Source organism: Curcuma longa, chromosome 12 (genome assembly GCF_044706935.1).
Source record: "Curcuma longa cultivar G26 ecotype Majalengka, Jawa Barat chromosome 12, ITB_CL_G26_1.1, whole genome shotgun sequence".
Lineage (NCBI taxonomy): Eukaryota > Viridiplantae > Streptophyta > Magnoliopsida > Zingiberales > Zingiberaceae > Curcuma > Curcuma longa.
Window position 1 is genome coordinate 5,160,902 of NC_133872.1, and position 72,089 is coordinate 5,232,990.

Sequence of the window (72,089 nt, forward strand, 5' to 3'; positions counted from 1 at the left end):
TTGCGTGATTATCCGGAGAAGGGATGATTTAAATGACAACCTGAGGCATCTCATTGAACCACTCACGTGTCTTTTCGTAAAAATATGTTGACACGGTTTCACTCCCTCATCGTCGGTGAAATCGAAAACCCTATTTCTCAATGGAGAAATCGACCTAAATTCCTATTTTTATTTCATAGGCCCTCCATTTAGTGTTCACCAGTGCTTTCGCTAACCTCACTCACGCCTCATTGATGAAATTAAGAATGGTAGCTCTTAGTGCTTCATCAATGATTGCATGATCTCCTTCTGATACAAGGCTTCAATCGCTTCAGTTGGTATTCGTTCTCCGAAAGAATGGTGTCTAAGTGAGGGTTGGCCCCAAAGTTACATAATCATAAATATTTGAAATGTTGAAGAATCCATATCTTCTTAGGTAGAAAAAATTATTTTGATTATATATTTTTAAAAATTTTAAGCAAAATATGTAAATTAGTTTAACTTAGTTTCATAAAAGTGATGTGATTGAATCAAGAATGGTAGCTGTTAGTGCTTCATCAATGATTGCATGATCTCCTTTCGATACAAGGCTTCAATCGCTTCAGTTGGTGTTTGTTCTCCGAAAGAATGGTGTCTAAGTGAGGGTTGGCCCCAAAGTTACATAATCATAAATATTTGAAATGTTGAAGAATCCATATCTTCTTAGGTAGAAAAAATTATTTTGATTATATATTTTTAAAAATTTTAAGCAAAATATGTAAATTAGTTTTACTTAGTTTCATAAAAGTGATGTGATTGAATTATCTTAAGTGGTATCATATAAGTAGGTTATTGAGATTAATTAAAAAATACATTATCTCAGTATCATCATCAACTAGGAATAATATTTACAAATGGTTTGATCTGTACAATCAATTACTAGGGGTACTAGTTGTCATATTTAGTTTGTATTAAGTTTGTTAATTATACCCATATGAATCAGCAAAAAGTATAATTTATTTGGACTTTTATGTCTTACTAAATACTTCCTACTATTGAAGAATTTCCTAACAAAGTGATGTTGGTCTTCTAAATAGTTTAACTTAGTTTGACGAAAATCATATTATTTGATTGATTATTTACAAAATTTAAATGTTTTATTTGTATACTATAGGAAATACAAACATATATATCAACAGCTAAAAAAAAGCTAAAGAATGATTTATCACATATGGAGCAGAAGTTATATTAGATGAGTAAATTAGGGCATTTTATAGAATTCTTTTGTTAAACTTCCTGAAAAGGTAAGGGGAAGGGAATGAGGCATTCATAATTGAATCTTCATGAAAAACACATTAAATTATGAGTAGTAACCTTTTTGTGTCTTTCCTTAGCACATCGAAAATTCCACTCAGGGGATTACTAGTTAACATATTTAAGAACAGAGATTCAGAAGTGAAAATTTTTAAATTTTGCAATGAGATCGACTATTGCTCAGAATGCCAGATAGAGACATTCATGTATATAGGCATTCGATGTCACTTTTGGAGAATTATATAAAAGATATTTTGTAAGGAAAGAGCTAAATCAATCCAAATTGAAACACCTAATGAAGAAATATTATATCTGTGTGGAATCAGATGAGAATGTTCGATTGTTTTGTAAATTTTATATTTTGTATATATTTTTTTTCTATTTTATTTGCTTCTTCTACTTATAAGCTACCTATAGAAATTATAGATATTATCGATGATATCCACAACATAGAAAATTATAATTGGGTTGAGGTAATATATAATTATATGGTGCCTCAACTCTTAATATTTGGAGAAGCGTTTGCTGCAAAAATATGTGGTCGTATCGTTATGTTGTCTTATATGAAGGGATTTGCTGGTCTACTTGCTGTAAGTATTAAATATGTAATTATTTGGTTGCATAAATAGCTAATAGCATCCAATGATTTATTTATGGCATAGGCTTGGTTTCTTGGAAATGACCCTATTCAACAGTCAAACAACATCGTAGGACCGAGAATAAGCAAGTGGAGGTCTACTTAATTCTCATATTAATAAAGTAAAGACTAAGTTAGAAGGACTGTCATAAGGTGTATTTGAAATAATGCTACAATCCTATTATCTATGTAAAAGTTTGTTAATTAAGTATCTATTGCTACTGATTATTCAGATTAGGATTGATATTCTCCCTAATCCTGAGGAAGTCCATTTACTTGATATCCCCTTGCCACTCAAATAACACCACAACTGGGTGACACATCCACTATACAAATTGACACAATCTCACTTTTGGCAGTTGGATGTTCATTTTGTATTGTAAAAGAACAAGCAATTGAAATCCTTACTCGCAAGAATGATGAATTAGCGACATTAAATAATAATTAATTATCATTCTGGAAAGGGAAGAATTATCTTATCCAACTAGACAACCTGCAGAACATTCTCCTTTTGAAGATTCATCGATTAATCTGATGTGAAGGGGACGCAATAGAAATCGCTATTAACTCAAAGATAGTTCTAAAGATACACCTGCATGAATAGCAATGGCCCTGGGTACGAAGAGGACTAGGAGACAACTTAAGGAGGCTGAAGGGGTTAAAAATTCTCAAAAGCAAGGGCAAACTTTTGAAATGCAAGAATGCAATACTATATTAGTCACTGACGAGATTGATGAAGAAGAGGAGGCAAAAAAAAACAAAAAAGGGACAAAACACTCAACACAGTGAAGTTGAATGCTATTAAAGTAAATAGAGAATCATGTAGTAATTTTTAAATATAAATTGCATTTCTATTGATATGAGTTTCTTTTGTAGATGTTAAATACATTGAGTTGTTTTTATTTGTAGTATCTTAAAGGTAAATTTAAAGAAACCAAAAAGAAAAAAATGAGAAGTAGATATGACCTACCTCATACTAATACTTCAAAAGTTGAGATGACTTATTTTATGACTTTGTACTAGAGGAAGACTACTATGTATTGACAAGAATTTCCTTACATATATCTTAGGCACCATTTTTACCGACAGGAAAATAATCGACGTATAAATTTCAATACTCTTTTGGAAAGCATCCTCATCTAGTAGGTCATACCAAAAATCTATTTATTGCTCAACTAGATTTGAGGTATAAATTCTATTTTATATGATAACCTATTAATTTGTTTGTGATATTATTATACTAAGTATGAATATATCTTGAAATTTACAGTCATCACACAAACACTTAAAATATATCTGGTTGATCGTGAAGTTAGGTATATTTTTATACTAATAAATACTGATGGTGCTCATTATCATTTATTGGCCATGAACACCGACATGAAAATATTCTACCATTATAAAAATAAAATATATGATGATCATTTTGTAGAACTGGGTAGTAGTAATGATTCTTTAAAGTATTCTTTATTTCACTATGACACATAATTAAATTTTAATAATTTATGGTCATCCAATTGTGTGTGATAAGTATCTAGATTGAAATTTTTTTCTAGTAGTAAAGTAAGACAAATATACGATGGTCTACAAGATTATCTATCTTTTGATGATTAGGCCTCTACTAAAGTTGATTGCCCCCAACAAATAATGTCGTAAGTAAATTTACTACATTATGAATTGTCTAATTTATATTACCATTTAACTAGTTGAAAAATTTTGAAACTGCAGCAATGATTGCGCCTTCTTTGTAATGCAATATTGCCGACATTTGTTGTATGATATGAAGATGGATTTCACGCAAAAGGGCATTCATACATTTAGAGTAAAGGTTGCAGTCTGAATCCTAAAGGACAAGTTTAGTAGATTCAAACTAGAACAAGTGAATCATCAATCTCGTTGGTGACAATATTTAGTATGTTTGTATCTCTTGCATATCAAATGTTGCAATATGTTTATGTTGTAAAAAGATACTTTTTATACCTATTTGGTATGAAACTATTGAGTTTAGGTTAGTGTTAGTACTGATTGTTAATGTTATTAGTGTAAATTGCTATTTGGTGTGACAAATATTGTATAAAATATTGTTGTTATCAGATGGTTATTGTGGTTGTTGTTGTCTACATAATTGAATTGTGGTTTTCTATAATTGTTGCTTTATCTAAATGATTGAGCTCTTCTTGTTTCTTGTTGTTGTAAAACTCAATAAAACTATTGTTGTTGTTGTGTGCTATTGGTCGACAGGTGTAAATTGATGTCGTTTATAGTATGCAAGTTGTTTTTCATTAGATTACTGGTGTTATTTAGATATTGGAGTAGGTAGGCTCAATGAAGTTGATATTTGGTATGTTATAAAATGATCTTATACTTATTTGTGGAAATATAACTAGAGTGACACATCGGTCCTGCTTTCATGTTATTTAGAGTTATCTTAGTTCATCAACCAGTTTTATGATGAACCTATGGTTTCGTAGCTGCTACAACGTGATTGAACTAATCAAGTTCGTGTTGTAGCAACTACTAAATCGTAACTACTACAACGTTATATAATAAATCAAGAGCCACTTTGTAGCAGCTACTATTCCGTAGCTACTACAACATCAAGTTTGTGTTTAGCTACTACAACAAATGTATGTCTGATAGACTGAAAAACTACTCAGCTTGAAATTCTATAAAACTGTATAAATAATACTCTTTAAGGCTACAGAAAATAATACTCATGTGAAACACCAATAATAACTTGTTTATAAAATTTGAAACAACCAAAATCATATCATAACAACAATATCAAACTATTTTTCTTTACAAACATACATTTTGAATCTTATCATTGTTCTTTAAAAGATCAATGAATAAGAGCATTAGATACATTAATGATTTCCTGCCCAACTTTTCTTTGCAAATTATTGTAATTGTTTGTGTGTATATGAACAATATCCAAGCAAGACCAAAAACGCTCTTGGGAAACTAATTTGAGTTGTTCCAAAATTTCCTTGTTCATAATTACTCGTATTGTCCCCCAATGTCACCTGACATTAGTTAAATAAGCATAGTTGACCATTACTACACATGACAAGTCTCATAGTAACTTGTTCCTCATTTTATAGACTGTTAGTACCGATGGGATCCATATATCTCCACAACGGTATGATATTGTTCACTTTAGGTCTAAGCCCTCATAGTTTTATTTTTGGACTTTATCCAAAAGGTGTCATACCAATAGAGATATCTTTCATCTTATAAACTCATGATCTTTTCCATGCATTTCTAAAGTGGAACTTTGATCGTATCCCAATAATCCTCCCCTCAAACAAAGGACCACTAGGAGTCCACCTACCATTATCACCATGGTCCGGGTCTGGGCCTCCCTACCTCCTTCATTTTTCTTAAGGGTCTCTCTCAAACAAAAGACTACTAGGAGCTCCCCTACCATTATCCCCATGGTTCGGGTTCTGGGCCTCCTAAAAGAAATGAATACCCTCAAGTCACCCGATCTGGAAGTCCTGAGTGCAACGCACCCTTCTGGAGCTTCCTCGATCACACGAGCAAGGCTTCATTCGCATTCAGCAGCATCGCAAGATGAGAGATTGGTAGAATTAGGATTGTCCTTGATGTTGTATGTTAATAGCCTTATAAAGATGCTTTTGAGTGCCCCAGACTGATTCGATTATGTCAATCTTTATTTGGGTCTTTCTTCCAGATGGATGCTTGGATCATCCAGGGGGTACTTGGATAGTCCGAGCGCTACGAGTATGATCCGGGCTCTCCAGTGAGTTCAACCAAGTTTGACCTGGGTTGACTCCAGACTTGGTTTGGCTATTTCTGTTTTCTCCTCTTATACTTCCTAGATTTTACTTCTAACTCCTAGTTCCTACAAGCTTAGCATATAATAAACAAACAACCTAAGTCTAACTGTAGTTTGTTTGACCTACTAAGCTTACCTAAGCCTTATCCTATAAGTCTAACCTACTAGGTTTACCCTTGCCTAACTTCTAGTTAGGACTAGTCACTAGTAAACTTCCCACCTACCAAACATCTGATCACTCTTGACCTGCTTGGACTTTTCTCTTGCCTAATCTCCAGTTAGGTCTAGTCATTCGGTAAACTTTCTACTTGTCCAATCTCACATATTAGGACTTTTTGCCTAGCTTCACTCACCAAGACTTCCTACCCAACTTTACAACTATGACTTCCCTTGCCTAGCCTCCACTTTAGGACTTTCCTACCTAGCCTCCAATTAGGACTTCTCCTGCCTATCTCCAACTAAGACTTCACCTTGCCTATCTTCCAAATAGGACTTCTTTTACCTAATCCAACTGACTAAGACTTTTTGTCCAATCCAACTGACTAGGACTTCTCACTAATTTTTTGGTCACCTTTGATCTAACTAGACTTCACTCACATTCAAATATTAGGTCCTATTTAGATCAACCTTTGGTTAAACTGATCAAACCTATGTATATTGTCAAACATCAAAATCCTGGAGGCAGACTAGTGCTCCCTACACCAACAATCTCCCACTTATTTGACAATTTCTTAAGTTAAATATAGGTTAGGGTTTTAACAATCTAGGAGAATTCTAGATTATTTAGCATATGCTCCCTTCTCCTCCTTTTCATATATCAAAAAATATTGCAACAATAATTTAAGGATATCTATAGTCAAAACTTAATCTAGACATTTTTTGAAAGACCATAGTAGATTTTAAAATAATTTTGTAAAAAGAATTTTTCACTAAGATTTTAAGACATTTTTTAGATATTTTAAAGTATATATTTTTGAAAAAAAACTATTTATTATCATGTCAATTAGGATCTCTCCCTTTGCTTGATATGTCCTTAGGGCTATTTATTAAGCACAAAGTAACCTCCCCTATGTGTCTTAGGGGTTGACCCAAATCAAAAGAATAATTTTAAACATGATTTTGAAATTAGTGTTCAAATATTTTTTAAAAGGTTTTTTTTAATATTTATAAAAAAATAATTTTAAAATATGTTTTCTCTTTTAATTTGGATCTCCCTCTTAATCTGACACTTCCTTAAAGGTCCTTATTAACTATAAGATAAACTCCTTATGTGTCTTAGACAGGGGCGGAGCCAGGATTCTTCCGAAGGGTGGGCTAAATTTTTTTTAACAAATTGATAAAAAATAAGTTGAAGTCTTGAATTATCTAGAAGTAAACAATTATCTAAGAAATTCTTAAAGATCAGCTCTTCGTATCTTCAAATTCTTGAAGTCTTGAATTATATCGACCAAATCTAAAATAGGGCAAACCTAACTCGATAGATCAAACCAATAAATTGTAACATTAAGACCGAATCAAGCTTTTAACACCAACCCTTAAACTAACCAATTCAACATCAACCAACCAATCCAACAAAACTAAAAATTCCAACATCAACAGATCAATTCCACAACCAAATTCAATCCATCAACATATCCCAACAGCCATGAACTAATCCCAACCAAACAAGAATCTAATAGAGCATCAACCCTAAACAGAATCAAACACCCACGATCAGATCACCATCCAATAGATCAATCCAAGAAACTAATAAATCAGCAACCTAATAAAATAGTAATTCTAAGCAAACAGACTCAATTAACCATAATAAAGCTTACCTTAGTTTGAACCCTAATACAACTCAGATTCCAGTTCCGTTTCCTCCTCGCTGCCGATCCAAAGAAAACTTATGATCCATGCCCTAGCATTTAGCTTAGCCCTAATCACGCTCTGCCGCGATTCCTCCGATCACAATCTTCACCGATCGATCTGTAATGTAAACTCCATCAAATTCAGAATTCCAACACAACAGCAACAACCCAAATTAAACAGGATCTCACCTTGGTCCCTTTTCTCGCTGGCGAAGGAGGCGAAAATCTCTGGGCTGCGAACAGTGAGATCCAGAGCGCGAAGACGGCGACGGTCGGGGCGATCGTGGGGAAGGGAGATGCCGCGTGAGTAGGCAGGGGACAGGAGAGGGCGTCCGTTTGTTCGCGAACCCTAGCGTGACGGCGGCAGGCAGCTTGCTTCATGGAGAACGACGACGGAGAATCACCGATTCACCGTGGTCGTCGCTCGAAGGAGAAGGGAGAGTTGCTGGTTGCGGCAGAGGGAGACTTCATGCAGTCACGCCGATTGCGATTTCGGGCGGAAAGGAAATGCTGCGAAGGGGAAGAGGAATCGCGCTGTAGGGGAAATCGTGGTTCGGGAGAGGAAGAGTTGTGCTTTACAAATTCCTAACGGGTTTTAAACCCGAATTCCATTAATCCTATTTTTTTTCCTGTATTTTACAAAGACTGGGCCATGGCCCTGGTTGGCCCACTAGTAGCTCCGCCTCTGGTCTTAGAGTTTGATCCAAGTTGAAAGAACAAATAACTTATAGTTTTTAAAATATTTTTCAAAATATAGATTTTTAATTGATTTTTCAATTTGGACTTCTCCCTTGAACTGACACTTCCTTAGAACTCCTTATTGATTATAAGGCAAACTCCCTATGTGTCTTAGGGGTCTTAGGGATTGATCCATGTCAAAAGACCAATTTTTAAAATAGTTTTCAAAGCATGAGTTTTGAAAAAACAAGTAAATTTTTCAAAGGTCTTTTGAAAATAAGATCTTTCAAGAAGTACCTCCCGCTTAACTAGACACTCCCTTAGGACATCCTTGTTAACTATAAGAAATTTTTACCTATGTATCTTAGGGTTCTAGCTAGACATAGTGTTAACCTAAAGGTTTTGTGTCTAAGTGTTGGTCAACTAATTTTCAAATATATACAGTTTTGAAAACTTTATAATATAAGTACATTCGATAATCATGAATTTCAAGTAAATATCAAGTTTTTGAAAATAGTTTTAGAAAAATAACTTTAATAGTTTTTAAAAGTATTTTCAAAACTTTATAATTTAATGGTCCTTATCATCTCTCCCATTCTAAGTGTCTCAATACATGATATACAAGAGTTGTCTTACGAGTTTTATGAGATGATTTATCAATTTTATCTTTATTGATTTAATTTAAGTGCTAATAAATATTTGACTTTGTGTTTGATTCAGATTTAACTGTTAGATAGTTAAGTGCACATTTTAAAAATCAACTTCTAGGTCGTGATAAGGCAGGGGTCTTTTTGATTATCGAAATAACGACCACTTCCTTAAATAAAGTCTTTTTAATAAATTATATATTTAACTTATTTCCTAAGAAACCCTGATCTAACTAGTCTAGGATGTGACGAGATAACGTCAATTAGTTTCACTTAGCTAAGCAAACCAAGTAAGGTACTCCTTACTCCACTTAACTACCTAGACTAAGCTTCTCTACCGTACTATCATCTCGTCCCACCCTGATACTATGTTGGGCAAGTGTCAAGCAATCATTTATCCTTAACTAACCATTCTAAATTAAGCAGGAATTAAACATAAATGACATGATATTTAATTAACATAAATTATTAAATAAGCATATGCATGTACATGGCAAGTTTACATGAGTCAATTAAGTTAAATAATTTTTAATTTCTAATAATGTATCCAATTCTTGATTTAATACATTTCGTGTGGACCCGTGAGTATATCAACCTAACACATTTTAAATTTTATTATATTTTTGTTTGCTTTAGTAGTTTTTTAATTAGTTTCATAATTATAAATATTTTATTATAATTAAGTTTATAAATTTTAATTATATTTATTTAGATTATTAATATATTTTTATTGAATTTTTTAAAGATTATGGATTTAATTTGAATTAAGTTATGTTCCATAATTAAATAGAACTCGATGATAATTAATTTTATTATTTAAATTTAAGTTTTTAATATTTAAATTTGACTTGTTAAAGTTGATAGATTTATTTTCTTGAGTTTTAGTATTTAATTTTAAAAATTTTAAATTTAATTTTAAATTTTTAAATTTATTCATTGCTACATAATTAAAAGGTACACGATTATAATTAATTTTATTATTTAAATTCAAATTTTTAGTGCTTAAGTTTGAATTAGTATTTTTAAAGTTTAAAAATTTATTGAAAAAACTTTTAAGATTTAATTTTAAATTTTTAGTGGTTAAATTATTTATTTTTAAATTTATCTTGTTGCATTTTGAATTTATCTCATTATTAAGATTATCTTAATTTTTTTAATTTTAAATTATTAATTAAATTTGAATGGTTAGATTTATCTTAATAATTATCAATTTTATCTTGTTGAGTTGAATTATTAATTATTTTTAGATTAATTAAATTTAAATTTTTTAATTTATCGTTATCTTGATTGAATGAGTTAAAGAATTATCTAATTTTATTTATTTGAATTATATCTAGATTAAGTTTATCAAAATTTATTATATTTAAATTTTTAATGATTGAATTGTTTAATATTGAATTAGTTAAATTATTATTTAATTTAGATTTATTAATTGAGTTATTCAAGTTATGTGAATTTGCATTATTGGTAAGATTTAGATTTGAATTGTTCAAAATAATTAATTTTCATTAATTGAATTTTAGGATTATTTGACTTTTTAAAGTTAATATTATTAATTAAATTTAATTTTAAATTTTTTAAATTATCTAAATTTAAATTAGTCAAATTAATTAATTTTGAATTTTCTAAATTTAAATTAGTCAAATTAATTAATTTTGAATTTTTAAAATTTTTAAATTTGAATTGGTTAAATTAATTAATTTTAAATTTTTTAAATTTTTTAAAATTGAATTGGCCAAATTGATTAATTTTGAATTATCTAAGTTTGAATTTCTCAAATTAATTAATTTTGAAGTTTCTAGGTTGGAATTTATCAAATTAATATTTTTATTAATTAAATTAAATTTTAATTTTTAATTTTCAAAATTATTTAAAATTTCAACAAATATGAATCTATCATTCAAACCCTTAGAGATATTGAGATTCTCTACACTCTCCTCTCCTTCTCCATACTCAGATTTTAGTTTTCTAAATCATCTAGGGCCATCAATGAGTTTCAATCAACCCTCATTGATGGTCATAGCCCGCTCTGATTAGACCTAATCTAAGTCTAGGAGGTTTTTGTATTGCCCCTGTGTCCCACCATATCTTAAAGCCTCAACTGCATAACTTTTTTATCTGTGTAAAGCTTGTTTAAAAAAAATTCAACTAAAGTGTTAGTTGGCATGTTGTCATAATTTCATTTAGGAGACTAATTTCAAAGTTCAATACCATTGTATTATTGGGTTCGAGAAGTGTTATATTATAACACTGTGTTGTTGTTTTTAAATATTAAATACCACTTTAGTGTTGATTTTTAAAATTTAACATCATTGTATTGCTGAGTTCGAGAAATCAAAATATTGTGCTAGTTTTCAAAGTTCAGCACCACTATATTACTCGATTCAAGAAATCAAAATACTATGATGTTGATTTTGAAGGTTCAACAATTTAGTATTGGTTTATAAAGTTCAACATCATTGTATTATTGGATTTGAGAAATCAAAATACTATAGTGCTGATTTTGAAAGCTCAGCACCACTTTAGCCTTATTTTCAAAGTTTAGCACTACTATATTGCTGAGTTAGAGAAATTAGAATCCTATAGTGCTAGTTTTGAAGGTTCATCATTATTTTGGTATTGATTTTCAAAGTTCAAGACCACTGTATTGTAGAGTTCAAGAAATCAAAATTTATTGTGCTAATTTTGATAGTTTAGCACCAGTTTTGTGGTTCGAATGTTTGGGGAAATGGATTGATGTTATAGCTATTGACAGTGTTCCGGTCAAATACCGTGAATGATCAAGTCACTGGTCAACAAACGAGCTAACGTACACGCTCCCCAGAAGTAGTCGCTAGAAAGGATGAAAGGACCTAAAAAAGCACTCCAAAAAAAGTTAGAATGACGTCGGGGGTGAATCCCGGCAAGTCACTCAGACGCTCAAGTTAGGGTTTCATGAAAGGAAGGAGATTAAAGACTTAAACAAATTAGGGGTTTTGTGTGCATACTTGTGTCTATGGGTAGGACAGTCTTTTATAGAATTATCAATATATCCAATCACTGAAATATCAGTATCCATTTAAATATGTTTTGAAATACATGCTACCGTTTATAGTACACTCCGATATACGCATTCTAATTGCCCATGTCTTCCAGATATTTTTTTTTATTTTTCAGGGGAAACAATCTTAGGATTTCATTATGTTACGGGTGAACCAGCTTTATAGGCTCCACCTAGAAGCAGATGATGCGAGACTTGAGGTTGAGATGAGGGACCCGAGGCTAAGATAAGTTCGGTGCATGAGATCAGGCAGAGACCGAGGTTGGGACTTGAGGTTAAGATGAGGTCTGCACCCGAGACCAAGGCTTATCCGAGGCCTATGCCCGAGACCAATATGGACCAGAGGTCAAGGTCTCTGTCTGGGACTTGTGCATCAATTTTTATAGTGTCGACACATAAAGCACATGACGTGCTCTTTGTATCACCATGCTTCTAGGGCATCGATTGCTCCTTTACTACCGATGGTGTCGTCCGAGTCTTACGAGTAGGACACTGATTTTTATAGTGTCCTCTCTCCTTGCACTTAAAATAAGTTATGTGAAATTTAAAATGAACTTTATAATTTATACCTTGTTCCCTCTCCATCATTGCCTTCTTACTCCTGTGGTGGTTAGTCCAATCAAGAGTTGGTCTACTTTGATACAAATTGTAGGACTGGTACGCGCTAGAGGGGGTGAATAGTGCTCATTCGTTTGTTCGTTCGTTCTATCAAATAATCTAGCAGTGGAATTAGACATAACACAGGGGACTCGCAGATTTTACTTGGTTCTTAACCCCTCAGGGTTAGTACATCCAAGGCCTATTTACGGGAAGACGTCCGCCCACTAATGGTCTACTTTCTGAAACTTTTTTGAGAAGCGGAGAAACTCATCTTACAGTTCAATAATAATAAAGAATGAGTATGAAAGTAAGACTTAAATAAATAACAAATATTTGTGTAACCGATCTGAAAGTTTATAAGTGCAGTACACCCTTCCTAGAGCTTCCCCGATTGCACTAACTAGACTTTGTTCGAGTTCAGCAGCACCGCAGGATGAAGAAGTAGTAGTGTAGTTAATGTCCTTGATGATGCATGTTGATAGCCTTATAAGACTCTTCCGATGCTTTCGAGCGCCCGGATCCCTTTCCGAGCGCCTCGAACCTATCCGATCTGATCCGGTTCCATCGATCTTTATCGGGGTCAATTCCACCTTATCTAGGCACCCGGAGCACAATCTGGACATCCGAATCAAGTGAACTAAGGTTTGACCTGAGTTGACTTTGGGCTTGATTTGGTTGCTTCTGTTTGTTCCTCTTATGCTTCCTCAGTCTTGCTTCCAGCTCCTGGTTCTTGCAAGCTCAACATACAACAAATAAGTAATCTAAGCCTACTGTAATCTGTCTAACCTACTAGGCTTATCTAAGCCTTACCTTGTAGGTCTAACCTACTAGGCTTACCCGTGCTTAACTTTCAGTTAAGACTAGTCACTAAGACAGACTTTTCACCTATCAAACATCCGATCATCCTTGACCTGCTTAGACTTTTCTTTGCCTAACCTCCAGTTAGGACTAGTCACTTAGTAGACTTCCCACCTGTCCAATCTCTCAAATCAGAACTTCCTACCCAACTTCACTTACCAGGACTTCCTCTGCCTAGCCTCTAACTAGACTTCTCCTACCTAGCCTCCAATTAGGACTTCTCCTGCCTAGCCTCCAACTAGGACTTCTCCTTGCATAGCCTTCAAGTAGAGACTTCTTATCCGGTCCAACTAACTAGGACTTATTGCTAGTCTTTAGTCAACTTTGACCTGACTAAACTTCACTCACATCCAAACATCAGATTCTGTTTGAATCAATCCTTGGTCAAACTGACCAGACTTAGGTATATTGTCAAACATCGAACCCCTGGAGGTAGACTAATGCTCCTTGCACCAACACAATCTTCGATAAGCTAGATATCACAATTATCCAATCACATTCTACTAAGATAAATTGAGACATTTTACTTTGGCAAATTTGTCTACAATTGATTAAGGTAGTAATGAGTATCAAACTTTGGTAGACATCTTAAATCGATTTGATTTTAGTAACTCAGTTTAACATGCATCACATACATCGCATAAGCATGACATATATCAACATACATGGCATAAGCAGAAAATAAAGGTGACATGATTATGACCCATCTAATACGAACTTCTCAAGCTAATGAAAGGATCGAAAGATCAATCTAAGAGAATTGCACCTTCTCCAAGTGCTTCCTCGGTTGCCAAACATCGAACCCTTGGACGTAGACTAATGTTCCTTGCACTAACACAATGTTTGATAAGCTGGATATCACCATTATCCAATCGCATTCTACCAAGATAAATTGAGACATTTTACTTTGGCAAATTTGTCTACAATTGATTAAGGTAGTAATGAGTATCAAACTTTATAAACATCTTTGATTTGATTTTAGTAACTCAGTTTAATGTGCATCACATACATCGCATAAGCATGACATATATCAACATACATGGCATAAGCAGAAAATAAACCTGACATGGTTATGACCCATCTAATACGAACTTCTCAAGCCAATGAAAGGATCGAAAGGTCAACCTAAGGGAATTGCACCTTCTCCAAGTGCTTCCTCGATTGCCAAGAGATTGCATCTTCTCCAAATGCTTCCTCCGTTGTCGTAATTGTTGGTCCTTCTCCTCAATTATAACCCTTAAATCTAGTATTATATACATTACACAACTAGAAGAAACCTCGAGTTACATTTGAGGGGATTAGATGAGAAGAAAAATTTTACAACTTGAATTGAAAATAAGAGGCATGACACGCAGACCGTATTTAGGTAAACGATTTCCTTAACTCATCGAATGAGTTCCTGCCATATCTCCCTTTGATATTAACAATCAAATTTCACAAACTGTTCATAACATATTGCTTTATTATTGTAATCAAATCACAACTTCGAATGTTATTCAAATAAAACGATTAATATCTTATAATTTGTTCACAATATATTATAACATTCATATTAATCATATTGAAATCCACTATTGTTTGATTAGTCAAATGAAACCAAATTGTGTCGTTCATACACTCAAATTAACATGAACATGTTACAAACACGGTTGCTTAATCAAATTAAATAATCAATAATATTTAATCAAATTAAATTACTTTTATTTCATACCAAATTAATCAAAATCCACTGATAAATTATTTAATAGTCATAATAAACATGTTCGTTTATATCAAATATAAAAATAAATATTAAAAATGATGTAATCGAATTCGCAAGTGGCTCTGATACCACTGTTGGATTCTGATGCAAAAAATAAATACATGCACAATGGAAAAAGAACCCATCGAGAATCCACGTGAATTTTAATTACTCATTTATTTAGAATGTTACCTCTCGATGTGTGAACCTTTATGAATTTGGAGGATGAAATCGATTTGAGCACAATCAGAATGTCCATGCATCTATGGTATCCACCGAGCACAACTGTTGCCAGTCTCATGAGCACAATTGGAGACAATGGCGTAATCAAAATCCTCAACTGTCCTAAGTTAATTATTAGGACTGAACTAGGCTATTTTTATTTTTTAAATTTTAATTTAATATATTAAATTAAAAATTACTGGACTACACTGGGCTCTAGCCTAGTGCAACTCAGCACTGGCTACGCTAGTGATTAGAGAATCTGAAAACTCACATTGTAGTGCTAACTACTATATAAAGAGAAATTGAACCCTAACTTTTAGGGTTGACACAATCTTAATCAGATAAGATCGTATTGAAAACTATGTCTCATCTAATAAGATATTTTCTTTTTATTTTATTTTCATGCATATCACGAAAATACAAACATGAATATAAAATCGTGAGCTTGTTAATTTGAAAAACTCAAACCTATATTGGATTAACTCATTAAAAAAAATGAAAATCTCAGTAGCCACATCTCTGGGGGTGGTCGGTCCGGTCCCACGGAAGTTTCCCACCGACCACCAGGGTAAATCGGGAAGCGCATACGGCGGCCAATCCAGATGCCCAGCATCCTTTGATTGCGTTCCCCATTTGGAGGAAAATTCCTGCAAATACGCCGTAGTTGGGGATCGAACCGCGGATCCCTGAGTTACAATTCGGATGTCCTACCGTTGCACCATTGCCCCGGAGACTGAATTAACTCATTAATTCAATATATTTAGGATTCATTTAGATTAATTTATTAATTCAATAAATTTATGTTCTAATTAAATTAATCTATTAATCTTTTTCAATGTTGAATTTTGATTGTAATCCCAACAAAATTGAGTCAACTAAAGAAATGGTTATATAGTTATATCAAAATTAAATAGTTATAACAAAATTAAACAGTTATAAAGTTCAAATGGTTGATGATCTTGAAGCGAATAATTGACTGATAGAAGATTGAGATGATTGAACAATAATTATATGGTCACAACAAAATAATTGTTTTGTTATAATTGCTATTGTTTTAGAAGATTCAACAAGTTAGTCTAACTCATGATATATAGTTAGCTGACTAGAGTGGCTGGTAAAACTGACATGAGCAGGAGATTAGTTGATTGGAAACTTGAAATAATCGAATGTATTTAATCTAGGAAGATAGACAAAATGAAGATGGTTGAAGGCCTATAAATAAGGGGTGAAGGAACAACGAAAGAAAGGATTATTCAAAAGTGCTTACTTTGTTCATTTTGATACTTTATTATTTTTTTATAATATATTTGAGTTGATTACGATAGACTTATTAAAATGGACAAGAATTGAATTTTGATTAAGTCGAGATAATAAAATTTTTTAATTTATTTTTTTTATAAATGAATCTTATGAGACCGTTGGAACGACGAATTCCACGCGAAAAAATTAAAAGAGATAGGATCTAAATTATTACGTAAGATGGAATATTCTAGAATTATTTACTGGATTTGATTTGATTTAGAAGGAACCCAATTCAATTTCGTTGGTTCGATCGATCTGAGAGTATTCACCAAATTCCGCCTGAAATTGGGAAAGCGTGGGTGATCTGTGCCGGCGGCCATGACCCCCCGAGGCGCGAGCTCCCGGCACGCCATCGACTCCTGCACGCTCCAGCTCCACGCCTGGAAGCCCTTCCAACTCCAAACCCTACCTTCTGCTGCGCTGCCGCTGCCGATCCACCCAAGTACCCCTTTCCCGCCAAGAAGCCTTGCCGTTCCGACAGATCCACCACCCCTGCTTCCGCCTCGGGACCCTCCGCCGCCCTCGATCTCTCGCGCCTCACTCTGCTCGACGACCACCCGCCGCCGCCCAGGCGGGAGGAGGGCTTCCGTTGGTTCCCGCGTAAGCGCAGGCGCCGAGGTTCTCTGTCCGTGTCGGGTCGGAGCTCCGACCGCAGCGGGACTCGCCCTCGTGGCGGCGTCTCCGCCGCTTACGCCACCTGCTCCGACTTCCCGTTAGCGGCGGGTGGCACGGATTCTAGCGGGGAGCTGTTTGTGATCGGGGACGGAAGTTGGGGATCCGATGTCAGCGAGGCAGCCCGGGTGACGAAGAGGGAGGTGACCTCCGGAGGGGGTGGAGGGTCGGAAAGGGAGAGTTCGGGGGGCATTGGATTCCAAGGTATTGGAAATGCTACGCTGCTAGAATCACTGTGCAATGAATCCGGTTACGGAAGCGAGCCTGGGTACCGGGGCGACGGTGAGCTTGGATACGACGACGAGCTTGAGGAGGATGAAGACGACTGCAAGCATCTCTTCTGGGGTGAGGAAATTGGAGGTATAAATCACCATAACAGATTTCTACCTTTTAGTTACTTGAACATATGCTTGCTTGAGAATAATTTAGTAATTAAAGTAGGAAAGGATCTTTTTTACCTTTCCGAAGCAATAACTGATGCAGACATTTTTTTAAAAACTCTTTATCATCATCTAAAGTTCATTCTTAATGAGCTAAATTTACCAGTTTCACTCAACATTCCATCATTTATTTGTGTTTTAACACTTGTGCATCATCTGGGCTTAACATTCAGTTCGTGAGAATGCATTGTTAATCTGAAATTCTGCGAGCTATAGCAAATTAAAACATTTGTTAATGAATCAATTGAATTTTTTTGGAAACATGAGAAAATGTTTGGTTCCCCTACTTCTATATCTATTGCATGTTAGCAATTGAAGTTCGACTGTGTTTGCAATAAGTTGTGTTCTGATTTTTCAATAGAATTTCTCATGTTTGTTTTATCTAAAGTCACTCTTGTGATAGGCACACAGCTTAAGTGAAGCAGACATAGGTTTGATTATTGAAACTTTGATTTGTCTTGCAATTCATGAATGTGGTGTATGATGAAGCATTTGCTAGTCATACAACAATTACTTCAATCAGTAGATTAAGGAAAAAAGATTATTGTTTGCACATTTTGTAATAGTTAAAAACAAGGAAAAGGCTTTGGAAATGTGATGCTTTGGTTACTCTTGGCTGGAAAATATCATTTCTCTCATATAAAAATTAATGTTATCCTTAGTCAAGGATGGTTATGGCTATAACTATACAAACTTAGCACTAAGCTAATTATGTTCCTCTCTAATCTCTATCTTCTATAATCTCTATCATAGTCTGATCATCCATATCGCTGTTGGAGTTCCCATTTTTTGTTAGTTTATCACATTTGATGAAGTAACTGCCCAATAGTTATGATAATTGCGTAGAAAATGATCGGTATTCTACTCCATGCTAGTTAAAACTCTCAGGGTTTGTTGGCCAGTCAACACTAACAAGTTTACTTCTATACTCCCCAAATGATACTGGACCATTTAAGTGTTGTACTATGTTGATGCTCATCACAATTGGACACACGCCTACTCATGCCAAATGAGTAGGCATGTGCCACATTGGATTAACATTTTTAAGAAAGTTTATTTCTTAGATTCCCTTTCGTTTGATTTATTTCAACATGATTGTCAAATTGGATGGAAATTTTTAAGAAACAAAGTGAAAAAGTATGACAAAAATTTAAACTAATGGCATACCTTACTAGTGATAATATTCCCCCAATGCTTTCTAAGCTAGAGGCTTTATTAATACCCCAATTACTATTGTGCTTTTGATCGGAGTGAGATCAACCTATAAATATCTCAACTAATGTCATATGTAACTTCAGTTTAGCTATAAATTAAGGTTTATTGTAGTAGCATATAAAGATATAAAATAGAAGGGGAGACTTGGTGCAATAGTGAAGTTGCTACCGTATGACCTAGTAGTTACGGGTTTGAGTCGTGGAAATAGTTTTTTGCAATGTAGGATAAGTTTACATACAATAGATCCTTCCCAGGAATCTTGCATTGATAGGAGTTTTGTGCATCGGATTGGCTTTTTTTTTATAAAGATATAAAATATTGGTATTAAAATTTTAGTAGATGTTAGTTTATAACGTTAATTATTACCCGGCATTAGCGGGAGATTCGTACACCGGACTACTTTTTATATCAAAATTAATCTACATCATATGTAAGTTATATAGTAAATTTTATAATTTATAATTAATAGTCCGATTTATAAGTTTATACTTACATTAGTATTCAAAATTTATCAAATGATAACTTATAAGTATTACTAAAAAAGCTAAAACTATATTTCCCTAATCCTGACATACCAATAAATCAATTTTTTAAAAATATATATTAATAAATTTTCTATGATAAAAAATTATTTGAAAATCTTTTATTAATTAAACAACATCACTACCTAATAAAAAGACATAATAAGGGAGACTATTAAATATTTTTGAAAGAAAAAATAAGATTAACTACTTAACATGGATGGAGGTTTAGCAATCACGATCCCTATAGTGAATCCTTACTCAATGTGAATATGTGGGAATGCCACCCAATTTTTGCAACCTTTCACCCATTTTCTCCTAATTTCTCTTCTGTGACACAAATTCACAACATAACTTTCTATGCCGGCCCCTCCTCACGACCCAACAATCACCCCTTCACTAGCTTCTTCTCTTGCAGCATGGAATTGCACAATGCTTGATGCACTTTGATGTTGTCCCCCTTGTGACCTGGCACCATGAGCTTCTATCACCTACAACACCCATTTGGAGATATGCTGTTTTTGGTCAACTGATGAAAATGTTTCAGGTGTGCCCACTGAAATACTATGAAATCTCAATCCTTGTTCTTGATTACCTCAAAGACTTGTCCAAGGAATTAATTATAATAGTAAGATTGAGATCAATTATGTATCCTTGGGTAGATTATTTCTGGAGGCTTGTTAGACATTGCTGCTCATATGGATGCAGACTTGGAATATTTTAAAAAATTGTTTGGCTCCATGGGCTCTACATTCAGGATAAAGATAGTAACAGTATGCCTCAATATATGGCTGGCTCCTGAACTGGTTTCTTAAGTTTAGTTTGTACCATTTGGTGCAACTATGATTAAAATTTCTAAACTTTATGAAAACTGTTTGTTCAGGAGTAACTTATAGTATATGTGTTTATTGGCATGTGGACTTCTCTTTGAGAACAATGCTAGGTTGTTTATGAGATTACGAAAAAGGACTATCGGGATGGTTTAAAAACACAACCTCTTAGTTGTTTTCATTTATCTTAGTTAAATTATAGATTTAGCATGAGAGGTAAATAATCTCACATAGAGAAATAAATGGTCACACAGTGACAACTCACAAAGTGGAAAATTTATTAAATTCAAGATAAACAAAAGGACTTAGGAACTTAGGATCCCTTTTAAAGGCACTAACATTGACCTATTTCCTAAAAATTAGATGACAAATAATCTATTATCTAATTACTTAGTGAACAAATAATTAATTCCTAAAATAACTTATCATACTAAAATAAAATTTAAAGTTTTCCTATTTTGTCTTGACTTCTTCAAAATTAAAGCTTGTAACATTACATTTTAAGAACTTGAAAAATCTAAACTTCGTATTTGAAACTTTTTTCAAGAACTTTTTATTTTTAGACCGTAACATTCTTCCCTACTAAAAATCAAACTCTAGGCTAGTTGTAAGCATCTTTAACTAAGGCATTCTTTTCAATGAGTTAGGAATACCATGAATACCATTTGAGTTTTACCTTTAAGTAATAAAATTTATCTTTTCCTTGGGTCGTCCTGTCCAGTGAGCAAGAAATAATTGTATCTTCACTATGCTTTTAAACTTTGGGAAAATATTCTTTGATTATATTGAAATTTGCACCTTTTTCAATTGCCCCTTCTAAACACTATGACTAATCAAGAGGTGGAAATATATATGCAACTTTCTTGAAATAGTCAGCATCAAGAACAAAGGCTAAAATGCTTCCTAGGAAATAAACATATTCTCTTATTTGAAAATTGAACTAATGTTTAAATAAGTTGTTAAGTTAAATTAGTAAGTATTAGAATTTTCTCTTGGAACTATTATTTTTCTAATATTTTATCTTTGGGCTTATTCTTGGAGGGTGGTTTTTTTAGCTGCAAAAGGTTGGAACCGCCAACCTAGCGGCCCCCCCTCCACGGCCCCACGAGGATAAGGGGGAGGTACAGCACGGTGAGTGCGGGCCCGGCTACGACCTGGTGGCCGAAGGAATTTCGCCTAGGCAGACATTGATATTATCGCAAATACTGCCAGGGACCTTCGAACCCGTTACCTCAGCTGCAAGCAAACCAGGTCGTAACCAGCTGCTCCCGCCCGTGAGGGCAAGGGTGGTTTTTTTAGGATAGGTAGAACTTTTGCTTTTATTATTATTATTATTATTATTATTTTTTTTTTTAGATCTAGGCAGCCACTACTCATAAACAAAGCCCTTTCTTTTTAATGAGGGTTTGAGGGGTTCCTTTTGTTGTTTATGGCTCTAGTTTAAGTTTGGAAGAACTTAATCCCTCATTGATAGAGAGATCATACAACCATATCTACTAAGGATGACATGGGCAATGTTCATAAGGAGAACATTATATCAAATCTCATCAATGTAAGAAACATGCTTTTCTTTGTCATGAAAATGGATATTGATCCACCCATGCAATTTTGCAAAGACTCGGATGTGATTCTAGCGCAAGTTGGATCCCAACAAGGGCCTTCATGGAAATATTTATGCAACTCCCATTTTATATGGAGATTTACACTTCTATGTGTTATTTAATCTAGGTCAGGTTACATATCTTACAATATCAAATCTTAGTCTTTTTTTTTCCATCTTTATCTTCTCTGGTGGTTCATTTAAAGAGAACTTGCGATTTTACCTGAATTATGCAAACCTAGTGCACTATTTGAAGTTGTCATGGGATTGTTGGAATTGTTTTTTTCCCAATGTAGAGTTTCTTCTGTATAATCTTTCTTGTGCAAAATCACTCTTCTTTATAATTCTTGGACTGAATCCTTCCTTTCACAAGATGCCAATAATCTTGCAATTTCTTGTAGGACTAGATGCATTGGGTGTTGGAACAGATGCTAGATACTTTGACCAAATCTAGAAGGGCGGGAGTTGTCATTTAATTGTTTTCACCAAAATTATTGAAAAAGGTCAAGTTCTTCTTGGGAGGAATATATCTTACAAGAAGATTAGACTTCAGCACAAAGGATGCTGCTCGTTCTTTGTTCTGGGTGGTGACTTCTGACTTTTCGGCTGTTGGAGGAACTAGGAGGAGGGAGCTAGTTCTGCTACTGGGTTGGTTGTCTGGAGGAGATATTGGAGTTACGTTGGTTGAGATCAAATGTATCTCTTAGATTTCTGCTTGGCATAGGGAGGATTGTTGGTCCCACCTAGAATAGATGCTGGCTTCTGCAAGTGGATTGTGAGAAGTGGAAGGGGCAGAAGTGCCAGTAATGGTTGGAGAGGGTGCAAGCAGGAGGTGGAGCCTGCAGAGATGAGGATAAGGACTGTAGGTTTGCTTATTTGGAAGAGTGAAGCAGAAGGGTGGATGAGAAGAAGAGAGATTCTTTGGTAACAGCAGCGAATTACGCTTCGTGGAGACAAGGTGGAAAATTAATGTGTCTGCAATCTGCAGTAAGAATCAACTTCACTCACAGGTGTGTGTGCCAGATCTAGTCACAGCAGATGAGTGAAGGGAAGAAAAGGTTCTCTCTTGTAGTGCATTGTGTGATGCAAGGGTCTCCTGTCATGGCCATGTACACTGGGAAGGTCAGTTGGGAACGCTTCTTATTTCTAATACAGCAGCAGCAGGGAGAAGTGTGAGAGTTTGTTGCATAGATGGCCTTTGTAATGAATCAACAGTGGCTTGGTGCTAGCAATCATAGACTAGGTTTTTGCATAAATTCTGGGTTTGTTACAGTGACAGACCTGCTAGAAGACCATGTTGAGGTTGATTGGAGAAGACATGATGCTATCAAGGCTGAGAATTCAGTGGGACTGTTGTGGTCAGTGATCTATGGAGCCAAAGTGCTAAGAAAAAAGCATTGTCGATTACCCTCTTGTTGAAGAAGTCTTCTTCTGGTTTTGGGAAAGGGGCTGAAGGGGAGAAGATCAATTGTAGGTTTGGAACTAGATCTGCAGAGGAGATCCTTTTGGTGGCGAGTTTTGCAGGGGTGACTAGATTCCCCCTCTGGGAAGAGTGCAGAGAAATCAATAAGGTGAGCAGACAAAATTATATGGCTGCCCAAGAAGTTTGTTTGGATGGCCTTTGTTAATAGGGGTGGGAAGGGAGAGTAGGTTGGGATGTCATAGTCTAAAAGGTGGCCATGACAATTTCATGGATGTGATGGTGTGGCGGTGAGTCTGTGTGGAGGGTAACAAAGGATGGGGGTTTGAAAATATAAAGAGGACAAGAATCATGGGAGGATGTGTCAAACACCAAATCGAGAATTCTGCTTCGAAACCAAATCAATGTAGCACTGGATAAGTAATCTCACATAAATAAATAGGCAGTCCTGTCCCCTAATTACTTGGTAAACAAATAACTTATCCTATTAAAATAAAATATAAAGTTTCTTATTTTGTTCTTTAAAATGAAACTTATTTCTTACTTTCAATATTGACTATTAATTGTTACTGTTAGGTTGGCAACATGGACAACATTTGTAGTAATTTTTTCGCTTCCTCAATTCTGAATTTTCTAATTTGCCGTTACTCAAGTATGGAGAGATTCTGCTTAGAGCCTGCATCTGTGATTGTTGCACAGGTCTCAATTCTGAATTTTCTAATTTGTCATTCCTCAAGTATGGAGAGATTCTGCTTAGAGCCTGCATCCATGATTGTTGCACGGGTCCAAGTTCATCCTTTCAAGGTGAACAGTCCTCGATGTATCTTTCATTGTAAAGCCTGTCATCCTCTTGTGGAGATTTTGGAGCACTTCTGCATATCTGCAGCAGTAAAACTTTTTCTGCATAAACCTTTTCTTAATATCCAAACTTAACCATTTGCCATAAACATTTAGTTAATGTTTTCTTTCTAAATTTCCTTTGATTTGATCATTTAATCCTACTGAAGGGTCAAAATTACTTGTACAAACTAGTATCTCCTTTATTAAATTGACTTTACAGTTATAATTATATCTTCATTTTTTTAATCTTTGTATAATGTTCGCATGTTAACAGTACCCACTTCATTTTTATGTTCAACTTTAACTTCCTTGTATAACAACATTTAAGATTCATATTATTTATTTATTTATTCCTGCTTTTCTTCAATTTATTTTGACTCATGTATGCATATTAAGATTATTGCTCTACTAATCTTCACATCTATCAACTCTTAATTTCTTTTCCCCGAATGGATTCCTCTATTTCAAGTTGCTAATCAAATTTTATATGGACTGGCTTCTTTCTCTATACTAGCTCGCAAAAATTTGAGAACTTTTTGCTATTTTGCTCTAATTTGAGAACTTGTGGCTGACTACCTTGCATATCAGTATGCCTCATTGATGGTGAAGGCAACTACCTTGTTACATACAAACCATAACCTAGTCCTATGAGCCATCCTAAGAAACCGAAAGTCTTGTGGTGCCAACCATCACAGAAGAACGAAGTAAAAGTCTTAGTTTAGTTTACAGTCTGGCATGCGTTAGGATATATGTCTTTGCTCCTGCATGTATGTGTTCGCCTGGGAGAAACTAATCTTCGTGTTCTTGCCTTGTAAAAATTCATCTAACTATTTTGCCAGCTTATCAATTAAGCCCTGTATGCTTACTGTTATCACTAGAGAACACTGTTCTGATAATCTGTTTTACCTTGTTATTCCTAATGTGTTTGAGGGGTTTGGTCAATGATGGCATCTATTTTCAGATACCGATCAGATGGACATCGTCGGTGAGAACAATTTTGCAGAGCAGAAGACTCATCATCGGGGCAGGCGCAAAAAACATGATTGGAGGATCAACCCCTCTTTGTGATGATAATCAATCAAGCTAATGTTTCACTATTTGCGGATTGACTGTTTGTAAGTAATGGTTAAAGCTCCAAATGAATTTATCACTTATGTTGTTGTTTGTTGCCTTGTAGACATTGAGATGTGGTGGCTTTACTTTGTGATTGGTTTGAACTTGAACTGTAGATGCAGCAAACGCTTTTGGCTTGCTCTAAGAAAGTTAAAACTTTGATGTAATTAGTGGGCTCTACCTTCTCTTGAACACTTATGGGATGCTCACTAGATTTTGTATGTATAAGATTGAAATATAACAAATGGCCGGGCCATGGTGTAGTTGTAAGCACACTTTGAAGCTCCTCATGCTCTTAAAGTTCTAACTAGGGACTATTGGATCAGTACGTGGCTTGTTTGAGTTTTTAGATTTATCTTAGTAATAGATGGAAAGTTTTCATAAGATTTAGTCAGACCTTAAGATTTAGATACTTAAATTATCAATATATATATATATATATATATATATATATATATATATATATATATATATATATATATATATATATATATAAAACAAATGTTGAAAGGTAATTCCACCAACTCAAAATTAGTTAGTCAGGCTTAAAGATTTTAGTAGAAGAAGATTAAGACCATTCCAGGGGAAATGGGTAGGAGGGTGAAGAAGGATAGTAGCGTGAGGTAGGCCCGACCTTAGGGCGGGTCAGACTTGGACCTGACCTAGATTGGTAATCGGGTCAATGGGTTGAGTATCCATTGACTTAGTTTATGGGTTGGAATCATAATTGACCTGGCAGGATGTCGGGCCGGTTATGGTTTTGGTCCATTAAAAATCATTGAATTGTCGGTTTGACCTATCGGTTTAATTTTTTTTTCACTATTTGAACCATCGGTTAGCTGTTGGGAGTTATTTTTATTTTTTTGATAGTTGAGATCATTTAATCATTTTTTAATCAATGGTTACGATTTAATGTCTGTTACTCTCCAAACTTTATAAGAGCTCATTTTATTATTTTCACACATATCTTCTTTACCCATATTCTCAATTTCGCAATATCTACACGCTTTCGACTCCAATTTTATAAAATTTTGACTTCCACTTTCGAGTTTCGACTACCATGGAAGGAGGTCGATCAGCTTCATCATCTCGATCTTGGAGGGGCAAGGAAGTAGTGAATCCGAATGATGAGCTCAACCTCAACATTCAATCTACCGATGATGAGATCGAGCAACTTTCGACACCCAAAACACAAAGAAGTACCGATGAAATTACTTCTACGGTTTGGTTTACTAAACATTTTGATAAAGTCATTATTCCGTTAAGAGAATTGCATGCAAAATGTAAGCACTACAATGTCTCCTACAAATTTCAAGCCAACGGCAACTATGGATCGTTGAAATAATACATAGAAATGAAGCACCCGACGGAATATGAATTTAACCGTTCTCAATCATAATTACTAGATTTTTACTAGTGAGAGTACTAATTTTAGTTTATTTTTATATTCTAATAATAAATTATGAGAATTATTAGCTAGATTTATTTCCGTAGAATATTTTTCATTTAGTTTTGGATCTAAATGCACTTTTAAAAATCTTTGTAAAGAATCTCTTAATCCATTTATTAAACGTGTTCCTAGAACTACATATACTCGGACAACTAAAAAATTAATAAAACAAGAGGCAAAAAATTTAATTGAAGAATTTAATAAATTAAATAATAAAGTTTCTTTATGTTTCAATATTTGGAGTGATCATTGACAAACACATTCATATATGAGTGTGACTTGCTATTAGATTGATAACTTTTGGAATATCCAAAAAAGATTATTTGAATCGCATACTGCTTACAACATCTCACAATTATTTTGTTTAACTTTAGAAGAATATGGATTAACTTATAAAATATTTTTAATATCATTTAATAATCCCAGTTCTAACACTACTAGTATTGAAGAATTAAACTTTATATGTCAATCAATTATTGGTAGTTTATTTTTTCATATTAGTTACATATGTCATGTTTTAAATTTATGTGTTCAAAATGAATTAAGAATTTAAAAAAAATCATATTAAACTAATTAGAATGATTATTTCTTATTTATGACCACATTTATCTATAATAAAACAATGGGATAAATTTTGTAAAACTAATGGAATAAGACCTAAAAAATTTTCACATGATATATCAATACTTTGGAATTCAACATATTAATTAATACAAGATTTATTTCAATATAAAAAATTATTATATTTATTTTTTACACAAACTATAAATAATACTAATTAATATCTATTTATTTTCACACCAATGAAATATTTATAATAGTATTTATGAAATTTTAAAAGTATTTAATGATTCAACCAAATAACTTTTTGATTTTTATTATTCTATTTCTCATTTAGTTTTAATAAATTTTTATAATATAATATTAGTTTTAAATAAACATATTAATAATAAAATTTTATCTCCTGTGTATAGTAATGAAAGCGAAATGGGAAAAAATATTTTTTTCTTATTCTTGAAATTTATTTAGTTGTATTTGTTTAAGACCCTAGATATAAATTAAAAATTTTATAAAAAAATATTAATTTTATATTACGACGCTTTAATTCCATATAAAGATTCTTCTTCTCCTCTCCGGGTCCTAATAATATTGTATATAATATTAAAAATAATTTATATGATATTTATAAAGAATATAGTATAAAACATGGAATATAAATTAATATTTTTGAAATATAAAATATTAGTAGTATTAATTTAAAATTTACAAAAATATAACTTTTATTAAAGAACGAACAAAATGCTCATGAGGATCCTCAAGTTATGTTCCACATAAAAACTTGAGAATTATTTTATGACTTTTTTTGATTTTAATGAAGTAGATAACAAAGTGGATTTCGATATCCTAAAGTGGCGATCACAGAAGGCTCAAACATTTTCCATCCTGTCCATGATCATCAAAGAAATTTTAGTTTGTCTAGTATCAGTAGTCATTGTGGAATAAACGTTCAGTGCTAGCAATAATATATTAGATGAACAACAATCAACTTTGTCTCCCGACTCGTTGGAAGGCTAAGCATTACTCGATGATTGGACCATAGTTGCAAACGAATCCAAGGAATATAGCAACTTTTAGATGACGAAGTTGAAGAATTTGATACTGAAGGAACAAATACTATGAGAACAGAAAATGGAAGTGAGTAGCAATGCCACTTCTTAAGATAAAAGGGTAAAAAGGTAAGAGCAGGGGCGGAGCCAGGATTTTTATCGAGGGGGGGCCATTTTTTAACATCGTATTATCACACTAATAAAATAAATTTTGAATTAACTAATAAATAAGTTACATTCAACGCAATCTAAATTGCGCTCTTCGCTTTTTCATAGACTCAAATTCATCTATGACAGAATTGACATCAAAACTGCGAGCAATATATATCATTCTCAATATACATTATCAAAGAGCTTGATAAGAAATCATCTTCCATTTTGTTCCGCAACCTATTCTTTACAATTTTCATTGCAGAAAATGCACGCTCTGATGTTACAGTAGAAACTGATAGAGTCACAGAATTTCTTCACATTTTCTAACAATTCATTCCAAACTTTTTCTCGAAAATTTTCAAGGTTTTCTTTGGTATTTGCTACTGACTCAGTAGCATTCAAAATATCTTAAAATTTCTATTGTAGCAATCTGCATAGCTCGTCTGCTCTTACCAACAATTCTATCATAAAATGCAAGATGAATATAAACTCAAAAGACATCATTACTAAATAAATTACCTATCTAATAACTAAATAAATTAATACTTTATTCGCTGCATCATAATTTTTTTATAAAAAAAATCCAAAATGCAATAATATTGTCAAGAATAAGAAAGGGGAGAAGAGAAAAGGAACATGGATAAATCTTTCTTCTCTAATTCTAAGCAGCAACAAAATTGTGGCTTTATTAGAACAAACTGATTGATTACGTTCTACTAGGATCGATCGATATATTTCAATCTACGATCTCCACAAACAAGTAGAACAAATTAATTAACTGAGCAATTATATTATATAATGTGATGATCTCTAGCAGAAGTTCCACAGGTTCATGTCGCCGGAGGCCAACTCCTCCCAATCCTCCGGCCAATAATTAGAAGACACCGCCACATATTGATCATCTGCGTTCTTCGAGGACTGCATCAGCGGTTCGAGATCCACCCAAGCCTCATCCGCTACTACTTCCTCCCTCTCGCTCGTCCTCGCCGTCGTCATCGTGGAGTTGGAGCTCGCCGTCATCGTGGAGCTGGAGCTCGCCGTCAGGGGGCAGGGGGGGCGACCGCCCCCAGGCGCCCCCCTGTAGCTCCGCCCATGGGTAAGAGAACTATGTAGGTTTTGATTCTCCTATACCTTAAAAGGGGATACGTAGACAACTTAAATAAGTATAAACTTTTTTTTTTATTTTTTAATGAATTTATAATTTTAAAATTTTTTAATATAATAGTATTGAATCGTGACGAACCGTGAAATGTAACTATTTAGGACAACTAAGGTTAAAGATTGACCTACTAGGAACTGTCAAACCGACAATTTCAAATAGTCGAGCCGTTGATTCTGAACCATAGATGGAAGAAATATAATATGAAATAGTTAAAATTTTGATTAAATTTAAATAATCTATCAAATTAATTTATTTTGAAAATTCAATTTGATTAATTTAAATTCTAAATTTTAAATTTTTTTTAATTTATTCGATTCAATTTCAATTATAAAATTTAAAATTCAATTAAATTGAATTATCAATTGGTGTATTATGATTAATCGATTATTAATCCATAAATTAAGCAAAATAAATTCATGATTAGTTGATGCACGATTTTTCACATGGTAATTGAATGGTGATACAACAATGTTGATTGTTGATAAAAAAAATTGATTAATTTGATAATCGATTGAATTAATTAATTTTATATCAATTCAATTTGTTTGATTTTAGAGATAAATTTTGATCAGTTCGATTTGCTCAAATTTTTTAAATAATTTGATTTTTATTAATTCAATTTAATCTGTTTGATTTTAACTGAATGTTCAACCCAGCTGTGCTGGGTAGGGAAGGAAGAATGGATAAAAATTAAAATAGTAATTTTTTATTTGCTTTTAATCATTAAACGGATTTTTTTTTCAAAACGGCGTCACATTCAAAATGTTTTTTTTTCATAAATACTCTTAAATGTATTTAAATTTATTATCTGTTCATTTAAAAAAATTAAAATGAATGTTTGTTGGTGCCCCGGTTAGTTTTGATGTGATCAACTAGATTAAGTTAGGTCCTGTGTTGTTCTAATCCCTCTGCTAAGTGTGCAGGAACTTAGGTACGGAGGAAGTCGAGCGTAAGACGTAGCGGACGAGAAGGATTGCGCGGGGAAGTGAGCCGACGGGCTCGGTGCAATCCGAGGGACGCGGAAGCTACGGAAGAGTACGCCGGTGGAGCGAGAAGGACGTGCGCGAAGTCCGAGGGACGAGAATCCGGGAGGAAGCACGCTCGAGGGGCAAAAGGCCGGAGTCGGGTTCGGGTGAGCCTAATTCCGGTTGGCCAGAAATCACCCAATCGAAGATTCCACAAAATGTCAACAAAAGTCAAAACTGTTGACTTTGACTTTGACTTTGACCGTTGACTTTGCCCAGAGAAGAAGACTTGGACTTGGACCGTTTGGACGTGACGGTTGCAGAAAAAAAAGAAGAAGAAAAAATAATAAGATTTATCTTTTATCATATAAAAGATAAATACTTATTTTTTATTAAAGATAACTCTCTTTATCTTTTATTAAAGATAAAGTTTATCTTTATTTACTCAACGGCTACGATCAAGCCTATCTCTGCTCAACGGTTAGGATCGCATCAACGGATCAACGACCAAGAGAAAGTTTATCTACGATCAACGATCTAGATCTACTCTCTTGGGCTATAAATAGACTTAGAGTTTTAGAGTTAAATCATCAATTACTTTTGTCATTCTCTCTAAGTCTCTGTGCTACAAGTGTAAAGGCTTCTCCGCCTAAAGGAGTTTTGTTTGAGCGTCAATTGCCTTGGAAGCAACGACCGAGTTGCAACCAAGTTTTTTTTAAAGGAGTGTCTATTCTGCGACTTTACTTAAACCGTCTATTCACCCCCCTCTAGCCGGTCCAACCCGATCCAACAAGTGGTATCAGAGCGAGGTTCGCTTTTGAAGGACTAACCGCCCGATAAAGCAACAGGACGATGGCCGGAGCGCATATCTATCCACCCAAATTCGAAGGGGATTTCACCGTCTGGAAAAAGAAAATGGAGGTATTTTTTCGTACCGATTTTGATATATTATTATCTATTAAATATGGTTTTGCAGTTCCAAAAGATACGAACGGGGATGAAAAAGAAGAATGTTTATGGAATAAAAAGGAGCAATCTGAGTCCGTCGCCAATGGTAAGGCTGAGTTCCATCTACTAACGGTTTTACCTACTCAAGAAGTAAATCGAATCGGCACCTACCACTCCGCGAAAGAATTGTGGGAGAAATTCTTAGAACTTCATGAGGGTACCTCAGAAGCCAAGTCAGCAAGGAAGGACCTTCTACGGAATCAACTGACAAATCTACGAATGACGGAAGGAGAAACGGTGGCAGAACTTCACGCTAAAATTAAGGAGTTAATCTCCGGACTCACCCAACTCGGCGAATCGGTAAGTAATCGTGATTCTATTCGATACGCCCTCAACGCCTTCCCGAGAACCCAAGAGTGGAGTACAATCGTCGACGCCTATTATATTTCCAAGGATTTAGAGGTAAGTACGCTAGATGAAATGTTTTCTATTTTTGAATTACATGAGTCTCGGTGTGCAGGATCTAGAAAAATAGGCAATATTGCCCTAAACACAAGGAGAACAGAAAAGGGATCAGAATCCTCGACGGACGACGAAGAGACAACACAAATGGTAAGAAACTTTAAAAGTTTTTTTAAATCTAACAAGTTTTCGAGAATGCAGAAAGCAAGACGATCTCCGAAGAAACGTACTGTCCGATGCTATAACTGCAACGAAGAGGGACATGTAAAAGACCAGTGCCCCAAACTCAAGAACCAACCAAAAAAGAAGAAGGCATTGAAAGCCACCTGGGATGAGACCTCGTCTGACGAATCAGAAACTCAGGAGTACGCCGGAATTGCGTTGATGGCAAGTCATCAAGAAGAGAGCACTGATGAAGGAGGAGCAACATCAGAAGAAAGTAATGACGAAGGGGGAGCCTCTCTTTTCGAAAGCGACCCGGTAAGTGAGGTATGTTTTCTCCCTCACGATCAATTATATGCTGGAATAAAAGCAATGCTCAAGGCTAACTGTAAATTAGAAAAAGAAAATATACAATTAAAAAATGAACTAGCGCTTGCATCTTCGTCTGATAATTCTAATGTTTTGAAGAATGAGAATGATAACTTGAAAAACTTAGTTAAAAAATTAGAACTTGATATTTCATGCTTACGCCAAAAGAAAAATAGTTATCCTGATAATTTGAACTGGTATATTAAAAATCACAGGGGGCAACTTAGAAAAGTACCCAAAAATTATATTCCTCCAAGATTTTTAATCAATCCAGTAGATAGGAACTTATTTTGGGTTCCCAAATCTATTTTAAATTGATCTCTTTTGTGTTATTACATATGAATGCACTGATTAATATTTTTTTCCTTTTTTTCTTAATTAACATTGTTTTCTTGTTATCTTAAAAAATTCAGTTTGATTAATTTTTTAGTGATAAAAATTGTGTTTCTATTTTTACTCGATGCATAATTATGTTGTTCATCCACTGAAAATTTTACAAAATTTTTTAAAATATTGTTTCAAATTTTCATAATTTTTTAATTCAAAATTAAATTTTAAATTTTAAAAATAGATAAAAATATTTTTTTCATAGGTCTGATTTTTCAGGATTCAAATACAGTCATTAGAACTCAGTATAATTTATATTCAAATTTTTGAAGTGTTTTTGAATTTTAAAATATTATTTTTCTAAAGAATATTTATTTTATCTTCGGACTTAAAGAATAAATTTAAAGTTGAAAATTTTTGTACAATCTCAAATCTCTATTCTCGATTTCTACAAAAATTTTAGATTTTTCTAACAATTTTTTAATTTTCCACGAATTTAAAAATAAAATCTTATTTTTAATTTTTTTTATAACAAAATATTTTGACCAGATCCGATTTTTTCGGATCTATATATATCATATGTTGACTTTGTCAAAAATTATTTTTTGAATTTTTTCAATCAATTTTGAATTTAAAAAAAATTTTCCTTCCCTAATTTTATATACCCCGTTTTTGCTGTGATCAAAGGGGGAGAGTAGGCTAAGGTTCAGGGGGAGGTTATAGTTTTAACCTGAAACATTTTTTTTTGCTTAACCTGTTTATTTTGTTTTATTCATTTTCCTTATTTTTTTGGTTTAACCTAACTAAACCTGGGTTGATGCACATCAAAAAGGGGGAGATTGTTGGTGCCCCGGTTAGTTTTGATGTGATCAACTAGATTAAGTTAGGTCCTGTGTTGTTCTAATCCCTCTGCTAAGTGTGCAGGAACTTAGGTACGGAGGAAGTCGAGCGTAAGACGTAGCGGACGAGAAGGATTGCGCGGGGAAGTGAGCCGACGGGCTCGGTGCAATCCGAGGGACGCGGAAGCTACGGAAGAGTACGCCGGTGGAGCGAGAAGGACGTGCGCGAAGTCCGAGGGACGAGAATCCGGGAGGAAGCACGCTCGAGGGGCAAAAGGCCGGAGTCGGGTTCGGGTGAGCCTAATTCCGGTTGGCCAGAAATCACCCAATCGAAGATTCCACAAAATGTCAACAAAAGTCAAAACTATTGACTTTGACTTTGACTTTGACCGTTGACTTTGCCCAGAGAAGAAGACTTGGACTTGGACCGTTTGGACGTGACGGTTGCAGAAAAAAAAAGAAGAAGAAAAAATAATAAGATTTATCTTTTATCATATAAAAGATAAATACTTATTTTTTATTAAAGATAACTCTCTTTATCTTTTATTAAAGATAAAGTTTATCTTTATTTACTCAACGGCTACGATCAAGCCTATCTCTGCTCAACGGTTAGGATCGCATCAACGGATCAACGACCAAGAGAAAGTTTATCTACGATCAACGATCTAGATCTACTCTCTTGGGCTATAAATAGACTTAGAGTTTTAGAGTTAAATCATCAATTACTTTTGTCATTCTCTCTAAGTCTCTGTGCTACAAGTGTAAAGGCTTCTCCGCCTAAAGGAGTTTTGTTTGAGCGTCAATTGCCTTGGAAGCAACGACCGAGTTGCAACCAAGTTTTTTTTAAAGGAGTGTCTATTCTGCGACTTTACTTAAACCGTCTATTCACCCCCCTCTAGCCGGTCCAACCCGATCCAACAAGTGAATAACATTACCACTTCTCAAGGTAAAAGGGTAAAATGGTAAGAGAATTAAGTATTATATGAGTTTTGATTCCTCTGTATCCTAAGGGGTATGTAGGCAATTTAAATAAGTGTCATTTTTTTATTTTTATTTTTTTATGAATTTATAATTATAATTTTTTTAATATAAATATTGAATCATGGATTGTAACCATCTAAGACAATTAAGATTAAGAGTTGACTTGCGAATCGTTGAATTAATCATTTTAAATCATCAATTTTGAACCGTGGAGGGAAGAAAGATAATGTGGAATAGTTAAAATATCGATTAAATTGAAATAATATATCAAATTAATTTATTTTGAAAATTTTAGTTAATTTAAATTTTTAATTTTTTAAAAAAATCTTAATTATTTTAATTTATTCGATTCAATTTCAATCATAAAATTAAAATTAAATTAAATTGCAAACTGTTGATTAGTGTGTTATGATCAAATTGACTATTAGTCCATAAATTAAGTATAATAAATTCAGGCTTTTGGGATATAGTTGAATTGATTACGATAAGATAGATTTACTGAAGTGGGTATGTATCGAATCTATGTGAAGTCGAGACAATGTTCTTCTCCGTTGTAACCAATGTAGCTTCTTAATTTACCTCCTCATAGATAGTCATAGAGTCAACCGTGTGGAACTGTTGGAGTGACGGATTCTTTTTTTTTTAAGTATAATAAATTCAGAAATCAATTGATGCGTAAATTCAGAAATCAATTGGTGCACGACTGTGTTAATACTAATTGAGTGATGATACAACAACGTTGATTGTTGATAAAAAAATAATTAATTTGATAATAGATCGAATTAATTAATTTTATGTCAATTTGATTTATTTAATTTTAATAATAAATTTTAATTGATTCATTTGTTCAAAAATTTTTTAAATTAATTTTATTAATTCTATTTGATCCATTCGATTTTAGCTGAACTTGGGAAGGAGAATGGACAAAAATTAAAATAGAAATTTTTTGTTTGTTTTTAATCATCAAAGGGATTTCTTTTCAAACGGCGTCACATTCAAAATGTTTTTTTTTTCATAAATACTCTTAAATTTATTTAAGTTTGTTATCTGTTCATTTAAAAAAATTAAAATGAATGTTCAATTAATGCGACAAGTAACATTAAACAAACTGTTTTGATTAAAATTGTTACTTTAATACATTAGTTATAAATTTAAAATTTTAAAGATGATCAATTATAGATATTGAAAGAGTAATATAACATAAACTTTAAGTTATAAAATATTAAAATTTTAAAAAATATATTATAACTATAAAATTATTTTTTAAAAAATAGGGAGCATGTATAAATTTTATAATAAAATTTTAAAGTATTATATTAGTTATAAATTTTAACAAATAAAAAATATATTTTAAGATATATATAATTATAAAAATATAAAGAAAATGCTTTTTACAAAAAGTTATTATAAATATAAAATGTTTTTTTTTAAAATAATAGACATCAAAATTATAAAAATTTTGTAAGTTTATGAACAAATTATTTTTAAAAAATGTAAATAAAAATATATTAATTTTGATTAAAATTAATCATATAGTAGTTTTGCTATTTCGTGTATCTTTTAATAATTTGAAATCATAAATCATCTTTAATGTTTACTAGAGTGCATATATTTATTTAGATTTTAGAGTAGATTCAAAATTTCAGTTTTTGATAAGTATATGTGTTTATACCAAGTTAAAAAGAGATATACAATATTCACTTTAGACATCATATCAGGGGCGGCTCAAGCCTATGGGGGGCCCTAGGCGATTTTTTTTAAAAATAATTGTTATTATTTTAAAAAATTTTCTCACACCCTTTTTTATTCGGATTTGAGACCAACAATGGTGGGTTTAAAAAATTTTTAAAATAAATTAAAATATAAATTTTAAAAATTAATTTTAAAAATTTTCTTTAGGGTGCTCGATGATGAGCCGACGAGGTCTAACGAAGGGGCCTTAATTTTGTATGCTTTCTTTATCTTCCACGTCTTAAAAAATAAGCCCTCAAGACTTCCAATTTTCTAAAACCTTTTCACCCTAAAGAAACACATACATTAATCATTAATCAGATATATTAATTTTCATCCTAAAAAATTATTTAATGGGTAGAAGAAAGATCAATTTATAATATTTTATTTACATATTCTATCAATATATATTTATTTCTTAATTCAATTCGTTCATGAACATGAAAATTTTCATTCCATTTTTTAATCAGAATTATCTCGATCAAATTAAATGAAGTAATTAGTCTGATTGTTTAATCATCAAAAGATGTCAGCAATTTAATGATAAAATAAATCATAATAATATATATAAGTCATTTGATAAAATAATAAAGATCATTTAATAAAAAAATCATTGCTCACCGGCAAAGGCGAGAAGGCCGAAGGGTTAGGGCGCGAAGGCGAAGGCGTAGGCCGTAGGCGCGAAGGCGAAGGGCGCACAGGGCTGACCGAAGGCAAAGGCGCAGGGTCGGCACTCGGCCAAAGGCGAAGGCGCACTGGCGCAGGGTCGGGGCCGTTGGGACTCGGGCGAAGGGTGCACAGGGTTGGGCGAAGCTGCGAAGCCGCGAATGTGCAGGGCCGACCGGCCGGGCGAAGGGTGCGCAGGGCCGAGTGAAGGCAAAGGCGACGGCGCAGGGCCGCGAGAAGGGCTCGCGCCTCGCAGGGCTGGGCGAAGGCGCAGCCGCAGGGCGGGGCGAAGGCGAACGACGACTTGGAAATTTCGGTTCAAATCGGGGATTCAGATTTCAGAGCGGAATGAAGGTGAACGATTTTTAGTGTTTTCTGGGCGTTTTAAGGAGTTTTCAGAACTCTAATTGATTAAATCGATTAATAAATTTATTTTAATAATTTTTATTTTTTAATATATATATTAATATATTGAAAGATGGGTCCTAATTAAAATGGGGCCCTAGGCATAGGCGTTAGTGGCCTATGCCTAGAGCCGGCCCTGCATCATATCTGATATAATATCATATTTGAATAATTATTTAAGATTTTATGCACAAGTATCGAGTATCCTTTATATTTATCCATTCCCTCTAAAAAAATGATTTTGTTCCTAGCTATCCATTATATGATGATATACAAGTGTCTTGTCCTTGTTAAAATTCAGATGCCTCGATATTATTACTCTTGAATACTCTGAATTAATATTTTCTTATAAATAGTCATCTCTTACTACATATATAGTCAGCTTATGACCTTCCTCAGTAATAAACTTGTGATGGAACACTTGAAAAATATGTGTTCTTGTATCTCCTCTACACCAACACAAAAATCACAAGTCTTATCCTCTACAAATGATAAACGATCTCCGGTGGCCAACCGACCATAAGCCAATAGTCAAATTGTGAAAAAAAAATGATTAGATTGCACATATATTTTTCACATAGTATTAACCCATGAATGTCTAGTCCCTGTCCTCCTGAAACAGTCATAAACTCTATCAACTCCTTTGCCTTCTTGGGTCAACTAGGCTATAAGTTTGTTGGATGCTCTTCTATTAATCTCTATCTAATATCTCATCTCTTCTGTAAAAGGTGGAATCTGCCACCCCAGCGACCCTACACGGTGGGCTCCACGATCATCTATGAAGAGGTAAATCGAAAACTATAGTTGATCATGATGGAAATAATATCTCATCTCTGATATATGCCTAAGTATGTGTAAGGAATCCATTTAATTCATAATGAGTTTTGTCTTGGATAATTATAGTCTAAATTGGTATATAAATATTTTGAATATTTTGATCCTGAAGAATGAATAAATTTTAATGAACTTATAGAGTATATTAATCTACTATATTCAAAAGTTAAAATAGCAGCTTTGGCTAAACTATATGATTATTTTTTTTTGATGATTTTAAATTTAAATTTAAAAATTCAAAAATGATCATATAATATGTTTAGCTATATGATCATATAACAGTTTCGATCAAGACTACTGCATGATTATTCTTTACTCGTTAGTTACGTTGAAAATATGAATGAGATTTAATGATCAAATTAAAATATTTTGATCAAAACTTTTATACGACTTATTTTAATCAAAATTGTCATATTTTTTATTTTTATCTTAATTCCTTTTAAAAAAATATAGAATTTTATCAATTTGATCTATGTTTTAAATCATTTTAAATTATTTTTAATATATATATATATGTATAATTTTTATATACTTTTATTATATTTTTAAAAAATTATTTTTAATAGTTTTAAAATTTAGAACTAGTTTAAAAATTTTATATTAGAATTTATATAACTTTTTTCTTTATTATTTTTAAATTTACATTTTATGATAATTTTTAAATTTATTTATATTTTAAAATTTCGTTTTCAATTTATATGAAAATTTTTAAAATGCTTATAATAGATATGTCATTGTACTTTATATTAATTTTTTAAAATTTATATTTTAATATTTAAAAATTTATAATTCTTTTTATCATAATTACCATGTGAGTCTACTTAGACATACACGTATGTTAGACCAAATGGGATGATGAAGGTAGACTTTATCATGGTTCGAAACTATTGATTAGACAATTCCTAAGATATTAATCCTTAACCTTAATCGTCCAAGACGGTTATAGTTCATGATTTGAAAGTACCAATTATGGTTTGGTTTACGGTTTGTGACAGTTGAAGATTATATATATATATCCTCTTGAGGTGTGTGTGTATATATATAAATATAAATATAAAAGACCTTTACTTATTTAAGTTGCCTACGTATTCCCTTGGGGTATAGGAGAATCAAAGTCCACGGAGTTTACTTACCATTTTACCCTAAGTAGCGTTATTATTTATTTTCCATTTCTCATATTCTCATAGTGTTAGTTCCTTCGGTATCAAAGTCTTCTATTTCGTTATTTGAAAGTTATATTTCTTGTATTCTTTTTGCAGCTCTCGTCCAATCATCGAGTAATGATTGTACTTCTAAAGAGTCGATGATAACTTAGGGTTTTTATGATTTTAATCGATTTATTTTTGGGCTTTTACATGAAAATATATTATAAAATGAATCGATTCATTCATAATTGTCCTATATTGCATGATTTAAGGCTTGATATAATTTTTGTGATTTAATGGTGAATTTTGGCATTAATTTGATTTTTATTGATTTTAGGGCTAAATCGGACCCAACTCGAGCTCAACCGTGGTCAACTCAAGTCAAAATTGCCAAACCGATCAAGCCAACACGGAGGACATGACTTAGATCGAGCCTGATCAAAATTTTGTAAATTTTTGGAAACCCTAAGAAGCCCTAGAGCTCAGATCAAGTCTGGCCGTCGGATTCAAAATCAATGGCTCAGATTGATCAATTAATCACGCTATTTAATCTCAAACTTACCCGATGAACAGTGCCGCCGCACTGTGCTTCGTCCCCGACGCGCTCCCTCTGTTGAGGAGCGTAGCTCACGGCGTGCCCTCGTCCTCCCAATCAAACTCCGTTGCATTCCTTGGTCTCTGAGGAGCTCGAATCCGGTTCTTTGGGTATCTTCCGGCAGCTGGTTCCGGCGCGGCGGAGAGGGTTTCTTCACCGGCCAACACCCTATTTTTTCGAGTTCCGGCCATCCACAGCGCCATCCGACGCCGCGAGTCCTCTGAGGGGTTCTCTGAGGAGCGTGTAGCACACCGGAGCCACGAGCAACTCGATCGGAGCAAGAGAAGCCAGGGAATCCAGTAATTGCCAGCTGAAAACGCATCGCGCAGTGTCAGACTTGGCCGGAGAGGGTTTTTCCGGGCAGTTGGTGGTGCTGGCAGCGAGCGAAACACTCCGGAGACCAGAAGAAAGCTCCAGAGGGATCAGTGAAGCCTCATTGAGGGGTTTACCAGCTTGATTGACAACCAAGTTGTGAAGATTGCATTTGAAATTTGAAAGGAGGGATGAGTTCTGATTTTCGTTTTCTTCCTTTGCTGTTTCTGAACATTCTAGCTTCACTGCATTCTAGGCTATCTTTGTTAGTTGTTTGAGTTTGTTAAGTTCCGTTGGTAAGATTGTTGAAGTTTTCCTTCGGATTTAAGCTATTTCCATTAGATTGCATTTGTGCTTTAATTACTTGCTTAAATTGAGTTTCTGATAACTAGCTTAACACTGTTCCGTGCCAGATTGAGCAGTTCCGTGCCAAGTTTGATTCCATGTATCAGTTAGATCGGTTAGATTGGCTTAGTTAGTGATCTTGATATTAGTCAAGTGGAATTTAATAGTTAGATTTCATAATTGCTTTGCAAGTTGTATTTGTTTCCTTAAAACTCAAATTGTCACCGTAGCCTAGTTGTTGCTTCGTTTCATGTTTTAGCTTTTAGGTTGTAGTTGAATTGATTTGCATTCATAAGTTTGGTTCATACCCAGTTTCGTTTGTCTATATTTTAGAGTGGGAAAACTTGCATTCTTCATTCCATTTTCATTTACAATTCATTAAAAGCATTTACATTTCAAAACAAAACCCCCATTTATATAGAAAACCCAAAAACACGACACGATAAGCTCAATTCATTCAATGTTCTACTAGTCCTTGGAAAAACACGACTCGAGGCCCCTATACTTCATTTGCTTGAATTCATCGTGGGTTTTCGATAAAATCTATAAATTCTAATTTGCAACCCTACTCGTGACATTGCATAGCAAATTTAGGGTTGTCATAGAGGTGGGACTCCGACGAGGACCGCTCAATTGATACCAACACCGCTCAACAGTCATCGGAAAAGTACATGTTTAGAATAATTTCTTATTCTGTAAATTTTTATTTCCTGTCATGCTTTGTACATGTTATTTTCTATTTATGCATGCGTGTGTTGTATGATAATTAGTTTTAATTATTATTTTATTTCCGCTGTGCACGTTTTTGAAACGTGTAAACACGCGCATTGCACTGGGATGATCCCAACAGACACATGCTTAAGGAAGCATACCGAGATCGAAGCGGGAGGTCGACACATGCTTAAGGAAGCACACTAAGGTCGAAGCGGGAGGTCGACACATGCTTAAGGAAGCACACTGAGACCGGAGTGGGAGGTTGACACATGCTTAAGGAAGCACACCGAGACCGGAGTGGGAGGTCGGCACATGCTTAAGGAAGCACACTGAGACCGGAGCGGAAGGTCGGCACATGCTTAAGGAAGCACATCGAGACCGAAGCGGGAGGTCCGCATATACTTAAAGAAACACATCGAGACCGGAGCGAGAGGTCGGCATATGCTTAAGGAAGCACACCGAGACCAGAGCGGGAGGTCGGGGGTTTATTTGGCGTTCATGCAATAACCTTTCATCAAATATCTGATATTTATATTTACTCTATTTTCCCTGATATTTATATTTACTCTATTTTCCTCCTTTCGTTTTCTGACGTCCACATCATCAATAAATAATCTTACCAGGTCATTCGTTAAAAAAAGAGAGAAAGAAATGACTCCAACTGATTGAGGTTTATTTATTTAGTTATTTTGTCGGCTCTACTTCTACTTCAATCAAATCATTTTGACAGCGTAAAATAGTTTATCATAAATTATTTTTAAAAATATATTTTACCTCTCTTTCTTCAGTAAAAGGTGAAATCCATCACCTCAATAACCTCACATGATCAGTCCCACTACCAATCTATGAGGAGATAAATCGAGAAGCTGCAGTTGACCACGACGGGGAAGGACATTGCCACGACTTCGTCGAAATTTGACCCTTACCCATTTCAATAAATCTATCCTATTGTAACTAACTCAATTATGTCCCATCGTAATCAACTATATACATTAAATATATCTTTAAATACGAGGACATCTAAGTTTATTTATTTTTCATTGAAGCTGTTTAAATTAATTTATTACAAATTTTATCAAACACTTGCAATCAACCACATTATTACTCTTATAATTCAGGTAAAATATTTATCTAATAATAAAAAATTACTTTAACATATTATCAATAATTTAAGATTAAAAATAAATTATTATATTTTTAATATATTTAATAAAAATTAATAAAAACCTTATAATTATATTTTATGTATGTTAATAAATGAATTTATTTATAAATTTTTGTGAACTTTACTCATTAACATCAATAAATCAAAGTTAATATTCAAATTTATTTATTTTATATATTATTTGATTATTAAATAAAAATAAATGAGGTTTATCAAATGGAACATTAAGTTTATTGACGAAACTCTGATTTATTTTAAAAAACGATAAATCCCAATCAGTCTCATAGACTCAATCCCTGGGAGTGGCCGGTCTGGTCCCACAAAAGTTTCCCACCGACCACCAGGGTAAATCGGGAAGCGCATACGGCGGCCAATCTAGATGTCCAGCATCCTTCGATTGCGTTCCCCATTTGGAAGAAAATTTTTACAAATATACCGTAGCTGGAGATCGAATCGCGGGTCCCTGGATCACAACCCAGATGTCCTATCGTTGTACCATTGCCCCGGGGACAACTCTCATTTATTTAAGACTCTACATTAAAGGACTTTAATTTAAATTATTATTCTTGTTCAAAATAATTTAATTTAATTTAAAATATATCTTATTAAATTCAGTGATACATTTACTTGTCTAAAGTAATAAAGTTAAAACTTAAAAAAAAATGAAATTCGCTTACACCAATAATATTTTGGGTGTGTAAAAGATTGTAAAGTATAAATTCTTTTACACAAATAATACTTGGACAGGTCTTGAGTTTTTACTAGCCAACTAATTTTAATTTTGAAGGTGACCAGTTCAATTCTATAAAAGTGCAGTTTCAAGTTGTTAGCGGCCGAATCCTATGTTTTTCACAGTCCTTGTAAAACCGTCCAACACTGAATCGATATTTAGCTTGTGAAGGCAAACTTGTAGATTTTTTTCGCTCGTGAATGATTTTATAATTGTGTATGGTATTTGTATAATGTTGATAATTATATGTGGTTAACATCACACTTTAACTACAGAGTCACTGTGCGTTGTGAATGCTTTTAATTGTAGTGCACATTGCATGTCGTGAATGATCGTGATTGCAGTGCATTGGTACACATTATCGATGTCTTATGACTTTTAGTAATTTATAGTTGTACAACGTATGTGCGCTACGGGTAGAATAATAACACATTGTCAATTGACAAATTTATTGTAGTGCATATCAAGAAGATGTGAAACAAATGAAGAAACTTCATTTCATTTGATGATCATGGCACTTCAACTAGGATGGTTAAAAAAGATTGATCTGCCAATACAGTTGATTCAGAAGTAACTCCACTCTCAACCTCTTCCTAGGCTCTATATTGAAAATCTAACATATAGATCGTTCCACTGATATCAAACAAAAGACATAGTTTCATAACTAGGTGCCTATCAAATTCAACTGTGTATTTAGTCTATCTTGTAGGACCAACCGACTAAACACCTTTGTCGTTGTCAGGGTAAAGGACTTCTAAATTGGCTTGAGGTTAGAATCCACTGCTACCAGCTGTTTTAAGTAGGTATTGTAAGCCGACTTCTTAGAAAACCTTTCATTACTATTTATTACAGAACCTTGATACCAAGCTCGTTGGTTATATATGCTTGAAGAATTGGCCTGCTATTGATATTAAGGTAATTAATTCAATTTGAGTTGACAAATTACATGCCACCGGGGTATGATTGAGTTAGATACTGTGGAACAAATTTATTACAGTAGACAAGGATCGAATTTCGACGAATTTGAGGCAATATCCTCTCCGTAGTGGCTAACTGTAACTTCTCAATTTATCTCCTCATATATGATTATGAGACCGACCATATGGAACCGCTGAGGTAGCAGATTCCACCTTTATATTGCAGAGTTGATAAATTATATACATTGTGTTTGGTATGACTTATGACCACTACGAAGGAGGGTATTACTTCGGTTTCATTGAAATTTGACTTTTGTTCATTGTAATAAATCTGTCTTATCATAACCAATTCAACCATGCCGAAGGATGCTTGACATGACTCATAAACACAAGTCTTATTGTCTTACCATGTTTATTACATGTCTTCATGGTAAGACATTTATAACTAAATTTGATGTTATAAAAAAGTTATTTATATTCATTTAATAATAAATATGTTTGAAAAAAATAAGCTCAGTCCATTAAAATTCATAAATAAAACTCACGAACAATTTATAACTATACTTATTTATTAACTTGTCTAAATTTTAATTATAAATTTATTTATTTATTTTTTATCCACATACATAAAATTAATTATATAATTTTTTACTATCTTAAATTATCTATAATATATCATAAATAAAAATAAAAATTTAATATGTTAGCTGACCAATTTATTTAAATTATAAGGATAATAATATCAAAACTTAAGTTCTATATAAAAATTCAAATCCAATTTAAGCTCATAAAATTTATAACAAATAAATTTAAATAAAAAATAAATAAACATTGATACAGTCGGGTTCAATTTACCTTCGAGCTTAAATCAGAATCTGTTGGTTGGTGGATCCGACACCCGTCAACCCGCATTTTGCTACAGACCCGATATTCCCATTGCATTACCCTAGATCGGTTTCGCAAGGCAATGTCAGCGCCGCCCCCTCTCTTTTTTCTCTGTATCTTCCCCCAACCCTTTTCCCTTCGCTGTTCTCTGATCCTTCCACGACCAGCTTCTTGCTGTCGATTGGCAGCCTGTTGAGGCCTGCAAGTGGAGTAGGCTGAGACAGATCGAGGCGTTTCTGAACGGCATAACCCTTACGATCCAAAACCAATCCTTGGTACTCATTCTTTCTGTCTCCTTTTTTTTCCTTAGTTCATAGTTTTTTTTTCCAATCTGAGGCATCCGAGGAAAATTGGAAATAAAACCCAGAAATGTGTTTTTTTTTGACAGTCTGCAAGCTTTCTGACGGAGTGAGATGTCCCAAGTTGCTAGGAGGATTGAGGATGAGTTTACCATGATTATATTTAGCCATGGAACTACAAGAAGAAAGAAGAGAAAAAAGTATTCTGCTTTGTTTGAGTACAAGTTGGCATGGGAGGTGTTGGAAAAATATATTCGGTGAGCAAAATCTATCTCCTCAAGTAATTTTAGTAGTTGATCTAACAAAAATACCGAGTAATTTTAGTAGTTGATCCAACAGAAATACCCAGCTGGTTGGTCCTAATATTGGATTCACAAAGCATACAGCTGGATCCCGCTCTATTGTGGAGCATACCTTGGACTTAGTAAATTTACAATTAATATATTTTTAATTAATTAGTAATGATTTGATTTTTATTTAATTATATTTTTAATTTTTCAGGAGCACGAGTTACAGCGTTCTCCTACTTGTTGGGAGATTTTTACGAAGACACATAAGTCCAAGGATGACATATTTATCGATCTTCGCTCGTAAGCATTAGACGTAAGAAAATAATTTTTAAATTTATTTCACATTACCACCATGTAATTATTTTTTCTAATCTTAAATTTTATAATAATTTAATTTTAAACAGGTTGAATATTCTGCTAGAGTTGCACAGACGTTTGTGCTTGCAGTTGAGGGAGGAGAGAGGCAGGAGCTCTCAACCGACCAGTTGAATAAGATCTACTATGATGTGGTCGGTGGGAGGAAGAAGAGCTCCACCCTCTACGGTCTAGAGTCCCAGACGAGAGTCGTATATGATCGTGTGATGGCCCCTAGAGCCAAGAGTTGTCCCAGCGGATCTTCTGCGATAGAAACCCTACAAAAAGAAAATCAAGAATTAAAGAATCGACTCTCCGCATTAGAGGCACAACAACACGCCGCAGTTGAGGCGCAGCAACACGTCACAGTTGAGGCGCAGCAACATAGTTACGATCAGCTTGTGCGGTAGATGATGGGCTTCATGGAGGCCTTCGGTCCGACGCCACCCATGCCTACTTATCATGCGATGCGAGGTGCGGACCCTGATATAGACACTCAAGACCCTAATGCTCCTGATCAGTAGTTGCCTGTAAGGTATGTTAACATTTCTATTACTTTTATTTTTTTTAAAGTTATTATTTGTAAGCATGCATTTTTCAAATACGTTGTTATAATTAAGTTATTACTAACCTATCTTATTGTCTTTTTGTAGGATCTTCTATTTTGGCTGGTTTCGTTTAGATATAATTCTGATATATTATTGTATTTTGACATTTGATACAGTATCAATGTATTCAGATATTTGTATTTATGTTATTGTATTCATGTTATTGTATTCAGATTATATTGGAGTGTATTTAAATATTTAGACTTGTGATTTGGTATTTGTATGTTATTGTGTAGTGTATTCAGATATTCAGATTATATTGGAGTGTATTTTGGCTTGTGTGTTTGTATATTATTGTGGTTCGTAATTTACTGTATCATTTTATTTAAATGTAAATAGAGAATTAAAAAAATAAAAAAATATTATAAAAAAATAATTATTAGCGACGGAATTTTTAAATTTTATCGCTAATCAACGATGGATTTATATTTATCCGTCGTTGACCTCGTTTAATTTTTTTTATTTTAAAAAAAAACTAGCGATGGAATATTAAAATTTCATCGTTAAATTTTAGCGACGGATATTAAATTTTGTCGCTAAATATAGTGACGAATATTAAAATTTTATCACTAAGTTGACGTCACTGACAAAAAAAAAATTCGACGGCTATATTCCATCGCAAAGCGATCGCTAATTAACCGTTAGAGATCAATTAGCGATGGAATAGGCCGTCGCTAATCGATAATTTTTTTGTGGTGAATAATTTACTAGTCGCAAGTTTCACAAATATCTGGTACTAAATCATGCACTATCTTTAGTCTTGTCAACCACAAAACCTCTTGAGCCACTTTCAACTTTGATTCACTTCTAGCGTGGAGTTATTGTTGGATTTAGATGCATCTAATTCACTCAAGGATTGCACTAACGTGCACTACAATAAAACCCTATAATAGCGATGGAATTTATTTCTGTGATTAAATTAGCGACGGAAAAAAATATTTCTGTTGCTATTATGTAATTAAGCGACTAAAAAAATATTTTCGCCGCCATAATTTAAATACTGTTGCTAAATTAGTGATGACATTAACACAAATAAAATAACATTAACCTTGTTGACAACAAAAATACATCGTGTATATTTTAGTTATATAATTAAACTTAATATAACTTGACTACATAGTAGCTTGGTTGGCTACGATATTGTACTTTATTGATAGTAATAAGTGTAAGTGCTTTAGAATTTATTTAAATTGATAGTAATAAGTCTAAGTAGCTTGGTTTCTGGCAGGTGATTTATTGATAGTAAATGGTTAATTGTATGTCGTAAAAGGCTCGTTCGATGATAGAAATATCGAATTCCAACACAACACAATACCATAATGTATTTCAAAATGAAGAAGTGGAGACATATTTAGTAGATTCTCAGATTCAATCAATATTTGTCTTACTCGTAGATATTAATATACCTTATCAGGAGATAAATGATGGAGAATATGTTCGAGCAGTGAAGAGGTTATTGAACTAATTAAGTTTAGCGAGGAGGATCAAGAAAATGTTAATATTGATGATTTGGATTTAACGATGAATGAATATTAGCAATATTGTAAATTAATTCAGAACAAATTAAAATTGTTTGTTTTGTTACATATGTACATCTCACAACCCATTTTAATCAAACGAGTTAATCTCTGTGATCCTACTGATAATTTTGCGTTGCCCTTGTCTCAGTGTTCCAATTTTTCTAAATGGTGTTGAGGAACAAATATTGTCACAACTTGTATGATTGTTTGATATTTTAGAAGCATGTGTGCGTAACATCTAGCTTTCTTTTCTGTCTTTTTGGAGCATGTCTACATGATCATGTATTATATTGTCGATCATTTTGCGATGCCTGGATTGGACCAGTGATATAAGAATATTTTGATAATAACCAATATGAATCTACTTGTTCATTGTAGCTATTTCTTTATTTTCCTCTTGTAAACCAGTGTCTCTAGTTTTGGATCATGACTTCAATGGTTGCTCGACAAACAATTCAAATATATCAGATAGCTTGATTGCATTAAAATGTTCTTATTGTTTGTGTATTTGACTATACTTGCTTGGACTAGTCAACAATGATTGGACTTGGGTTCAACAAATATTCTATTCTTAAAGCATTTTGCACCAGCATTACATAATAGTGATGAAGCGTTTATCCTCTCTTACTCGAGGGCACCAACTGTAAGATATGGGAAAATTAAAACTCGTTTTACGAAGACAAAATGAACGAAACTGATTTCGTTCAAATTAGATGTCATTTAGTTAGTGAACCAAAGGGTTCAGTTTTGAACCAAATTAAATCAATTTGATTTGGCTCGTCATGGAAGAGATTTTGTCAAAACGGATGCAATGAAAAACTTCATCTTGTAAAGACGAATAGAACAAAATTAGTTTGGATCAAATCGGAGTTCGTTTGATTAATGAACCAAGCAAATCAAAAATAAATCCGATTTGCTATAGTGTCGGTTCGTTACAGTATTTAGGGTTAAGAAACCGATTCAGCCTAGCCGCCACATGATCTGATTTGCCTGAAACCCTAGCCCTCGATTTAAAACCGGCGATTCCCCCCCTTTGTACGACCGCCACCACTCTCTTCACCACCCGCTGCGTGGAGAAGATGCCCGACGTCGCTGCCCTACTGTTGCACCGCGCATCCCCCGCGATCGCCCCTTTATCGCGATCCTCCGTCGCCGCCTTCCTCGTCCTGCCACGATTCTTTGCAGCCTCTTGGAGATCAAGACAGGATCCGGACAAGTAGGGCGCAAAGAGGAAGAGGGATTTGGTAATTGACTCATCGCCATGGGTGGAGGCGGCGAAGAGGGCACAGGCACCATGTTGGAGTGGAGGATTTCATACCAACGTTTGGAGCATGACGGGCGGGCTCTATTGTCGCCCCAAGCCCTGGAGGCGCAACACTGCGATCGCTATGTTCGATATCTTCCTTGTCTGCATCCCCATCGCCAGATCTGCCGAGCTTGAGGTCAGCCCTCCCCTACTTTTCTCGCTTAGCTCATCAAGTGTGCTATTCTCCTACGTCGATAGTGTATTTATATTCATTTTCGGTTAAGATGGGTGTTCTCCGGGCGATTCTCTTTGAGGAGCATATATGTCAATAATTTTGAACCGATATTTGATTTATCCACGATATATTGATCGGAATACCTTTCATTACTATTTATTACATATCCTTGACATGAAGCCCTGTTGATATATGCTTGAAAAATTGGCCTGCTATTTATTTTAAGGTAATTAAGCTTTATTTGATCATAAATTCATGAAGTTTGATAAAAATAAATAAATTGACTTAAAGATTAATATTTACCTCTACTTTCTTCTTTCCCCTCTAAGTTTTATGACTAAACTTTGCGAGACTTTAATCGATAATATCTAAACTGAAATAGAATATTAAGAAAATTTATCATATGAGTGTGCAATATGGCATGGGTTTGAATTAGGCATATTTTCAAATTTTTTTTTTTAAAATAGGGAGCGCAATCAAAGGATGCTGGGCGTTTAGGCTGGCCGCTGTGTGCACTTCCCGATTTACCCTGGTGGCCGGTGGAAAACCTCCGTAGGGCCGGACCGGTCACCCCAGAGATAGTCAATAAGTCTAACTAAGATTTATCATTTTTCTTAGTTAACAAATTATATGTCTCTGGAATATAGTTGAGTTGGTTACTACGAGGTAGATTTGTTATAGTAGACAAGAGTCGAATTTTGATAAAATCGAGATAATGTCCTCTCTTGTAGTAGTCAATTACAGTTTTTCAATTTATCTCCTCACATGTAATCATGAAAATTGACTGTGTGTAGTCTCTAAGATGACTAATTTCACTTTTATGCTATAGAGTTGACAAATTAAATATATTGTACTTGACATCACTCATAAACACGGAGCTTACTGTCTTGATCCTGATAGAATTGATAGATTACATACATTGTGGTTGACATCATAAACACAGGTCTTATTGTCATGTTTATTACATGTCTTCATGGTAAAGCATTTATAAATCAATTTGATATTATAAAAAAATTATTTATGTTCATTTTATAATAAAGATGTTTGAAAAATATAAGTTCAATCCATTAAAATTCATAAATAAAACTCACGAACAATTTATAACTAGACCCGACCCGACCCGGACCCGGACCGGGTCAACGGGCCGGTTCCCGGTTAGCCGGGCCGAACCGGAACCGGCCCGGTAGGATGCCGGGCCGGTTACGGTCCAAGCCATTTTGAACCGGCGGACCGCCGGTTAACCGGCGATTCAAACCGCCGGTTTGGTTTTTTTTAATTTTATGATTTTTTTATATATTATTAATACATTTTTATATAAAATATATTTATTTTTATTTAATTAAATTATAATTTAACATGTCGTTGCAAGGGATCGAACCAAGATATCCCAGGACACAAGCACATATACTCACCACTGTTTTACAATGCCTTTGGTTTATAAAATTAATATAATTATATATATATTATATTTATATTTATTTAATTCAATTTTAATACGCCGTTGATGGAGAATAATTCTCACCGGTCAAAGACGTAGACACTCACCACTGTACCCCAATGACTTTTATACATAATTTCAATACGATATTATATATAATATGGTTATATATTTATTTCAAATATATTATAATATGCGATTGGTGGGGATCGAACGCGAGAGTTCCGCATGAGAAATGGATACAGAGACCACTATAGTACATCTTTAATAAACTTATTCAATAAATTTATTTATATATTTATTTCAAAATTATATTTACATGCCGTTAGTGAGGATCAAACCAGAGTCTCCCGCGTGAAAGAAAGGAATACGCACCACTAAACTACATCGACTTTTCTCTCTTTTTTCAATATTTCTTTTATATACATTTTAAAATTTTAATATAATAATCTCGAACCGTGAACCAAACTGTGAACCGGCGGTTCCGAACCGTGAACCGTAACCGTCTTGGGCGGTTAAGGTTAAGGGTCAACCTGCCATGAACCGTCGAACCGGCGGTTCCGAACCGTCGAACCGACAATTCTGAACCGTGGTCGGGTCTATAATTATAACTATACATATTTATTAACTTGTCTAAATTTTAATTATAAATTTATTTATTTTTTATCCACGTACATAAAATTAATTATATAATTTTTTACTATCTTAAATTATCTATAATATATCATAAATAAAAATATAAATTTAATATGTTAGCTGACCAATTTATCTAAATTATAAGGATAATAATATCAAAACTTAAGTTCTATATAAAAATTCAAATCCAACTTGAGCTCATAAAATTTATAACAAATAAATTTAAATAAAAAATAAATAAACATTAATACAGTCAGGTTCAATTTACCTTAGGTGGTTTACTCGAACTGTACTGAGCTTGGTGTTAATCTGTTTCGAGCTTAAATCAGAATCTATTGGTTGGTGGATCACACCGTCAATCCGCATTTTGCTACAGACCCGATATTCCCATTTCATTACCCTAAATCGGTTTCGCAAGGCAATCTCAGCGCCGCCCCCTTCTTTTTCCTCCTTACCTTCCCGAACCCTATTCCCTTCGTTGTTCTCTGATCCTTCCACGACCAGCTTCTTGCTGTCGATCGCCAGCCTGTTGAGGCCTGCGAGTGGAGTAGGCTGAGACCGATCGAGGCGATTCTGAACGGCATAACCCTTACGATCCAAAAGCAATCCTTGGTACTCATTCTTTCTGTCTCCTATTTTTTCCTTAGTTCATGGTTTTTTTTTTTCCAATCTGAGGCATCCGAGGGAAATTGGAAATAAAACCCAGAAATGTGTGTTTTTTGACAGTCTGCGAGCTTTCTGACGGAGTGAGATGTCCCAACTTGCTAGAAGGATTGAGGATGAGTTTACCATGATTATATTTAGCCATGGAACTACAGGAAGAAAGAAGAGGAAAAAGTATTCTGCTTTTTTTGAGTACAAGTTGGCATGGGAGGTGTTGGAAAAATATTATTCGGTGAGCAAAATGTATCTTCTCATGTGTATTAATTTTAGTAGTTTTTATATAAAATCTTTAATAATTTACTAGCCGCCCATTTAAATTTCACAAATATCTTGTACTAAATCATGCACTATCTTTAGTCTTGTCAACCTCAAAACCTCTTGAGTCACTTTCAACTTTGATTCACTTTTAGCACGGAGATATTGTTGGATTTAGACGCATCTAATTCACTCAAGGATTGCACTAACATGTTTCTTTCACTCTTCTAAATTTGATTATATTAAAATTTACATATTTCATATTTTTTTCAGTCATTAATATGTCTTACTTAAAATTCATTGATGCATTTAAATAATTTAGATTTACATTAAACTTGGACATTATTACTCGATACTCTCCTTGTTAGAAAGGCAATTGCAAAGTGTAGTTATAGCAAGTATAAACATGCAATTTTGAGTTTGGAACATGCAATTAGTGTTTGTGCCACTAATTGAATTTAATCTCCTGGCAGAAAAAATATACTTGGGAGGAAGGGCACGAGCAAGAATTCAAGGAAACATGGAATGATGTATGTGCCACAAGATACAAAGACCTCCTGTATAAATGCAGGAGAAAGGGAATCAGACCTTCTTTCATCCCAGAGGATATCTGGAATGCATGGCGTGCCATCTGGGCTGCAGAAAAATGGCAATCAAATGCAGTGACAGCTCGAGCCAATAGAAATACCGAGCTGGCTGACCCTAGCACCGGATCCTCAAAGCATACAGCTGGATCCCGATCTATTGTAGAGCACACATTGGACTTAGTAAGTTTATAATAAAGATGCATTTGTATTAGTAATTATTTGATTTTGATTTTATTTGTATTTTTTTTACGCAGGAGCATGAGTTACAGCGGTCTCCTACTTGTTGGGAGATATTTTCAAAAACACATAAGTCCAAGGATGACACATATGTCGATAAACGCTCGGAGGCATTTGAGGTATAAGATTTGTAATTTTAACTTTATATACCATTACATTATAATAATTATTTTTTTAATCATAATTGTTATGCTATCTTATTTATAACAGGCTGAATTGAATGCCAGATTTGAGCAGGCGTCTCAGCCTGCTGTTGAGGGAGGTGAGAGACAAAATCTCACAACCGACCAAATAAATCAGATTTACTATGATGTGGTCGGAGGGAGGAAAAAGAGTTCCACCCTCTACGGTTTAGGGTCCCAGGCAAAAGTGGTGTATGATCGTGAGATGACTCCCAGAGCTAGAGGTCGTCCCAGTGGATCCTCTTCTGATGTGACATCGCTAAGAGAAGAAAATCAAGATTTAAAGAATCGTCTATCCGCATTAGAGGCGCAGCAGAGGGCACACGATCAACAACTAGCGGAGATGAGGGCATTGATACAGAACATGAGTGTCCCGCCACTCCCACCTGGTTGTACTCAATCGTTCGTAGACTTCCTTAACGATGAGACTCAGGACCCTAATGCCCCTGATCAGTAGCTGCCTGCGAGGTAAGTAGATTCTCCACAAAACACTACGGTAAAACTTATAAATACAATAGGATATACTATTATTGTATCTGCTATTTTCCTGTACAGTTATCAATTATCATACATATATTGGGTTTTCATTTTCAATATTGTACTTTATAAATACAATGCATGATCCTGTATACCCATGCACATTTGTAAATTCACCATCATAGAGTTTTTTTATATACTTATCATCGCTGCTGCATCTGATATTTTGCTTTTTCTATGTTACTGCAGTTTTTTTGTTGGAGGCAACTGGAAATGTGTAAGTTCAGTTTGTTTTACATTGGATTTCTTTCCATCTTCATTTTATATTCATGATTTTCCCCAAAACTTACTGCAGTTTTATATTCATGATTTTCTATGTTACTGCAGTTTTTTGTTGGAGGCAACTGGAAATGTGTAAGTTCAAATACTATGTTCATCATGAATAATAGAGTAATAAGTTGTTCAAATACTATGTTCATCATGTTATGGTGCAATTTTTAATGATCATATGTGTACAAGCAGTAGACGCAATCTTAATGAGTTTGGAGAGAGAGCAGTTTAAGAACAAAACCCTCAAATATATTTAGGAAGTAGCAAGTCCTGTATGGGGAGCTAAACATGGAAGACAAGGAAAAGAATATCACCTGATTATATCCTCTTTGTAAGAATGTTGATGGAATTATGCAGAATGGTTTCATGCCTCCACAAGATAATCCTGCTGAAAAAGTAATAGCATGTTGTTCTGCCATTTTGTAAAATTTAGTATAACTGCAGAGTGAAACAACCTTCAATCTTCTGAAAATGACTTAATACTTTATGCATTAGTAAGCCTTTTCTGCCGGCCCAACTCAAGGTATGTTTATTTCTAGTTTTATTATGAATTCTTGCCTCTTCGTATCAGATATTTAATTGTTGCATGAATTTATTTGTGATCTGTTGGAAGGGGAAAGTATACTGTAACTATGGCTTTGATATTGATTGGTAGCCATTCCTCCATGCTAATTCCTATCCTAGCAAACCTCCATAGTTGACTTGATGTGATACACATTAACTTTGTTAATGATCATGGTTTCATCATGCAGGTAATGAAATTTCTACATTGAAAGCATCCTATACTGAATTTTGTGAGACGGGCACATAAGGATGAAATCTCAAAGAAGACTAGTGATCGGTCTTTCAGCACTCTACTATCAGAATCATTTTGATTATTTCCACTGTTTGCCATGTAAACCTATGTCTTGGATTAAGTTGGTACAATTTGTGACTGTAGAATCTGACAAAATATGTTGGGTTTTGTAAATTTGGTAGCTTAATAACATTTAGTTTTCCACTGTTTGCCATGTAAATCTGTTGGGTTTATGTTACTGTGATTGTGTTTCTTATGATTGCTTCTGTATAATTTTTTTTGTTGTAAACAGGGGATTACAGGGAATTAAAACAAAAAAAAAATAAAAAAACCTATTAGCGACGTAATTTTTTTAATTCCGTCGTTAATCAGCAACGGATTTAAATTAATCCGTCGCTGTGCTAGTATATTTTTTTATTTTCTAAAAATCATTAGCGACGGAATTTTAAATTTCGTCGCTATTAAAATATTAATTTTTAACAATTGTTAATGAAATTATAGCGACGGATTTATAATTCCGTCTCTAATTTAGAGACGGAACTTATAATTCTGTCGCTAAATTTAGAGACGGAATAAAATTCGCGTCGCTAATTTTAGCGACAAAATTATATAGTCCGTCTCTAACTTTTTTCGACGGAATTTTTTTCCGTCGCTATATTTTGCGACGGAATTGTATAGCTCGTCGCTAATTAGCGACGGATATTTGTTTCTGTCGCTAGAGTGACGTCAGCGACCAAATTTTTAGAGACGGACGAATTCCGTCCCTAATCCGTCGCTAACCGAGATTAGCGACGGATTAGCGACGGAATTAGTCCGTCGCTAATTCGTAATTTTTGTGTAGTGTACTATTGTGGGTTGCAGACAGCTTGATTTTCTCCAGCTTTGATCGATGTTTCGTGAGGATTTCATCCAAGTTTCCTAGTTGTTCAGCTTGCTGTTTGATTTTGTTTCCTGTTGTTACAACTTAGTTACTTTCACTGTCTGTTTCTCCTTCTCAAGTCTAGACACATGCTTTACCAAGATCTGATTTAAACTGATTGAAATGGTGATGTTCAAACCCATTTTAGCTCGTTTAACTCGAAACATGCATTTATCTGTTTTATGTATACAGTTGACAGGAATCTGAACCTTGTTCTCTTTGTTGCATTCATCTCCTTCTTGAGTCGGGATGCTGTCACATGACAGTGCAACACTAGTAGATTTAGCTTTCATGCAACATTGAATCTGCATTTCTTTTTGCTTGTTGATTCTTTTCACAACTTAGCTTTTCAGAACTTAATTTGGTATTACAAACTAAACTATACTCTGAAGTATATTTTAGCACCTGCATATCATCCAGGTTGTTTGATGCTCTAATCTTTGAAGTACTACTGGTCTCAATGCCAGATCTTCATTTTTATAATGGTATACTCAATGGACTATGTAGAGGTAAAATGATACCAGATGCTTATGATTTGGTTTCATTGATGCAGAAACTTGGCATTATTCCTAACCATATAACTTATACAATTCTAATGAATGGCCACTTCAGATCAGGTGAAACTGATTATGCTATTTTGCTATTTAACAAGATGAGCCAAGAAGCACATGTTCTAGATGAATTTGCTTACAATACATTGATTAGGGGACTTTCTGGGGCTGGGAGAATCAGTGAAGCACTTTCTGTTGTAAAAACGATGCAAAAAAGAGGCCTTTTTCCAAACAAGAAAGCCTATAACAGACTAGCTGAATCTCTCTTACTTCCACTAAACTTGCTGTCAAACTGCTAGAGGAAAACATGGTCATCTATGAGTATTGAAATCCGTTCAGAGTATGGCTTGCTAAGCTTCAGAGGTTCTTTGATGATGTTTGAAAATTTTAAATCAGTTACTTGTTTTGTGCCTTATAGTAATCTTCTGACAGTTAACTTTTATTTCCATAATGCATAATTCTGGACTTGTTACATTCATACCAAATGTGTTGGCTATGTTCCATGTAGGAACTCTCTCAAAGTTTTGGATAAATGTTGATACCCCAACTAATGTTCCATGACAGAATAAATGTTGATACCCCAACTAATGTTCCATGAGCAAGATTAGATTGTTGCTATAGAGTTTTATGTGAGTAGTTGTATTGTATAATGATCCCTTTTGTTTTGCAATGGTGTTATAACAAGAATTGCATAATGATCCCAATTGAGATTTGGGATGCATGACAAGCTATCTGGGTTGCAGTTTCGACAGCTCGAGCCAACGGAAACACCGAGCTGGCTGACCCTAGCACGGGATCCACAAAACATATAGCTGGATTCCATTTCAATGTCGAGCATACCTTGAACTTGGTGAGTTTACAATTAATATATTTATATTAGAATTATTTAATTAGCAATGATTTGATTTTGATTTAATTGTATTTTTTTAATCTTCAGGAGCATGAATTACAGCGGTCTTTTACTTGTTGGGAGATTTTTACTAAGACATACAAGTTCAAGGATAATATATTTATCGATCCTCGCTCGCAGGTATTAGACGTAAGATTTTAAGTTTTAAATTTGTTTAACAATTTAATATAGTGATTATTTTTTCTAATTCTATATTTTATATTAATTTATTTTTAAACAGACTGAAATGTCTGCTAGAATTGCATAGACACCTCCAGTCTGATAGAGAGGGAGGTGAGATATAGGCTCTCTTAACCGATCAATTAAATGAGATATATTATGATATGGTCGGTGGGAGGAAGAAGAGCTCCATTCTCTACAGTCTAGAGTCCTAGACGAGAGTTGTATATGATCGTGTGATGACCCCTAGAGCCAGGGGTCGTCCCAATGGATCATCTTCTACGATAGAAGCCCTAAAATAGGAAAATCAAGAATTAAAGAATCGGCTCTCCACATTAAAGGTGCAATTTCAAGAGTCTCACAAAGTCCAGTTGCGATACGAGCAGATTGCGCAGCAGATGCAGGCCTTTATGGATGAAATGACTGCGACGTCGCAGCGCCCACTTGGTTGGACCTCAGAGGAGACTTATGACCCTAATGATCCTGATCAATAGCTATGCATTTTTAAAATAAATACATATCATTGATTTATTACTAACCTATTTTATTATATTTTTTGTAGGATTGGATATTTTGGCTCGATTAGTTTAGATATTTTTCATAGATTTTGTTGTATTTAAACATTTGATACAGTATTATTGTATTAAGATATTTGGTATTTGTGTTGTAGTGTTGTTTATTTCTGTTAAATTATTTTGTGATTAAATTATTTATTCCTGTAGTGATTAGATTGTTGTGTTGTAGATTGATATGATTAGATTGTTACATTGTTTTGTGACTATATAGTTGTGCTGTAGTATTGTTGATGAAAATGTAAATAGGCAATTTAGATAAATAAAAAAATATTTTAAAAAATTTAAGAACATTAGTGATGGTTTTTTTTAATTTTCATCGTTAATTAGCGACGGAAATATATCATTTCGTGGCTAATTAGAGATCGATTAGCAATAGAATTTTAATTTTCATCTCTAATTAGCGACAGAATTATATTTTTGTCGCTAAAACTCAGATGAAATAGTGAATTTTCGTTTCCTTTTTGTGCGATGGAATTTAAATATTCATCGTTAATTTTAGCGACGGGATTTAAAAATTCGTCGCTAATTAGCAATGAAATTTTAATTTTCATCGCTAATTAGAGACGGAAATATAACGTTCTGTCGCTAAAATTAGCGACGGATTAAAACGTTTTGTTGCTAACTTTAGTGACAGATTAAAACTAGCTGTTGTTAACATTAGCAACGAAATTTAAATGTCGTTGTTAATTAGAGATGGAATTTTAATTTTCGTCGCTAAGATGACATCAACGATAAAAAAAAACGCGACAGAAAAATTTTGTCGTTATTTCGTCGCTAATACCTTTTAGCGACGGAATAACGACGGAATATTCCGTCGCTAATGTTAGTTATTTTTGTAGTGAGTTAAAAGAAGCAATCTCAAGTAATGTTACTAACATTAGTAAGTGCCCTAGTATAATCATATGCTAACAAAAACACAATAACATATACCTCTATTGGCTTGCTCAATCAGGTATAACCCATAATTGAGGAGTACTATAATACCTTCAAAAATTATCTGTATAAAATCAACACATAACAAGTCTTGACTTTGTGCAAATTTATGCTACTATTATTTGATCTAGTCGGCAGTTAAGGTCACTGTCTGTGGGCAAACTCATGCTACTAGTCTAGTGGGTAAATAGGATGAGGTAGCTATCTAACTTAGCTGTTGACTGCAGGCGAACTCACACTACTAGTATATGATCTAGTGGGTAGTCAAAGCAAATGAATGTCACTGTCTGTGGGCGAATTCACGCTATCCCTATTTATCTAGTGGGTAGACAGGACATAGCTATCTAGCTACGGACTTCGGATGAACTTACGCCATCAATATCCGATCTAGTGGGTAGTCCAAATACATATAAATGCAACAAATAAAAGCAAAACAATCGGAGAATAATCTACTAACTATGCTTGGTAGGTTATCCATAATATAAATATATAAGTATAAACGACAATAAATAGCATGGATAGCAATGAAATTGCATATACTATAAAAATAATTTCAAATAGTGATAGAATTCGTGATAGAATTCGTGATAGAATCATGATTTGGTTGCTAATTTTGCAATCGATATCGTCTTCTGGTCACTAAATAATGACAACAATAAAATCGGTCGCTATTTAGCGATGAAATTATACTTCAGTCGCTAAATAGCGACGACAATAAAATTGATCACTATTTAGTGACTGAATTATACTTTGGTCGCTAAATAAAGATTGAATCATGATTCTGTCACAACTTTATCGATCGAACACAGGTTCAGTTGCTAATTTTAGTGATCGAACGTAGGTTCGGTCGCTAAGTTTTAATGAGGGCAGGATTAGGATTTAGGTATTGGAGTTACCTTTTATGGAAATTTTATTAGTGATTGAGCTCGGGTTCGGTTGCTAAAATATTCCTTAAATCGTGCTCCAACCCCACAACCTCGATCTTGTTTTCTCCTAAACCCTAAAAATCCTTAAAATGCGATCCTCCTCTAATATTTATGATTCTCTTCGACGTGGTCTCTCTGGCATCGTGAGGTGGGGGAGGTAGTGAGTTTCTCTTCTGTGATTTCTCTTTTTCTTTGTGGTTGGTTGCGGGTGGCGGCGGGTCAGCGGGCTAGTTGCGTGGGTCGGCGACAGGGCTGGTTGCGTGGTACACTTGTTTTTATAGAATTATCTTTTTATAGAGGATAGAGAACCCAAGACAAAGTGAGAGAATCTTGTTTTTGTAAGAAGTCGAAATAAAAAATGTAAGTGGGATTTTCTTAGGTGAATCTTTAAACAAAATATGTCCCACAGAAACTCTAAACTATGCCGTTTGATCAAAATATATTCTTCTTTCGCCTAAACTAAGATAAGAAGTTCTGGATAAATTGACACTTCCGATTCGAATCGAATAATTCAGCATATTCCACATTAATAGGAGTACATTTATGTTTCTGCTTCACGAATATGATATTTTCTGGGCATTTCTGATAATATCAAGCATTATTCCTATCTTGGCATTTGTAATTTCCGGAGTTTTAGCCCCGGTTAGGGAAGGACCGGAGAAACTATCTAGTTATGAATCGGGTATAGAACCCATAGGGGATGCTTGGTTACAATTCCGAATCCGCTATTACATGTTTGCTCTAGTTTTTGTTGTTTTTGATGTTGAAACGGTATTTCTTTATCCATGGGCAATGAGTTTCGATGTATTGGGTGTATCCGTATTTATTGAAGCTTTCATTTTCGTGCTTATCCTAATTGTTGGTTCAGTTTATGCATGGCGAAAAGGAGCATTGGAATGGTCTTAACTAAATATTCATACAATCAAAATAAAAAGGAAGGAAAAGATTACATTGAGACAGTTATGAATTTGATTGAGTTTCCCTTACTTGACAAAATAACTACCAATTCAGTTATTTCAACTACATTGAATGATCTTTCGAATTGGTCAAGACTTTCCAGTTTATGGCCGCTTCTCTATGGTACCAGTTGTTGTTTCATTGAATTTGCTTCATTAATAGGCTCGCGATTCGACTTTGATCGTTATGGATTGGTACCAAGATCGAGTCCTAGGCAAGCAGACCTAATTTTAACAGCCGGCACAGTCACAATGAAAATGGCTCCTTCTTTAGTAAGATTATATGAGCAAATGCCTGAACCAAAATATGTCATTGCTATGGGAGCCTGTACTATTACAGGAGGTATGTTCAGTACTGATTCTTATAGTACTGTTCGTGGAGTCGATAAGCTAATTCCTGTCGATGTCTATTTGCCGGGCTGCCCACCTAAACCAGAGGCTGTTATAGATGCTATAACGAAACTTCGTAAGAAGATATCTAGAGAAATCCTTGAAGATAGAACTGTGTCTCAACAGGAAAATCGATGTTTTACTACCAATCATAAGTTTTATGTTCGGCGTAGTATTCATACTGGAAATTATGATCAAGAATTGCTCTATCAATCCGCATCTACTTCAGAGATACCTTCTAAAACATTTTTTCAATCCAAAAGTTCAGTATCTCCCCCCGAATTAGTGAATCAGGAAAGGTAAGGTTCTTTTGTGCAGAATAAGAAAAAAAAGGGTCACTCTTTAAAAATTTCATTGTTACCAGTTGTTGTTTCATTGAATTTGCTTCATTAATAGGCTCGCGATTCGACTTTGATCGTTATGGATTGGTACCAAGATCGAGTCCTAGGCAAGCAGACCTAATTTTAACAGCCGGCACAGTCACAATGAAAATGGCTCCTTCTTTAGTAAGATTATATGAGCAAATGCCTGAACCAAAATATGTCATTGCTATGGGAGCCTGTACTATTACAGGAGGTATGTTCAGTACTGATTCTTATAGTACTGTTCGTGGAGTCGATAAGCTAATTCCTGTCGATGTCTATTTGCCGGGCTGCCCACCTAAACCAGAGGCTGTTATAGATGCTATAACGAAACTTCGTAAGAAGATATCTAGAGAAATCCTTGAAGATAGAACTGTGTCTCAACAGGAAAATCGATGTTTTACTACCAATCATAAGTTTTATGTTCGGCGTAGTATTCATACTGGAAATTATGATCAAGAATTGCTCTATCAATCCGCATCTACTTCAGAGATACCTTCTAAAACATTTTTTCAATCCAAAAGTTCAGTATCTCCCCCCGAATTAGTGAATCAGGAAAGGTAAGGTTCTTTTGTGCAGAATAAGAAAAAAAAGGGTCACTCTTTAAAAATTTCATTGTAAATTGAAATACTCAATACAAATAAATACAAATGTGGGAGAAATCAAGAAGATGCAACAGGATCGTTTATCTGATTGGTTAGTAAAACATGAGCTAGTTCATAGATCTTTGGGCTTCGATTGCCAAGGAATAGAAATAGTACAAATAAAAACCGAGGATTGGGATTCCATTGCTGTCATTTCATATGTATATGGTTACAATTATTTACGCTCCCAGTGTGCCTATGATGTAGCACCGGGGGGATTTTTAGCCAGTGTGTATCATCTTACGAGAATAGAGTATGATATAGATAAACCTGAAGAAGTATGCATAAAAGTATTTGCCCCTAGGAATAATCCTAGAATCCCGTCTGTTTTCTGGATTTGGAGAAGTGCTGATTTTCAAGAACGTGAATCTTATGATATGTTGGGAATCCTTTATTATAATCATCCACGTCTTAAACGTATTTTGATGCCTGAAAGTTGGATAGGTTGGCCCCTGCGTAAGGACTATATTATCCCCAATTTCTAATCACACACAATAATCGAGCTTCTCTCACTTCTATGCAACTCCACGGGCAATCAGTCAAGCCACCAATCGAGTCCCTCTCGATTCTGTACTCTCGATATGAAGCCAGTTGAGTCTGCAGTCGAAGAAGACTTGCTTTTGTGAGCTCGAAATTAAAGCCAGTCGAGGCGCCATGGAGCCCTTCACCTGCGTCTGTGAGCTCGAATTCAAAGGTCGGTCGAGGCGCTGCCTCGACTACTAGTAGCGACTTTAGATTCTGACTCTGACTCGGCAGCTGTCGGTCCATCCGTGTTACTCGGTCGATCGCGATTCGGTCGTCGGCCGACGGAATGACAGATGAAATCGCCCCAAAATCGGGCAGTCGATTTCGGCCGCAACACCGCTAGATTTCAGCCAAATCGTGGCCGGAATTCTATGGCGGACGGATGGGCAGGCGACGCTTGCCCGTCCGTCGTCGGATTCCAATCGTGATTCGATCGAAATCCGACCCGATCACAATCGGCAGTGGCCGTGCCACTGTCGGCCGCGTGATTTTGCCATTTTTGACCATTTTGCGCAAGATTTCGGTCGCTAACGGGCTGGAATCCGAGCCTCGTCGGACCGCCGATGAGTTGCGCGTCGATCGCGCTCGGTCCGGCGGCCGACGGCGCGATGACGTCACTGACAGTGGACGTAGGTTGACGATCTCGCGCACGGGCGCGCAGGGATAGACGCGCAACATATCAGTTTTTTCACTTTAGGTATTCTATTGTTATTTAAGTGTTTAAGGGGTCGAGCATCGAAAATGATCATTCGAGTACCAAAAACTGCAGTTCGAGTACCAAAAACGACGAGCCGAGTATCGAAAATGGTCGGATGAGTACCGAAAATTGCCTTTTGTTTATTTTATGAATGTCAAATAAGTACTTACTTATATTCCATGGTGAGTGGAGAACATGTTTCTTTTAAAAATTAAATAATTGAGTACTTTTTCAAATAATCATAAAATTGAGTATCACTTGGAGTAAATTAAGTTCCAAGAGCTTAAAATTAAGTACTTTTGCAAACCATTTCTGGGAAAAATTTGCCAAGGTGCATTTGTAGTTGAATGAAACCACAACATATAACAACATATATAAAACTACTACTAAACACAACAGTTTAATGATTAATGCATAAATCACTCATAATGCATTTCTTAGTTGCAATTACATAACCAATATCCAACTTTTATCCACTTTTAAGCACAAAAATAGATCATTAATATATAAGTAACAAAGTTTTATACTAACGCTAGTTTTGTTTAATACAAATCATAAAATGCCACTAGTTCTTGTAGCTATTTTTTAACAACATTCAGAACTGCTTCCTTGGTTTAGCAATTGCTTATGCTTGTAAGAAATTAACGAGTATTATAAATAAATACTAACGAGTATTATAAATGAATACTCATAAGTATGATATCGAATTACGAATTGTGGATGATTATCAATAAATATTATAGATGAATACAAATAAGTACGATATTGAATTACGTATCAAATTCAAGATTAAATTTCAAGTTTAGTTTTTAATCGAATTTGAGTAGTTAAAGGGTCATAATAAGTATCACTTGATAAAAATTAGGTATTTGTTGTATCACTTTAGGTATTCTATTGTTATTTAAGTGTTTAAGGGGTCACGTCAAGTAGCATTTGATAAAAATTAGATACTCGTTGTATCACTTTAGATATCTTATGATTTTATTTGATGAATGCTAAATAAGTCATTCAAGATTAAATTTCAAGTGTAGTTTTTAATCGAATTCAAGTAATTAAAGGGTCATAACAAGTATCACTTGATAAAAATTAGGTATTTGTTGTATCACATAAGATATTTTATTATTTGATTTTGCTATCCTGAGCGTCGAGTGTATGTGCGCCCGTGCACTTCACGCGATCCACAGTCCATCACGTGATCGTGCGCCAGATCTGGACCATCCAAATGTGGGAATACACAGTGTTTCGCCCGACCCACTGTCCTGTTCCTACTCGGCATGCCGGCAGCTGCCCACCAACCCCAGTTCGATCGAAATTCAGCTGTCGATTGGCAGGCACTGCCTTCGGGTCGGTCAGGACCCGGACTATAGTCGAATTTCTACCGAAATCGGGCTTGCAATCGAGCACACACCGCTGGCACTGATTGTGTTACTCGCCCGGCCGGTCTTCGGCCAAATCGCGGTCAGAGACCGATCGAGAAAGGATCGGCGTGCGACGCCGGCCCGTCCTCAGCTGGATTCTGATCATGATTTGATCAGAATCCGGCTCGATCGCGGTCGACAGTGGCACAGCCACTGCTAGTTGCGTGATTTGACTGTTTCTAACCAAATTACATCGGATTCCGACCACTATTCGGTCAGAATCCAACGTCGGACGAAGCTCCGGCGAGCGGCGCGTCGATCGCGCCCAAGCCGATGGCAGCGGCGGTGGGTCAGCGGTGTCGCTCACGGGCGTGCACGAATCCGTCACGCAGGATATCAAAACTCTTTACTAAAAATGGTCGGCCTGCCGAGTTCCAAAAATGATCGAGTACCAAAAATGATCGAGTATCGAAACGGTCGCTCGAGTACCAAAACGGTCGTTCAAGTATCGAAAACGGCTGGCTGAGTACTGAAAATAGTTGGCTAAGTACCGAAAATGGTCTCTTGTTTATTTTATGAATGCAAAATAAGTACTTACTCATATTCCATGGTGAGTTGATGTTAGATTTGAAGAGTGTCATAAGGCAATCGCCTTACGATTTTACTATTTATTGGATAAATAACAATTCACTATGTGAGTGCACATTTTCTATATGTTTGATTAAATCTTAAACTCAAATACTAAATGTCCGCAATACAATTCATAGCATGAGAGAATTTGTAATTAGATCACAACTCGTGAACATCTTTATATGTGTAATTATGAATGTATTGAAATTATTCCTAGTCAAGGAATTGATGAGCACAGACGTCATCGATTCTGTTGAGATTAGCACATTTAAACTCCTTGGTTAGCCAAGCAGCTGATCTCACTGCTGGAGACATTGGATGTTGAGAGTTAAACGTGGATGCTGGTTAAAGGTAACCAGTTCATTGGAGTGACCTGCTTTGAGACTTCATATGGTTCGATATATATATCAATGAAAATCTCAGTGCAGCTTAAGTGCGAATTTCCTTTGACTTGTGATATTCAAGTCACCTTGGTCATGGAGGCTTATAATTTGACATCTTAAGCAAGCATCTCCAGGAGGTGTGGACCCGAGATGATTGGGTATAAGTTGAAGTGCTCGAAGGTGTTTGAATAGCCCACAGAGGATTCATCGCTCCTTGAAAAAGGAGACGTATACCTTGCGGCCGCTTGTTAGGATTGTTACTAAAAGTCTTTGGCCAAAACATTACATGTTAAGAGTACGGTACTCTTGGACACATGTACAAGTAACTTGAATCCACAGGATAAGAAAGCAACTTGGGCTAGGTGTGATGTAGTCAGCCTAGTGGGGATCGACACATAGACCATGTCCTGAACCAAGCAGGTATAAGACGGTGAAAGGAACGAGGCACGATTCAGTGGAGCTGCTGAAAGGTTTAGAAGATGTTCTGAAATTAATCATTGATTTTTCAATCAATTGGGGATCATGATACTACTAGGTGTCACTCATGATCGTTCTGTAATTAATAGTTAATTACGGACGGCCAACATAACCGGGAACCTATTGGGTCACACGCATTACAAGTTCTCCAAAGGACTTAAAATGAGTTTGAGAATTGGATTCTCAAAATGAGAGAAATAATGTCTGGTTGGACCGGATAAAGGACAATATGATGGAATTCGTCTTGCGAAGATGAAATAAAATTGAAGTTCAAATCAGAGGTCGTTTGGTTAGTGAACCAAATAATTCAGTTTTGAACTAAATTGAACCAACTTGGTTTGGTTCATGATGGAAGAGATTTTGGCAGAACAGATGCGATGAGAAACTACGTCTTGTGCAGACGAAACAAACAAAACTAGTTTGGGTCAAATCGTAGTTCCTTTGGTTAGTGAACCAAGCAATTTAATTTTGAACCCGATTTGCTACAGTAAACTCTAAATTAACCTGGTTCGATTGGTTTTTAGTTTTCTCTGATTCAAGCCTTCTCCAATTTTCTTCTTTGGTTCAGCTCAACCCTAACGCGATATAAGGCTACTGTAGCTTCTCATATAAATGGGGATATCGTGATTGTGGAGCTTGGCTTCTTCCTTTGCGCACCTGTCGCCACTACTCGTCCTCTTCCCAAAAACCCTATGGCGCTGGTGTGTCCTCCCTCCCGAGCATGCATAGGTCGCAAGCAAGGAGAAACCCTAGCCTGAGCCTTGGCCCTGCTCTAGTCATCACGAGTGATGCCGGCGGGTTTTTCTTCCAGAGCGGTCACTGCCTCGCGTGGGTGTCACTCTCCCTTGCTCGACCGCATTCTCACCGGCCGTGTGAGAACTGTGGTGCAACACCGAGATCCTTCGTCGGCCGCAGTGACGAGGACGACGTAGGAACCCTAATCGCGTGAAAACAAAGGGTGGCACTGTTCTTCTTCCTCCCACGTGTGCATCACTGTCAAAGCTTCGTCTGCAGCAGGGGCGTCACCGGACCGGAGAGTCGCAGTCGTCGAACACTCGTCAACAGGGTGATGTTCCTTCTTCCTTGCTGATGGGTTGTCTTCTTTTGTTTTGTGTTGCCGACCAAAAAATAGAGATTTTTCCCTCTCAGTTTTTGTGTTGTCGTCTAGCAGAAACAGAGAGAGGTCGGCCTCTCTACTTTCGTGTTGGCGATCGAAACAGAGAGCACTCTATATTGTGTTATCGGAGAGGGAACAAGTTTTTGAAGCTATTATCGGAGCAATTTTGATGATCAGAAATCGTTTTTGGTCACCATAAATCGTTGTTGAAAATTAGGGTTTTGTCGTCGTGAGCTTGTGAAGCGATCGGAGAATTGTTCCATCGTGATCGGAAAGGATTTCTGATTGTTTATCTCTATCGGCGGTCAAAAGTTGACTACCGATAAACTACATCGAGAATACAATTCTCAGTTATAGTTAGAAAGCCTTGGAACGATTGCGACAAACGTTATTACATAGTTTTCGGAATAAAGCTTCTCTCGAATCGATTGTCATCGATCATCAGCTAGTACCGAAGACGATGACGCAATTTGTGGCTTCCGAAGCTATCCAAACGAGAGCTTGACGTGGATCACCAATAAAGGCGGGACTTCGACGAAGACCGCTCGATTGATACCAACACCGCTCAACGTCATCACGAGGTACGCGCTTACGATAATTTATTATTCTATAAAATTTTAATTTCCTGCCATGTATTGTACATGTTATTACCTGTTATGCATGCGTGTGTTGTGATAATAATGAGTTTAATTGTTTATTTTATTCCACTGCGTATGTTTGCGAAACGTGTAAACACGTGCATTGCACCGGGACGATCCCAACACCCTTTTGCCGGCGGGAATACCTGTGGGACTGGAAGGACTGTCGACGATCACTGTTGGTGGTCAACTAATCATGGATAGGGGGTCGAGCGGCGCGAGATAACTCAACATAAAGGAGGGCAACCTGCCCGATCAATTGGCTTTGGTTTTAAGCGAGAATCGGAAACTTGGAGGCGCGCGGGACTGGTCACAGATACAGAAACTCTCTGGTGGTTGCGGTAGCTTGGAAGCGCACAGGGACAGATAGCTACAATCGTCGTCGAAGAAGACGATCAACAGTAGCTGTGATTTTGGGAGTTGACCTTGACTTTGAGCCATTGCTGGTGGTCCCGCCATTACTGTTTCAGGCCAATCACAGAGCGAGAAAGTGGTTTGCTGGACACACAAATCTCGAGATTAGTGTTTTTTGAATTTCCTGCAGCTTGGACCCGGTATGCGGATCCCCTCCGCGAGTTTGAGTTAAGATCCACATTCGTTTTCCACTTACCGCACAAGCTTGAGAGGGTATTCACTGTTAAAGTTTGACTAGCATCACAGTTTGACCACATTGCCACGACAGCAGATATTTGACATTGTTTCACGGCTACTTTGACTCCTGATCAACGGGTATGATTCAACTGCACAATCGCTACTGGATTTCAACGGCTGGATGGAGCAGAGGGTTTTGACACTATTTATCATCGTCCTCGTCCAAACATGACCCGCAGCACTCCGACGAAAGGTGGTCGAGATCGACGCTGGACGGCACTACCCTATGGTGTGGGACTCTCCTCGGACACGAGCGTGGGGGCGCACCATGCAACTTTGCGACGGGAAGCAACCAATCGAGCAGAATTGGTGACGCGAGAAGGGGCCATCACACAGGGAACTGATCGCAGTAATACCTCGGCGGCCTCTCTGCCGGTGGAAATGGCGACGCAACTGCCCCGATCTCTTGAGTCAGCAAACAGCATACCGGCAGCAAACCGGAAGCTGATCAACATAGAATGCCAGATAGATGGTCTATCCTGTTCACACAGATCGCATTTGTGCAGATGACACTAAGTTGCAATTTCTCCAATCGACGGGCGATATGACCACTTTAACAGCTGATGACAAGGAAGCACTAGAGGGCACCGTTGGATTTTGCTTAATTGGGCAATTTCTGGGCAAATTTCCTGGCTGGAAAGCTGTGACGGCACTTACGGCCCAATGGGGGAAGCCACACAAGATGCTGACACACGACTTTGCCTGACTAGTGTTTAAATTCAGTGACAAACAAAGCTGTGATACAATCCTAAAAGAAGGCCCATGTATTACTTTTGGTTGCCCGTTATATCTCAAAGTCATGCCACCGTGTTTCACATTCGACTCAACAATCCATAACCAGCTGTCGTTGTGGATGCAAATATATGGGCTGCTGATAGACTACTAGTCGACCTCGGGGCTAAGCAAGGTTGCATCTGCGGTTGGAAGACCATTATACACTGATCGCTTTACAAAGGAGCGGGAGAGGATCAACTTCGCGCGCATCCTAGTGGAGATTGATATCACAGATGCAGGTCCACAGTCCGGCCATCTAGAAGAGTTACAGGGAGCGAAGTTGGTGGTGCCTCGGTGATATCAATCTCCACCAGGATGCGCGCGAAGTTGATCCTCTCCCGCTCCTTTGTAAAGCGATCAGTGTATAATGGTCTTCCAACCGCAGATGCAACCTTGCTTAGCCCCGAGGTCGACTAGTAGTCTATCAGCAGCCCATATATTTGCATCCACAACGACAGCTGGTTATGGATTGTTGAGTCGAATGTGAAACACGGTGGCATGACTTTGAGATATAACGGGCAACCAAAAGTAATATATGGGCCTTCTTTTAGGATTGTATCACAGCTTTGTTTGTCACTGAATTTAAACACTAGTCAGGCAAAGTCGTGTGTCAGCATCTTGTGTGGCTTCCCCCATTGGGCCGTAAGTGCCGTCACAACTTTCCAGCCAGGAAATTTGCCCAGAAATTGCCCAATTAAGCAAAATCCAACGGTGCCCTCTAGTGCTTCCTTGTCATCAGCTGTTAAAGTGGTCATATCGCCCGTCGATTGGAGAAATTGCAACTTAGTGTCATCTGCACAAATGCGATTCTGTGTGAACAGGATAGACCATCTATCTGGCATTCTATGCTGATCAGTCCTCCGGTTTGCTGCCGGTATGCTGTTTGCTGACTCAAGAGATCGGGGCAGTTGCGTCGCCATTTCCACCGGCAGAGAGGCCGCCGAGGTATTACTGCGATCAGTTCCCTGTGTGATGGCCCCTTCTCGCGTCACCAATTCTGCTCGATTGGTTGCTTCCCGTCGCAAAGTTGCATGGTGCGCCCCCACGCTCGTGTCCGAGGAGAGTCCCACACCATAGGGTAGTGCCGTCCAGCGTCGATCTCGACCACCTTTCGTCGGAGCGCTGCGGGTCATGTTTGCCCCCACGGGCGGGAGCAGCCGGTCAGGACACGGTAACTTGCAGCTGAGGTCGTGGGTTCGAAGGTCCCTAGCGGCAGTTGCGATAATATCAATCTCCGCTATGCAAATTGCCCTTCGCCCCCGTGTCCTGGCTGGGCCCGCATTCACCGTGGTTTACTCCCCCTCATACTGGTGGGGCCTGGGATGGGGGGCCGCTAGATTGGCGGTTCCAACCTTTGCAGCTGCGGGTCATGTTTGGACGAGGACGATGATAAATAGTGTCAAAACCCTCTGCTCCATCCAGCCGTTGAAATCCAGTAGCGATTGTGCAGTTGAATCATACCCGTTGATCAGGAGTCAAAGTAGCCGTGAAACAATGTCAAATATCTGCTGTCGTGGCAATGTGGTCAAACTGTGATGCTAGTCAAACTTTAACAGTGAATACCCTCTCAGCTTGTGCGGTAAGTGGAAAACGAATGTGGATCTTAACTCAAACTCGCGGAGGGGATCCGCATACCGGGTCCAAGCTGCAGGAAATTCAAAAAACACTAATCTCGAGATTTGTGTGTCCAGCAAATCACTTTCTCGCTCTGTGATTGGCCTGAAACAGTAATGGCGGGCCCACCAGCAATGGCTCAAAGTCAAGGTCAACTCCCAAAATCACAGCTACTGTTGATCGTCTTCTTCGACGACGATTGTAGCTATCTGTCCCTGTGCGCTTCCAAGCTACCGCAACCACCAGAGAGTTTCTGTATCTGTGACCAGTCCCGCGCTCCTCCAAGTTTCCGATTCTCGCTTAAAACCAAAGCCAATTGATCGGGCAGGTTGCCCTCCTTTATGTTGAGTTATCTCGCGCCGCTCGACCCCCTATCCATGATTAGTTGACCACCAACAGTGATCGTCGACAGTCCTTCCAGTCCCACAGGTATTCCCGCCGGTAAAAAGGTGTTGGGATCGTCCCGGTGCAGTGCACGTGTTTACACGTTTCGCAAACATACGCAGCGGAATAAAATAAACAATTAAACTCATTATTATCACAACACACGCATGCATAACAGGTAATAACATGTA

The 72,089-nt window shown here is 35.5% G+C and overlaps 2 protein-coding genes and 1 long non-coding RNA gene across 5 annotated transcripts; all 3 read left to right on the forward strand.

Annotated features, from left to right (window-relative positions):
• Nucleotides 1-16,834: 16,834 nt before the first annotated feature.
• On the forward strand, nt 16,835-25,354 carry LOC141842618 (uncharacterized). The gene is given in 4 exon segments (XM_074730666.1): nt 16,835-17,091; nt 17,094-17,684; nt 24,050-24,154; nt 25,152-25,354. Coding segments are annotated over 4 exon segments (924 nt in total). The 5' UTR covers nt 16,835-16,970; the 3' UTR covers nt 25,259-25,354.
• A 19,921-nt stretch (nt 25,355-45,275) lies between these two features.
• Nucleotides 45,276-46,836, forward strand: LOC141843694 (uncharacterized). Its single transcript, XR_012603046.1, has 6 exons — nt 45,276-45,447; nt 45,561-45,728; nt 45,811-45,895; nt 45,973-46,074; nt 46,166-46,650; nt 46,769-46,836. It is a non-coding gene; the product is annotated as an uncharacterized LOC141843694 (long non-coding RNA).
• Nucleotides 46,837-52,193: 5,357 nt separating this feature from the next.
• LOC141843695 (uncharacterized) lies at nt 52,194-55,545 on the forward strand. 3 transcript variants are annotated; one of them, XR_012603048.1, is made up of 8 exons: nt 52,194-52,410; nt 52,525-52,693; nt 53,190-53,483; nt 53,558-53,659; nt 53,751-54,190; nt 54,449-54,476; nt 54,555-54,613; nt 55,282-55,545. XR_012603048.1 is itself a non-coding variant. In XM_074731746.1 (7 exons), exons 2-5 carry the CDS (start codon nt 52,550-52,552, stop codon nt 54,177-54,179), a joined length of 969 nt encoding a protein of 322 aa, XP_074587847.1. In that variant the 5' UTR covers nt 52,194-52,410; nt 52,525-52,549; the 3' UTR covers nt 54,180-54,190; nt 54,449-54,476; nt 55,282-55,545. The 3 variants fall into 3 exon arrangements, 1 of the variants encoding a protein (XP_074587847.1); XR_012603047.1 differs by having other exon boundaries at nt 54,587-54,613; XM_074731746.1 differs by lacking the exon at nt 54,555-54,613.
• The last annotated feature ends 16,544 nt before the right edge of the window (nt 55,546-72,089 follow it).

Excerpts from the sequence above, each read along its gene's own strand:
- LOC141843695 (XM_074731746.1), top strand. The coding sequence starts at position 52,550 with ATGTCCCAACTTGCTAGAAGGATTGAGGATGAGTTTACCATGATTATA. Across the intron at positions 52,694-53,189 it reads TGTTGGAAAAATATTATTCG|AAAAAATATACTTGGGAGGA; the intron begins GTGAGCAAAATG and ends ATCTCCTGGCAG. Across the intron at positions 53,484-53,557 it reads TAGAGCACACATTGGACTTA|GAGCATGAGTTACAGCGGTC; the intron begins GTAAGTTTATAA and ends TTTTTTACGCAG.